The sequence below is a fragment of the Arachis stenosperma genome, chromosome 10 (assembly GCF_014773155.1).
Source record: "Arachis stenosperma cultivar V10309 chromosome 10, arast.V10309.gnm1.PFL2, whole genome shotgun sequence".
Lineage (NCBI taxonomy): Eukaryota > Viridiplantae > Streptophyta > Magnoliopsida > Fabales > Fabaceae > Arachis > Arachis stenosperma.
This window is the reverse complement of record NC_080386.1, coordinates 56789527-56853468: the sequence shown is the minus strand read 5'-3', so window position 1 is coordinate 56853468 and position 63942 is coordinate 56789527. Positions and strand designations below refer to the sequence as shown.

General features: G+C 33.2%; 4 protein-coding genes, 1 long non-coding RNA gene and 1 pseudogene across 6 annotated transcripts; 2 read left to right on the top strand and 4 right to left on the bottom strand.

The window, feature by feature from the left end:
• Window positions 1–4357: 4357 nt before the first annotated feature.
• On the top strand, window positions 4358–7238 carry LOC130956220 (NAC domain-containing protein 7-like). The gene is made up of 3 exons (XM_057883270.1): window positions 4358–4741; window positions 6046–6215; window positions 6286–7238. Exons 2-3 carry the CDS (start codon window positions 6056–6058, stop codon window positions 7131–7133), a joined length of 1008 nt encoding a protein of 335 aa, XP_057739253.1. The 5' UTR covers window positions 4358–4741; window positions 6046–6055; the 3' UTR covers window positions 7134–7238.
• On the bottom strand, window positions 7043–7858 carry LOC130956221 (uncharacterized). The gene is made up of 3 exons (XR_009077039.1): window positions 7639–7858; window positions 7480–7551; window positions 7043–7121 (listed from the first exon to the last, which is right to left on the bottom strand). It is a non-coding gene; the product is annotated as an uncharacterized LOC130956221 (long non-coding RNA).
• Window positions 7859–9728: 1870 nt separating this feature from the next.
• LOC130954948 (thylakoid lumenal protein TL20.3, chloroplastic) lies at window positions 9729–11240 on the bottom strand. The gene is made up of 6 exons (XM_057881722.1): window positions 10877–11240; window positions 10759–10788; window positions 10559–10665; window positions 10421–10455; window positions 10212–10340; window positions 9729–10120 (listed from the first exon to the last, which is right to left on the bottom strand). The coding sequence occupies exons 1-6, from the start codon at window positions 11170–11172 to the stop codon at window positions 9929–9931; spliced, it is 789 nt and encodes a 262-aa protein (XP_057737705.1). The 5' UTR covers window positions 11173–11240; the 3' UTR covers window positions 9729–9928.
• Window positions 11241–16524: 5284 nt separating this feature from the next.
• Window positions 16525–22309, top strand: LOC130957130 (G-type lectin S-receptor-like serine/threonine-protein kinase At1g11330; annotated as a pseudogene).
• Window positions 22310–24960: 2651 nt separating this feature from the next.
• Window positions 24961–29227, bottom strand: LOC130955303 (acid beta-fructofuranosidase-like). Of its 2 annotated transcripts, XM_057882137.1 has the most exons (4): window positions 28658–29227; window positions 27104–27112; window positions 25894–26750; window positions 24961–25802 (listed from the first exon to the last, which is right to left on the bottom strand). In XM_057882137.1, exons 1-4 carry the CDS (start codon window positions 29103–29105, stop codon window positions 25107–25109), a joined length of 2010 nt encoding a protein of 669 aa, XP_057738120.1. In that variant the 5' UTR covers window positions 29106–29227; the 3' UTR covers window positions 24961–25106. The 2 variants fall into 2 exon arrangements, with proteins under 2 accessions (XP_057738120.1, XP_057738121.1); XM_057882138.1 differs by lacking the exon at window positions 27104–27112.
• A 23921-nt stretch (window positions 29228–53148) lies between these two features.
• On the bottom strand, window positions 53149–55340 carry LOC130957129 (uncharacterized). Its single transcript, XM_057884015.1, has 2 exons — window positions 55252–55340; window positions 53149–54445 (listed from the first exon to the last, which is right to left on the bottom strand). The coding sequence occupies exons 1-2, from the start codon at window positions 55338–55340 to the stop codon at window positions 53149–53151; spliced, it is 1386 nt and encodes a 461-aa protein (XP_057739998.1).
• Window positions 55341–63942: the final 8602 nt, after the last annotated feature.

Here is a 63942-nt window from a genome sequence, read left to right as displayed (position 1 = left end):
GAGAGAGAGAGAGAAGAGAGAGAGCGAGAGAGAGAGAGAGAGAGAGAGAGAGAGAGAGAGAGAGAGAGAGAGAGGGGTCAGCAACATCAGAGTTCAGAGACGACAACGTTAGCTACGATCTTAACGCCGTGGAGAGCCTGAACGATAAGCTAATTTTCGGTGGATGCAATAGTGACGATTGGCACCGGAGTGCTATAGCACATCGACGGTGATGATAGCCTCCACAGGCTCGGCGCCATTGGCAATCGAAACTAAGACCTAACAATTTTAAATTTAAATAGCACATGAGTAAGTAATGGGAGTGAGTAAGTATAAGATTTTGTTTGAATTGTTATAACTATTTTGTTACTTTTTCAAGAGGTTGAAGCCATTATTAAGGAAACTAAGAGTGAGGAGCAAACGCAATTTTTGGGACAGATTGAAGAGAGTTTAGGAGTGAAGTTAGTGAGAGAGTGAGGGAATGAGAGTGGTGACAGGTGCTGTGGCAGTGGAAGTGGAAGAAAAGGGGAGGAGATCGGAGGAGATAGTATATGGCAAAGAAACTTGCAACAGAAAGTGGTGGAAGGTGAGAAGGAGAGGGAGAGGTGGTGGAGGGTGAAAAAAGAAGAGGGAGAGAGAGATGAAAAAGAAGATGATGATGAGGTGAAGTGAGTGATGATGTCACGTGACAGTAGTGGTGCCACATCGGCAGTTTGGCTGTTGACTCATGTTAGAAATTAGTTGAGGGACTAATCTGGAGGTTTAAATTAGTGCAATTAAAATTTCAAGAATCAAATTAGTGCATAGACCGAATCTAAAAGATCACTTTAGAGATTTCGGACCAGTTTGGAAAGCTTTAAAAGTAAATTTTTTTAGCTTTTGACTTATAAAAAGTAGTAGTATTAATGTCCGGTGCAATTTTCAAAACCAAATTGTGGCTTTCTAAGAAGCTATTTAGGAACTTATAGAGAAGTTAAAAAAATGACTTCTCTTCTAATTTTACTACTTTTTACCATATTTTAATAAAATAAGTATTTTTAGAATTAAAAATTTAAATACAAAATAATTTAATTATAAATTATTTTTAATATAATTATTTATTATTTAAACTATTTTTTCAAAAAAAACTTAATTAAGTTATTTACATGTCTAGTTATTGCCTTTTTGAATACTATATAACATGGTTCTAAAAACCGGATCGGACCGGTCGGTTCAATCGAAAAAACCGGGAACCGGTTACCTAGCCGGTCCGGATAACCTTAAAAACCGAATGGTAAAGAACCGGTTAAAAAACTGGTCGAATCGACGATTAACCGACGAACCGAAAGAACCGTCCGCTTTTTTGGCGGTTCAGTGGTTTGAAAATTCAAAAGCAAAACGATGTCGTTTTGGCTATTTAAAAAAAAAAAGAAAATGGCGGAACCTAACCCTAATATGCTAATCACTAATCACTCGACACTCAGCAACACAACACCCAAGCTCCCAGCACCCAGCCTCCCCTTTCTTCCCCCTCACCCACCATTCACCAAGGCCAGCAGCACCGCCCACCAAGCTCCAGAGACCAGATTCCAGAGCGCTCTTCAGTCGCCACCCAGCAGCGCTCCTCAGTCGCCACTCGCCACCCAGTAGCGCTCGTCATTAGCCACCGAATCCACTGCACAGCAGCCGCGACCACCACCGCGTTGAGGCCGCCTCCTCGTCGCCGAACCTCGACCAGCTCGCCGAGCCCGCCTCTCATTCGCCGGTAAGACTGATTTTCTTGTCTTCTTGATTTTGAACATGCTTCCTAGTTCCTACTGAATTCTGAGCTCGCCTGTTCTGTTTGAACATGCTTCCTAGTTCCTCTATTTTTGCTGCTTCATGAATCTTCAATCTGTTTTTGCTGCTTCTGTTTAATCTTCAATCTGTTTTTGGCTTTCTATTATGATGCGTTTATTGGTGACTTGGGATTGAATGATGATCATTGCAAGCAAATTGAGACTGGGGCGTTGAAGGCAACTGGGAAATTTCTCATCCTTCTTTTCTCTGTGTGTTTATGTGTGCTTATTTATAGAGTTGTTTTTTGTTATTGTGTGTGTTTGTAATCAATAGCCAATAGTTGTTAGATTGTTATCTATTAGCTTGACAATTTTGTAATAATGTACTGAATGGTATCTCAAAATTTATGTGGCTTTGAGAATATTTGTACTTTGTGCTGCTTCTGTTTGCTGCTTCATGAATCTGTTTAGAAATAGGGTTCTGTTGCTTCTGTTTGCTTCAGTGACGAGTATAGGGATAATTCATGATTCATCCATTGTTTGCTTCTATTTTTTTGCCATTTTGTTCTTATTGCTTCTTGCCTTTGGTGTTTGATTTGGATCTACCGATTCTGATGCTTTTCGATTTGAAATTATGCAGCTCATTCAAATTTTTTCTGAAATATTAAATTTTATTAAGTTATAAATTATTGAATTTTATTAAGTTTAATAATTTTATTTAATATTTAATTAAACTGGTTGAATTTCGGCCAAACCAATAAACTATTGAATCAGTGATTTCACCGATCTATTGACCGGTCCGGTTCTCGCAATCTTGTTATATAACTCAGCTTATCCACTCCAGCGTGTGTCTTCACTTCACGTGCCAAACACTTTCCTCCACGTGTCATCTTTCAATTGGAAGTCAACAAAAAGTGCAGCCACCGCTCTTCAGCTGTGGAGACCCGGGTGTATGTATTTGGAGAGGAGTCACTTTCGTATTGTCTATGGTCGGTCGCTTGGTGGGTCCAACTCGTGGAAGCTTTAACAACAGATTTAATTATACAATTTAATAAAAGGCTTAATTTTTTATATACTATATTGCGGACCAACCAACCAGAGGCCGCGTGCGGTTGCTCCAACTGAAAACCAATTATTATTTTACTAAACCCTTAAATAATAAATACTATATACTATACTCCTCTTTCTTGTCTTGTCTCTCACTAATTTATTTGCGCTTTTTTTCCTCACCCTCATGCCGCAATGCACAAAAATATGTCAATATAATGTAACACACCACACTCAACATATAACAAGCTGCTAGCTAGCTAATGCAACGTCCAACCACTGGAAGGCTGGTAGTATATGCTAATAATTATCAAGCCTAACTAAATTATATTAGAGAACTTTGATCAACAATAATCAAGTAATGCTTATTAGGATATAAATTAACAATATTAGGTTAATACTATATCAGAACAAGGAGCATATATTATATATGGGATATGCTACTCAGCAACGCATACATATAAATAAAGAGTTCCCCAAAAAAAATGCTCAACACAGAATTTGAGACAAATTAACTTTAATGTTGATGATGAGTGTACTAGAAGTTTGTTACCTTTTTGTTTAATTGGTATGATGAATCTTCCCTTTTACAATTACATTTATAATTACTACTAAAAAATTATATACTGCATATTTTTAGCATTTATTTAAGGATAAAGCATTATTGTGATTTGTGATCCATCTAGAAGAACTGTACATCATATATAGTACCTGTGTTGCAATTATTATAACAAATACTAAACAAAAAAGAAGGCATGCTGAACAATAAATAAATATATAAATCAAAATGTGATCTTATACACCAAATGCGATGTAAAAATGTTAAAAAACGCAAGGTTTTTTGAAATTTTGATGCCATGGAGGATGTCCAGCATTTTTTCTATAAACTGCATGCTTATTCTTTATTTAATTGAAGGTATTAAATCCTAGTTGCTGAGAATTTGTTTAATTTAGATGTTCACATAATTTAAACCCAAAACTTTGTTTAAAGTGAGATGAAATAAAATGGGTAGTAATGATGAAGAGAAATAAAACTCCATTGATGATTAGATATTGGGAAAATTTCAGCATATCATCAACTGAATTTTATTCGCTCACATGTCTGAATATATCAACACTTGGTCCCTTTTATTAGAAAAGAAAATGTGCATTCGTGGTTCAGCATTTGATGAGTTGATCTATGCTATGCTACATGGATCATATATATTCATTCTCTTTCACTCTCTCTCATTATTGTTTATTATATCATCTATAATCTCTTCATTCTCTTTCTGGGGTCCCATGCTGGCCCTCTGAAACGTTAACACCACATCATTCTTTTCTCGTCACCATCAGTTGCTGGTGGGTGGAGAGAGATTCCTCTCTCTCTCTCTCTCTCTCTAGCGCCACACTTTTATGAACTGAAAGCTTTTCCAGTAATCTAGCTCCAACTCAATACATCGATAAGGAGAGAGAAAAACTTTTGAGAGGGATCATTCTTTATTCTTTAAATTTATATATTTGTTTCTTGGTGTTTTACTTCCTATTTAACCCTACCTCTTCTTCATTCTCCCATTCCCTGAACGAACCAACCTTTCTTTCTTTTTCCTTTTACTTCTCTTTTTGAAGCTAAGGATCCTCGGGATCTATCTCATCACCTCCATCATTCTTGAGTGCACAAGGCCGTGATCCACTTCAATTCCCGAGGATCACTTTTAGTTGCTCTCATTAATTACCACTTTTTCTGTTCTCTTGTCCCCATCCTGTTCATTCCATTGCTGTTTTTTGGTGCAATTTCTGGAAGTAGCTCTTACAAAGACTTGGGTTATATATATTGATTTAAAAGGATTCTTATCGATAGAGAAATATCCCATCAAGTTGTACCACGTACAAGAAAAGTTTGGTTAATTTCATATACAACAGATCTACGTACAGCGATTCTACTTGGAGTTCTTAGGTGCAAGATATATCAAGCTAAGGTTGTTCTTTAAACTTGTTCTCATTATATATAATGCATATCTACTTTAGCATATTAATATGCGAGTATCTCTATCTATATTATTAAGGCATGACGAGAGAAAATATTACTGGTTTGTTTCTTTTAATAACTCAAGTCAACCAGCATAAGTCCAAAAAACAAAAAGAGACAACAACAAAAGACTGATGAAAACATGACATAATTAAAATCTTTGACATGACTTCGATCTGTGTGTTTCGGTTGGAATTTTTGTGTTCTACACCTACCGTGATTCATGTGCTTTACTTCAGCTTTTTATTTATTTATTATTCCCTTTGTTCTGGTTTTAATTTGCACCCGACAGATATTGATCTCTTTGCTTATTCATCATTCGACCGCAAAACAACCATGCTAGCTTTAGTTTATCTGCCTGTGATAGATGCCATGATCATTAGATTTTCCCAAACCGTTTTTATATATGTTTGAATGATCAGTCATCAGTTCCTAAGTCAGTAACATCGCTTCTTCTCTTAGGCAATTTTAGCAAACTATGCTGTAAGCCATTACGTACCTGCGTGAAATTCTTGAGTGCTCTATCAATTTTGCTGTAGGGTTGGCTTCAAATAGGGTAAATATTTGATGCTATATAATCAAACCCTAAATCTAATGGGGTTGTTTTGGAGAAATTTTATTAGCTGACGAGGCCGTAATTGTTTACGGTTGATTTTTCCATCCTTCTATATTAATTCTATATAGTGTTTGTATATAGCAACAGTATCTAAAGGGGAACATCAATTATCAACAATTATATATGTTATTATCTTCTATTCTTCATTTTCTTGTCCTTTGCTGTTGTTGAACCTTTTTTTTTTAATTTCAATTTTTAACCATGAACTTCCACTCAACACTACTATCATATCTTTTTTCCTCTTTGTTAAACTTCTAACTTGTAAGCACAAATCGACTTCAGGCAGCAGAAGATTCCTTCGAATTAGACCCTATCAAATACAGTCAACACTACTAGCTATTGCTGTCATTCATTTTTATTTTAAAACTGTTGTTAAGAATTTAACATATAACTGTGAAATTTACCATACAATACGTATATACATATGTACATCATGTTATTATTTGTAAACAAAAAACCAATTATCAACCAATTACTCATATAAAATACATGTTAAAATATATAATACAATTTAAAAATATGTAAAATAACACATTAATAAACACAAATTAAATTACGTGGCTAATAACACATTAATACACAGAAATTTTGCTGAAATTTTACAAGTAACAGAAGTGATATGATTTATTGAAATGCAGTAGGTTTGAAATGAACGCATTTTCACATGTTCCTCCTGGGTTTCGGTTCCATCCGACGGATGAAGAACTTGTTGATTACTACCTGAGGAAAAAGATAGCTTCGAAAAGGATTGATCTGGATGTGATAAAAGATGTGGATCTCTATAAGATTGAGCCATGGGATCTTCAAGGTACGTATGAGAACCACTAACATACATTAGTAGATAGAAATGAATTATAACTGGAGTGAGATGCATGCAGAAATATGCAAAATAGGAAGCGAGGATGAAAATGAATGGTACTTCTTTAGCCATAAAGATAAGAAGTACCCAACAGGGACTCGCACCAATAGAGCTACAAAGGCAGGATTCTGGAAAGCCACGGGAAGAGACAAAGCCATATACTCAAGCTCAAGCCATTGTCTCGTTGGTATGAGAAAGACTCTTGTGTTCTACAAAGGACGAGCTCCCAATGGCCTCAAATCAAACTGGATCATGCACGAGTATCGTCTTGACTCCAATCAGGAAGATGGCTGGGTTGTGTGCAGAGTCTTCAAGAAGCGGATGCCCACCCTACGCAACGTGGTAGACTATGATGATCAACTTCCCTTCATGCAAGGATCTCCATCCACTCACTATCCCTGCAAGCACGAGCTTCATCAATTCCAATACAACACCCATGATGCTTTTCTCCAACTTCCACACCTTGAGAGCCCTAATCAAGTTTTGAGTTGCGGCAGCCCCGTTATTGCACCCTATGCATACGCCGAAAACAACAACAATAATGGAACTAGTAGTACTAGTGCTTTGCAGTCCTATTCATCTGAACGCATTCAGCAACAACTTCACTTGCTTTATGGTAGCAATATTGAGCAAGCAGTAGTGATGGACCAAGTCACGGATTGGAGAGTGCTTGACAAATTTGTTGCTTCTCAACTCATGAGTCAAGATCAAGATCAGGCTTCCAAGGAAACCTGCAGCGTGGCTGATGAACAACATGTTGCTACTACTGTGCTTCCAAATGGATCCACGAAGCAGGAAATGGCGCCTCAGGATGACTATGTTTCAACGTCTGCCTCCAGTAACTGCGATATTCACCTGTGGAATTGAAGTCAATATTATTATATTATATATAGTAACTAGAATATGCATACTAATTATATATAGCAATTAAGTACAGTTTTAGCTCTACTGGAAAAAAAAAAAAAAGAAAAACAAGGCATTGCTCCGAGTTTGTGTACATAATACGCCCAAACGTCGTATTAAATATTCTTATTGTTGAACCTTTATTTTGTGCTGTATGAATGACTATCATCATCCACCAGATGCTAAATTTAAGTGTGTCTGTTGATGTTAAACTGGTTTCTTCATTATATATATGTAGTTTAATTGCATTTATTACTCATTAAATTTGTATACACATGTAGTCTCGATCAATTAATAATTGTATATGTACCTGGAGCTCATTATTTGATTCTCCATGAACCGGCAATTGTAAAGTCTTGAAACCTAAGCCAACAATTTGCGCCTTATAGCCAAGTGGATTTATTATACTTTTCTTGGTAAAAGAATGAAGTGATATATAGTGAGTCTCTGTAAATAGGAGATAACGTACCTGCATGTGGATGCATGCAAATTCAGCTGTAAATTAGCTAGCTAGTGTCATAGCTAACTCAGTGAAGGAGGAGGAGGAGGAGGAGTTGGAGGGATGCTCCACTAGTGCTGAGGTAGCGTATGTTCAAACTTTGATAATGCATGGTTTATATATACCCATAGGAGCAGTATGAAGGCAAATTAAAACATTCATTAAGCACCTCATCATGATGATAATGGAGAGGTTTGGCTGAATGTGATTTAAGGGAAACAAGTAGCCCTTTTTATGTGGGGGTATCGGAGTGAAGATAGAGTAGTAGAGCAATGCAATGCAATGGCACGACATAATGATTAGGCGTGCTTCCATCAACTTAATATCGTAATGCTTCCACTACTGTAGCCATCTGCAGCAACTAAAAATTATCAAGAAGTTAAGACAAAGTTACTCCTTTAATTTGACTCAATATATAGTGTTTATCATATAATAGTAGAAGAAGAGAATTAGCTAGCTAGGTCAATTCATTGGTCGCGTTCTCCTTGCATAAAAATTAAAAAGTAAACTAGCAGCACACCATGCGCATTGACATGCGGAATGTGTGAGTAATAATGGGGCCGGGGTTTGTTAAAAGAGCATTTTAATAATCCACACATGCTAAGCTAGCACCATTTTTTTACCATGTGCGGCGGCCATATTTACATTATGCAACATCACGCATGACATTCTTTATAACTACTTCCCCAAAAACCAAAGTAAACCTCCCACAGATACTCTGCTTATTATGTTTCCTTCTAATAAAACGATTAATAAAATAAAAGATGCTTGCTTTTCTTGTCTGAATTTGGTTAAAGACAAACTTATTAGATTCCATCCTCGTCAAATGTTTGACACAAATTGGACACGTTACATGTATATATACCAAGTGAAAACAGAACCAACTTTTTAAGAGATAAAAGCGGCATGGAGATGGAAACCCAAGATAACATTAGATTTCAGGCGTGGATTAGATGAGGCGGTCCAATAATAATCCAAATTGCTTTTTGAAAACCATGAGCAAGGAGCTGTATCGCCAAAGGGGAACATTCCATGGACCGGAGTGCACTGCTGGGGAAGGTGGAGGAGTGGGACAGGCTATTCTCCCTTCATCATTGTTGTTAATTCACTCTATTCTCTTTCTTCGGGCTCCACTAACTTGTTATGAAAACCCTCAGATATCTTATTATTAATTTCTAGTGCCAGATATTAACTTAGGTGACTTGAACATCGAGGATGAAAAAGTTTCATTGAGCACTATATAGTAATGGAAATGTTTTGTTATATACTGTATCAAACACTGTATTGAGATGCACTGTTTATTTGCGTGAAATTAGTATCGTATTTACAAAAATTCTAGAGCTAGCAACATGATTGATGTGGCGATATATCTAATATTTAGATGACTAAGACAAAAGGAAGAGTAAATTGCAAGCAACATGATTGATTCGTTAATTAGAGATTAGTTCAAAGCTTGGGTTACGAGTAGGGATAGATGGAATGTTCACCTCTAGTTTTGTATAATTGTGGGCTCTAATTAGAATTGGATTATACTATGGTGGATATTCCCATAATGACATCTTCACATGAAGATAGTATTGTAAATCATTAGACAATTTGACATATTTGACCAAATATATTTGACTAATTATCTAAGGATTTACAATATTATCTTCATGTAAAGATGTTACAATGTGAGTATTTCCTTGTATTATTACCTTCACCATAAGTTGCTTTCTCGCAAGTTGAACTTGGCTGGCTTCTAAGACCTAAAAATGCTACCTAAGCTAAGACTATCATAACATGGTGGATATACCTTTTTGTCCAAAGGATGAGGTAAACTAAAAAGATCGTGAAGACTGTGAGGATCAATCAGTAAATAGTTGATCAGTTCTGCTTTTTTCTGCATCAATGTCTTGAGAAGTTTCTACATACAATATTAGTGGTGATTAGTGTATGCTGCACTATGCACGAGATCACTCTATGTCCATACCCATTGCAAATTGTAAGACAAAAATATACAACAAATTGATCTTCAAGTTATATATATAAGTATTATGTGATATGCATGAGAAATCGTGTGATCAAAACACAGGAGAACTTTATATTCTCCCCAAATTAGCAAATATATCTGTTATCTTACAGGGAGAAAAACAGGGTTCACAAACAGGTTCTGCCCAAAGATCAATCAGTGTAGGCGTGAGTTGGTTTGAGGAGGATATACTCTGCATAGAGATGCCTCATTCATAGTCTCTTAAAACATATGGCCAAATGCGTGCAACTACTTTGCATCGCAAAGGCCAGTTGCTTCATCACAGAAACCATCTCGATCAAGCAGTTTCTGTGGTGGAGCACTTAACAGGGGAGACGACGGGCTGCCATATGCATTTCGTCGTTTGTTGCCACAACCCAAGCTTAATCTTGTGCTTACTCCTGTTACAGGATTTGTGCCGCTTGCATACTTGCATAAAGCCTACACCACAACATTAAGTTCATCGAACAGTTGTAACATAGTTAAATGTCAAGCAATGTAAGTACCACAGACCAAACAATAATTGGTGTACCTGCTTTTGTGGAAGGTCCAACACAGCATCACTGAAGTCAGCACCTTCAATGATGGCACCTCCAAGGTCACTCCGTGTCAGCACTGTTCTAAGGAGAATAGCATTTGTGAAATTGGCTTCATTAAGAACCTGTACTCCCCGGACAAGCAAAACCACATATAATCAAACCAACTAATGCATAGAAGTAATTAATTTGAGGTGTTAGTTACCATTCGATCCATCAAAGTGTCACTTAAATCGGCACCTGAAAAATGTCCAAGGGAAATGTAACAAAACTATAGTCACTAAATTTTGGAAGTTCTGCAGAGAAACTAATGCTCCATAGATATTCATATCCAAGCTTATACCTGTAAAATTAGCCTTGTATGCAACAGCTTTCTCAAGATATGCACCATTGAAGGTTGAACCGCTAAAATCAGATTCTCTCATATCAGCAGCTGTGAAATTGGCTCTTCTGTATCAGTCAGTAATTTAGAATGATCATGATTAGAGGACACATTGAAAAATTTTACATTGGGAATAAATTGAATAACTACTTTGAAATTACCTGAAATTTTCATTCACATGCACTGCTTTCCTAAAAGTAATGAACAAAAGAATTAGGCGACTATAGTTTTGGTTACAAGAAACCCGAGATTTAAAAAGCAAGGAAAGGATTCAGGAACCTGAGGTCGGCAGAACCATACTGAGCAGCGGATCCAATGCCGAATTCACCCCTCATTTCGGCCTCGAATTTGTTGAGATCAGCAAGGGCAGACATGTCAGAGCTGAAGGCAATAACTGCCGCTGCCAACGTGGCCGAAACCAGTTTCCCCCACTTCCTCCTGGGTTCTGTGTTTCTCTTCATTTCACATACAACTTTAAAAGCTCCCTTTGGATGGAAATAAGATTGGTGTACATTGCAAGTCTTGGATGCGTGAAGACAGCCTGTGGAAAGCGGAGTCAATGAATTCAGTGCCATTGGAGAAGAAGAAGAAGAGATGCAGTAAGTTTGGATTTGCACTTCAGCAACTCATTATGGAAGTTGAGTACTTGACTGGTGGTAATGTAGTAGCACACGTGTTCCACTATTATCTAGGCTCAGGATTCGGTGGTCCAGGAACCTTTGGACCACTTAGTGGTCCAAATAGAAAACATGTTTTTAGAGTTTTTTTATCAATTGCTATGTAGTCTTTGAACTAATTTTAATTACAAATTAACCTCATATATTTTATTTAATTATAAAAATAGTTTTTTATTTTATAAATTATTATTTTATCAATTATCTATTATATTTATTAACAATCAAATACAAAAATAACAACCAATTATATCCTCCATTCATCCTAATAATTCCAATTGATTAAAAAATTAACTTTGATCTCGTTACGTTCGTTTATGGCTTCCAAATCGTGTTTCCTTGAAATTCAATCGATTGGTTTTTCAAAACAATCGATTGAATGATAACTCAACTCAATCGATTGGTTTACACTATATCACAAAACAATCGATTGAAAGTTGTAAGGTAGAACGGTAAAAAGCTTAAACCAATCGATTGTTTATACTTTCCAATCGAATGAATACCTCAAAACAATCGATTGTTGTTGTTACTCAATCGATTGAGTTCACAAAAACAACATGGATTTGCCAAATACAATCGATTGGAAAGTGATGACATTGAAGTTTTAGCCAAATTCAATCGATTGGTAATGTAATCCAATCGATTGGAAGGTAATGAAATTGAATGTTTTGCCAATTTTAATCGATTGGTAATGGTACCCAATCGATTGAAATGTGATCTGCGGCTATTTCAATCTTGTTATCTTTTTAGAAATTATCTTATTATTCATCTATCTTATCTTTAAAATTCTATCTTCAATTTGTTCTGTTTTATTTTTATGTAGATAAACTAATCTTATCTTTTCCTTAATATTAACATTATAAATTGGTGAATAATCCATCACTAATTATTCAATCCCACCATTAAAATCGTGTATCATTTTCTTTGATTATAAAAAATTTAATTGTTTTTCTTTGGAACATCCATCTACTCAATATCCAATTTTTTTAATTTTCATCCGTCTATTTAATATCCACTATTTCTTCATCGTTAATCACCGTTGCAGCAATCAGCAAAGGTCCAATCAAGTTTTTCATTGTAGTGTTCAAAAAATAAACCATCGTTTTGATTACAAAATCGAGGTCAGCGAATAGAATCTCTAATTTTGTAATTATTCTGTTCGATACTTTATTCGTGAAATTGATTGTGTAAGAAAAAAAATTTAAAAATATCTTTTATTAATGCATAGAAATTGAGAAATACTAAAAAATAAATAGATGTTATTATTTTTTATTATTAATTAATTAGCTAGCAACCAGCGACGGACCTAGAGGGGGTAAGTAGTGGCCCGGACACCCCAAAATTTTAAGAAACTATACTTATCTATAACAATTTATATTAGGAATACAGAGAGTTAGGTGTCGATTATTTTTTTCCTATTTTACCCATATTTTACCCCATGACAGAATGATGTAACTGCTCGTTAAGATATTCTTATTGGATATAAATTATTGTTACAAATATTTTTATTAAGATATGTTTTGAAGGAATAAAAATAGAATAGTTCAATAAGGATTAATTTTAAAAAAAAATAAATTTACACTAATAATTTTTCTCTTCAAATTATTAACGTACTTTTCTAATATACTCTAAGTACCTACACAATATATAATATCAATTAGCGTTCAAATTTAGGTTCCAATATTGTTATTAACGAGAGAGGTTTATTAATTTTTAAAAAAAATACATACAATAAGTTTTGTATCAATATATTATGATTCATTTTAAAAATAATATTTATTCATCTAGGTTATAGAGTGTCTTGAAAAATCATATTTAAATAAGTATTCTATTTTTTAACTATTTTATATTTTTAGATTAAAAACTTTGTATTTTTTTTATTCAAGCTTTATTTTTAAATTTTATTTTAATTGTCTTATTCAAAACTATTAATATGAAATTTTATTTTGTAGGATAAATAAAAGAAATGAGATTTTTTAATAAATTAAATTATTGACAGACTTACTTATTATAAAAGAAGTTAAGTATATTTCTTGATTATAAGAATACATATAATTCACTTTTGATTGTAATCACAAGAAATATAAATTTATCCAATTTTTTAAAATTTACATTAATTATTAAACTATACACATTTTTTCTTATTTTTGTGCTTTATTTTAATTTTGTTAAACAAAAAAGTTTAAATATTATTTACTTTTAATTTTTAACTTTTACCACAAATAGAAATATATGACTTTGTGTGTATTAAATAATTTTTTTCATTGGACATTTTTAAGATGTCAGGTATATTTACAGACACTGAGATGAATGAGCAATACCATTACCAATCGATTGAAATTGGCAAAACATTCAACTTCATCACCTTCCAATCGATTGGATTACATTACCAATCGATTGAATTTGGCTAAAACTTCAATGTCATCACTTTCTAATCGATTGTATTTGGCAAATCCATGTTGTTTTCGTGAACTCAATCGATTGAGTAACAACAACAATCGATTGTTTTGAGGCATTCATTCGATTGGAAAGTATAAACAATCGATTGGTTTAAGCTTTTTACCATTCTACCTTACAACTTTCAATCGATTGTTTTGTGATATAGTGTAAATCAATCGATTGAGTTATCATTCAATCGATTGTTTTGAAAAACCAATCGATTGAATTTCAAGAAAACACGATTTGGAAGCCATGGACGAACGTAACGAGATCAAAGTTAATTTTTTAATCAATTGGAATTATTAGGATGAATGGAGGATATAATTGGTTGTTATTTTTGTATTTAATTGTTAATAAATATAATAGATAATTGATAAAATAATAATTTATAAAATAAAAAACTATTTTTATAATTAAATAAAATATATGAGATTAATTTGTAATTAAAATTAGTTTAAGGACTACATAACAATTGATAAAAAAACTCTAAAAACATGTTTTCTACTTGGACCACTAAATAGTCCAAAAAATCCTAGACCACCGAATCCTGAGCCTATTATCTATGCTTCTTCAAACTTGATGCTTTGGGACACACTTTAATTTTATCTTCTCTACAATTACCAATTAGCTTATTTTTTCAAAACAAATTGTTTAGAAGAAAATAAAAATTATTTTAAATCATTTTTAAATTATTTTATTTTATATTTATTAATTATTATTAAAATAAATATATAATATTAAGTATATTATTTTAGATATTATATATAATTATGAATATTAAATTAAATAAAATAATTTTAAATTATTTTCTCCTTATCATTAATGTATCTTAAATATATTTAATTGGACTACATTTACTATTCAACCTGTATTGTTAATTTATTATTGTATGAAGAAGTATTCATCTCAAGATAATAATTGGCTGATAATTTAATATATATTATTAAAATTATTAATTATTTGAATATATTTTTATGAAAATAATTTATTTATTTTGTTATATTTGATTTCTTCTGTGATGAATAATGCTTGTTGTTCTGAGACTTGTCTAAAACATTAATTCGAGTTTGAAAGTGAGGTCCAGATTCTTTGCGAGGCAGCGTCCGATTTGTTCTTAAGCCGAGGTGCCACCGAGTTCCTCGTGAGGAGGTGGGGTAGTACCTGCAAGAGATTTTGATACTTAAGTTATCAAGTGTCACGACCTAAAATGAGTTATGATCGACACTCAGGAAAATAATCCTATAGCCAGCCTAACATACTCAAATATAAGTTAAATAAGCAAGTTATAAATATTTTATAAGTTCTAAAATAAACAGTTATATATTTTTAACAAAAAAATTAAAATAACTAAGAATGGTTGGATCCTGCCTAGCATATACTTCTAGAAATTCAACAAAGAATAAGTACTTATTGCAGACTGTTACTCTTGAATAGAAAGTCTCACATAGTCAAATATTTGTTCCTGAAAAATATTTTTAGAAAACGGGGTGAGTTTTACAACTCAGTGACTAGACAATACATCTATAATCGACATGAGACCATATAAATATTATTATCAAAGTAATATTAATTAGAAAGTAATAGTTGATAATAATAGGTGTATCAATAAGGGAGTTCATACAGAAATCAAATCAAAAGTCTACACATGGGCAGCTCCACCTTTATGGGTAGCCTTTTCCTCTTGTGTGTCCTAACAGAATAACAGATATAACGTGTGGCCTACACGTTAGGCTAGCAACACCCCTGCTAGTTTGAGTCTGAGTCAGATGCATATAAGTTAACGTCATAACCGCCACTAACTACGATTTTCTAATACGAGCCTCCCAAACCAATTCAAAACATATAGTTTCAAATACAATAAATATTTAATCTCTCAAATATATAAGGTATCGAATCAAATCAATTAGATAATATTTTCTTATCAGAAATCTTTTTAAATAATATTTTCTCAATTATAAAAACATATTTCATAATTTCAAATTAAAGTGAGTGCCAACAAATATTTTAATATTTCAAAAGTATATATTCGAATAAAATCAATATTCTAAAATAATATAAAGTTTTATCAAGCATATATATAGTCTCATGTAAAATTTCTAAAGTATGAGTTTCATAAAAATAATTATTGAGCAATAATAAATCAATTATTCTAATCAAATCAAAGTTCTTCAATAATAAGTTTATAAATATAATTAAAAACTCATAATAGCATAAACCAAAAGCTTAACGGTTATAAATATAAAGCCTACTCACAGCATGGTCCTAACAGACCGAAGAGACCAAATTCGAAGTGTCGAATTAAAGGGTATGAAACTGCACATAATTTGGACTGAGGTAGTAGCAATAACTTCAATTCTCACTGCAATAACATCAACAACAGCCCTAGTAGCAAGGGTCAACAGCGAATTCAACAGTCTACGGTGGTTTAAAATTGAACAAAGATAGATAAGGACATCAAGCAGGATAGAACAAAGTGAATAATAGAGCTTTACAGAAAGACAGGGCAGGACAAGATTAGTCTTACCAAAGGAAACAAGAGGATGGAGCATCAGCAGCTCCGGTGAGGATCACCGGCAAGGACAGATCGGCAGAAAAAAGTGGAGCTAGGACAAACTTGCAGAGTTTCCGGCAGTGGCTTCCGGTGATGTCAGCGCGGTTCCCGGCTACCAGAAGCACGGTGGCACAACCTGCAGTAACAGCGGAGGCATACCTGCTCCCGCCTCCTGGCAAGACTTTCCTCTCTCTGGCCATTGCATTTCTATCTCCTCTGCGAGCTCCTCTCTCCTTCTTCGAAGCCCCATACTCGTAGCTGCGATGGCGATGATGGAGCTCCCCATTCAGCGGCGGCGACAAGGGGCGGCTGCAACGAGATGTTATCCTCTTCCTCTGTTCTGTGTGTCACGTCTTTCTCTTCCACATGCGGTGGCTTCTTGTGGCGGCGATGGAGTCCTTGACGACGGTAGTGGAAGCTCCGGCTGCGGCAGGGACGGTCTCCAGGGGCGAGCGAGGATAGCGGGATAGCAGCTCCTCTCTCGCACTTCTTCCTTTCTCCTTCCCCATTCCCTTTTTCGATCTCCTTCTCCCTTTATCTTCTTGATCCGTGACAATGACAACGACGGCGGCTCTTAGTCCCGCCAGCGCTGTCCCTTTCTCCCCTCCTTCTTCTTCCCGATCCTCACTCTCTCTGCTTCTTTTCTCTTATTTGGGGGAGGGGGTGTGTGTTGGTAATTTAGGAAGTTAGGGTTAAAGTTTGGTTTAGAAAAAAGATGAATAAGGGTATTATAGGAATTTTACAACAAGAGTTTTGAGTAGATTTTTAGTAGGTTAGAATGTGAATATACTTGAAGGCAGTGTATTTATAGTAAAGTTGATAACTATATTTTTTGAAGTAATTATATCTTTATTAATGGATAACTATTCCTTTTATCTTGGCCATTCTTGAGAGTTTATTAAGATATATCTTTATATTTAAAATTAAACTTTGTGAAAGAATCTAGAATTTAAATAACATATATCTTATAAATACATGTTAAAATTATTAATTAAAATTTTTTATCTAAAACATATAAAATAACATTAGATTAAATATCTATCAGTTCGTTGTCAAAATCCTCGAATGATGTCGAGAAATTTTAGGGAGACTAAATATAACATTAGACGATTATTAAATCCTGTCTATATAAATTTACTGATATTTTTATCTGTAATAACATTACGAAAATATATATTTTTTAAAATTATGATCCACTTTATTTTGAGAGTATAGATTATGCATAGTACAAAAGATTTATAATATCAAACTACTTTTACAAAAAGAAGTCGTAGGTCGACAAAAATTTCGGATTAAAAATACCAATGTATCTATAGATAAAAAATCAAATAATACAGTTTTTAGTTATTATTTTTATATGAAAAAGTCTAATTTTTTAAAAATAATATTTTTTCTCTCTTTGTATATAAAAATATAATTAGATATTAGCATAAAAAATTATACTGATGATTATAAAATTAACTCAAAATTAATTTTTTTTAAACAATTGAATCTTGATTCTAACTTTTAATTATAACATTAGTATTCTCTCCAAATTATATTTAATAAGTATTTGAAAGAAGAGAAATAAAAATATATAGTAAAAAGATAAAAGATAAAAATTTAAAACTAAATAAAAAATTAAAAAAATATGTACAAAATAATAATATTTTTTATTTGAATTATATTATTTTATTAATTTTATTTTCTGTAGAACAGAAAGGTAGAAAAAATAGATAATGAGAGAAAAGAGAGAGAAAGATAAAGATGAAGAATGAGAGTGAGAATGAGAGTTTGTTAATTTTGGAAGAAAAAATTTTATTTTAATTGTAATAAAAAAATATCAGATGACAGAATTTGATTTGTCAAATTACTAATATAAAATATAAATTATATATAGAGTAAAAATAGTAGAGAGAAGTAGAAAAATAGGGAGAAGTAGATGAGAGAATTTAGGAAGGAATTTTATAAATTTTGAAAAAAAATATTTTCGCTCAATTTTAATAAAAAAGTTTCATGTGACACATTTGATTATTAATTTATATAGTAATATATGATACATAATATAGGTATATTTTAATTTCAATTTTAATATTTTAATTTTAATTTTAATGCAACGAAAGAATGTCATGTTGCACATTTTTTATTGTCAAATTAGTAATTTATAATTGATATTAATATTAATAATGATATATAAAATAGATAGAGTGGTTGAAGGAATATGAAAGATAGAAAAAAGAAGAGGGAGGAGGGGAGAACTCTTTAATTTTAGAGGAAAAGATTTAATTTCAATTGCAATGAGGGAGTAATATGTAGCACATTTTGGTTGTAAAAGTAGTATAGAAGATGGAAGAATTCTTTAATTTTGGTGGGAAGGATTTAATTTCAATTACAATGAGAGAGTGACATGTGGCACAGTTTAGTTGTAAAATTAGTAAGGAGGAGAAGAATTCTTTAATTTTGGAGAAAAAAATTTGATTCCAATTACAATGAAAAAATAACATGTGACACATTTTAATTGTAAAATTAGAAATATATAATAGAATAAAGATTCAACTACAATATTATACAGACACAAATTAATAAATAAAAAGAAAAATCTAGGGGCTAGCATTTTTATTGAAATTTGACCAGTATTTAATCATTAAAAAAATTGAATAATCTTACACTATTAAATATCATCTTATACCATTAAAAATATTAATAATAACTAATTGATTACTATACATTACAAATTCTGCCCCATAGCACTCTTCTAAATAAAATGTAGAGTAAACACACATGAACAATAATGATTATGTACGTACCATTCTCAAGAAAAATTAAAGATAAAATAGAAAAAGTAAAACAGCTGGTGTCAGAAGTAGGTTATATTATATCTACAATATTCAATAAACCAACCATTTATTTAATTTATCTAAGGTGGAGAAACTTATTATCTTTGTGATTGAAAAACCTGTTCACAGTCATCTTCCAAACTTTCCTATCCAACCAAGAACTTTAACTGTTTCATGTAATTATGATGTTACTTCACTTCATCAAAGGTGACATGCCCATACCAGTTTTGCTGCTACTAACACTTAGCTTTTATCATGTTGATTCCTTATTAGACACCATAACCTCCTCTAATTACATCCTTAAGGACCCCGAAACCTTAAGCTCCAACAACACTTTGTTCCACCTAGGATTCTTCATCCCTTCTAACTCATCAACCTTGTCCTATCTCAGAATTTGGTACATGTCCAAATTCTCTGTGGTCTGTGTTGCCAACAAAAACCAACCTATAAAGGATTCTTCTTCAGGGCATCTCAAAATATTTGAGGATGGAAACCTTGTTGTCATGAATCAACAGAAGCAGATTCTTTGGTCAACAAACATTACAAATATTACATCCAACACAACGGCACAGCTTCAGAACACCGAAAACCTTGTGTTGCAAGAAATCACCACAGGAAGGATCCTTTGGCAGAGTTTCCAGCACCCTATAGATACTTTCTTGCCGAAAATAGAGCTTAGCACCAATGAGATTACCGGCGAGAGAGTGAAACTCACCTCATGGAGAACTCCTAATGATCCATCCATAGGAGACTTCACTATGAGTCTTAAACCCCTTCACATCGCTCAAGTGTTCATATGGAGAGGAACTCAACCTTATTAGCAAAGTGGTCCATGGAACGGTCAAGTTTTCATTGAAATACCTACTATGAACGTGAACTATCTTGACGGGTTCTCCTTAGATGGTGAAGGTGAAACCAACGGCACCTACTACCTCTCATACAACTATGCGAATGTGTCAATGATATATGTGTTGAGTTCTGATGGAAACCTTCATAAAACCTATTGGGATTATGCAAAGAGATATTGGATTGTGGACTGGTCTGCTATAAGCTCTGTGTGTGATGTTTATGGAGAGTGTGGTCCCTTTAGAATCTGTGATCCTAAAAATTCACCTATCTGCAGCTGTTTGAGAGGGTTTGAGCCAAAGAATGCTCAAGAGTGGAATAAATAAAACTGGAGCAGCGGTTGTGTGAGGAAGAAGCCTCTGCAGTGTGATGAGAGAGTTAGAAATAATGGGAATAGTGATAGGTTTGTGAAGCTGCAAAATGTCAAGGTTCCAGATTTTTCACAGTGATTGTCTTCCATTGCTTATGATTGCAGAACTGAGTGCTTGGCAAATTGCTCTTGCATTGCATACACTTGTGATTCTGGCATTGGCTGCATGTTATGGTGTGGAAACTTGATTGACATACAGCAGTTCTCAATGGGAGGAATTGATCTTTACATTCGAGATTCCTCTTCGGAACTTGGTAACTTTATTATGAATTTCATTGCTCAATGCCTTGTTTGTACATGATGACATGTAAAACACCAAAACTAACTTTATCTTAATTTCTTTGAACATTGAAGAGAAGAAAAATCACACACTGATCATAGTTCTTTCGGTTATAATAGCAATGGCTCTTATTGTGGCTTGTGCATATATCTTGAGGAAAAGGGCAATCAGATGAGGTAACTACAATTCATACAATATATTTTCCTATGCAGAATAAATAGTTTGAAACATTTTATATTTCTGTGCATTGAAAGCGCTTCAAAGAATTCATAGAAATAGTTATTTTAATGATACGAGTCAAGTTGAACTTCCGGAGAATTCACTATTTGAGCTTGAAAAGCCTGCTACTGCAACAAATAATTTCCACTCAAATAATAAGCTAGGACAAGGTGGTTTTGGATCTGTATATAAGGTACTAGTATTACAAAATGTATCTTTTTTCTTAACACAGTAAGTGTTATATCCCACAAATTGTGAGTTTTATTCATATCTTTCAGGGTAGATTGGAAGATGGACAGGAAATAGCAGTTAAAAGACTTTCAAAAACATCGGGACAAGGTGTAGAAGAATTTATGAATGAAGTTATGGTAATATCAAAACTTCAACATCGAAATCTTGTCAGACTTCTTGGATGTTGCATCGAAAGAGATGAAAAGATTTTGATCTATGAATACCTACCAAACAGAAGTTTGGATGCACATATATTTGGTTAGTTCCCATCATTTCATCTTATTTGATAAAAATGAATCTCTTTTCAGTGGATGAATTTGTTATCATTCAATTAATTTAGGTCCTTCTTTGATATATAGCTAAAATACTCATTATAACATTTTGTTGTTATTGCAGATCCGCCTAAACAAAAGGTATTAAATTGGGAAAAACGTTTTAACATATTTGAAGGAATCGCTCGAGGTCTACTTTATCTTCACAGAGATTCTAGATTAAAGATTATACACAGAGACTTAAAATTAAGTAATATATTGTTAGATGACGAGTTAAATCCGAAAATATCAGATTTTGGTATGGCAAAAATTTTTGAGAATACTGAAAATGAGGCCAATACTAGAAGAATTGTTGGAACATTGTAAGTATTCTTCTATCTTTTGTTGGAATTTAATTTTGAAATGATAGTTAAAGAAATTAACCTTAAAATTTATGTAGTGGTTATATATCACCAGAATATGCTCTACAAGGACTATTTTCAGAAAAATCAGACGTATTTAGTTTCGGTGTTTTACTTTTGGAGATTATTAGTGGCAGAAAATATAGTAGCTTTTATGAGAATGTTGAATCTTTGAGCCTTTTGGGGTTTGTAAGTTTTTTTAAATCACTCACCTCAATTTAATCTTTTCCAAAAGGAATTTCTTTCTAGTTCCTAGTAATGTGAATGTTAACAACTAGTACATGCTTATTGTTAATGTTTGTAGGCATGAAAATTGTGGAAAAATGACAACATAGCATCACTAATAGATCCAGAAATATCAAATTCAAGCAATAAAGAAGACATAACGAGGTGCATACATATTGGCCTTTTGTGTGTACAAGAACTTGCAAGCTATAGGCATACTATGACTGCAGTAATTTCGATGCTTAATAGTGAGACTGTTAATCTTCCTCCTCCCAAACAGTCAGCATTCATTCAAATGCAGACTATGATAGATGTAGAGTCTTCTCTTAGAAATGATCGAGCATGTTCCATCAATTACATAAGTCTGACAAACATCCAAGAAAGATAAAGGATTGATCATGTGTTCTTGTAAAATAATTAATTATTATGATGCTTCATCAATTATTTTCTTTCTTTATGCCATTACAGTTAAAATTAGAAGAGATGCTTCATTCAAGCAATTTGTAACAACAGACTGTATTCAACTTATGGAAATAAAATACAAAGAATAAGATATGAGGTTTGGTGATGTTGGGACGTTGTTTGGGAGAAATGGATCCTCTCCATTTTTTTTGTTACTGGAGAGAATAAAGTGTGATCTCTCACCTTTAATTCTACAAGTGAGACCAGAAATTAATGAGAGAAAGAGCAATGAAGGGTGAGATTTTTCATTGGATACCATCCAATTTTTTTTCCACTGGAGAGGATCCACTCCCTTGTTTGGGTCACCAATCTTAGCGAGATTAATAACCCTACTATGATAAAAATAGCCGAACCCACCTTAGTTGGCTAAGTCAAGGATGTACTTCTTACTTTTAAAGAGCTTAGAGAAAAATAAGTACAGAACTTATTAATATATAACTCAATCAACTCAATTTCGTAAGCAAAAAGGGTACATTTGCATATTTATACTAATAAGGGAGGACTCATAATACAATATAATAATACAAATGTAAAGATATATGCTCCTGCATTGTTCTTCTTAGGTTGGAAAGAACTCCTACATTATCCTCCCTACATAGCTTAGCTTGATTCTTTTGACCATCTACATATATTGTAACGGAGTTAATATGATCTTCTTACCATCTTTGATAAATGAGTATGTATTTTTGAAATCATCATGAATGGTTCAACGATCATATTGCCAAGGACGTCTAACAGTAAGTGACACGCATCCATCGGGATGACATTGCACCACACTTTATCCTTATATTTTCTCCCCATAGAAAATTTGACACAACGTCACTTTGTTACTTTAACTTCATTCTCCCACTAAACTGACGCATGCTTCTTCAACTTGATTGCTACAAGCTTCACGCGCTTGTCGTCTGAAATGTCTTTTAATTCGAACAACTTTTTTACTGTGCAAAGCCAGTCAATAAAATCATCAGGTTGGAGTCTCCTTTTAAACTCAAGAATATCAATTTTGATTCTGTAACATCCTAATTTTTTTTTTGAAACATTTTACATTTACCCTCTAATTTTATAAAAATACCTAAACTATCCCTTGCTCCTTTTTTAAAACCCTAACCCTAATTTTCCTAACACTTACCTCACCATTCACTCTCCCACGCACACTGAATAATGAAACAAAAAGAAAACACAGAAGAGAGAATGAATGAGAGAGAGAAAGCAGAAAAGGGAGGAAAGGAGAGGACGACGTCGACTATGAGAGCGGGGGAGAGAAGGAATGAAGACGCAATGAACAGAGGAGAGGAAAGGAGGCGACGATGAAAGCCTTTGTCACAGTCGAAGGAGATATCGCCGTTCCGTCGCTGCTGCCGTGATTAAGGTGCCGAAGGAGAGAGAAGAAGCTTGTGGAGAGAGAAACACGACAGGAGAGAAGCCGTTCTTCTGCTACTGCTGTTTCCATTGCTGTTGAGGCCACCGCCGTCTCTATTAGGGTTGTTGTCATTGTTGAATGAAGAGGGAGAGATTGAGCTGGACAGAGAAGGGAGGAAAAGAGAGTCGCGGTGGAGGAGCCATTCACCATCATCGCGGTTGCTGTTGCTACCAATGGAGCTTGCCGTTGGAGACATCACCGTTGTCGCTGCTGATGAACTGTCTCAGTTGCTGTTTTGGGCTTGCTTAACCCCACGCTCCTTTCATTCTCGTCTCTAAGGGATTCGGTCTCTTAGGTCCTTTGGGACCAAGTTGTGAGTAGGCTTTATATTTATAACCGTTAATTATTTTTGTTTATGCTATTCTGAGTTTTTAATTATATTTATAACACTATTGTTGAGTTTAAAAAACTAAAATAATGATCAAATATTATTAAAATATAAATAAAGAATTTATTAAAATATTATTAAGTATTCAAAATTGTTTCTAATAATAGAGATAGAAATAGTAGGAGTTTGGAGATAGTTACTTATTTGGATAAAGAAAATTGATCTCTTACATTATGTCTGACCCTCTTAAAAAAATCAGGTATATAATAAGATTACCCTTTTTTAGTGAAATTTTTATTTTTATTAGAGCTGAGTTTATATTTTTGAATGAGGATATGAACACTTGCCATTGCCACTAACAAAATTCGTCACTTTTAAATTTAAATACTTATGCTATGAAAGCGTATAGACCTACTTTGATTACTTTCCAATTATTAGTTTTCCCATTAATTTTCTTATTTAATTTTTTATTTTTTATTTTATTATTTTGTCTATTAAATTTTAATTTCCTGCTATAACCAGCCAAAAAATTGAAATAGAGTGGAGTAACTAAAAAAGGAGCCTGTTATAACTTGGTTGTCGGAAAGGCCCAACATAGAATGGTAGCTTTTCGCCAAAAACGCAGCAAAAATTGTAAGCCCATTAGTCTCTGACCAATTTTGACGAAAGGGGAGATGATGATTCTTTGTTTTATTGTTTTCCTCTGTAGCTGATTATCTAGTCTTTGGGATTGTACTTGGTTTCGTCAAAGATAGTTGTAAATTGGGATCTTCATTTTGTAGAAAAGCCATTTGATAAGATTAAAACAACGATGCTTGAGGCTTTATACTAAAGAAACAAAAGCAAAAGAAAGATGATATTGCAAATATAATCATTTACAGAAAGTAAGTAACGGAGCGAAGTACAAAAAATAAGGCTTCCCATGAAACAGAATTGATGTCTTGTTTTGCATGCCAAAGCTAGTATCCCTGAATATTAGTTGGTCTGGTCAGGGTTGTAAGGTCTTATGAATGCAGAATTCATCTGCCAAACTTTGAGTGAAGCAGTAACAGAAGCAGCAGTTGCATTATTGAAGAAGAACAACCTAGCAGCTCCATAGATTGCCCTTGTTGGGTACACCCTTGATGTCACCGTGGTCCTTCCACCTTGCGCAAAGCTTTCCACTATTGAATGGTCCACCAATATCCTCACAGAAAACTTCTCACCTTCAAGTACTGGAACCAAGCTTCCAAATGTTTTCTTTACTACATCGCTTGCCACAGACGACCTTGACTGATCGGAGCAGAATGAAGTCTTGAGATTTCCATCACTTCCTTTAACCACATAGAAGTACACAGGAGTGTACTCGGAAAGCCCATCATCTGCAAGAACCAAAAGACCAAAAGGTCCCAAGGCACCACGATGTGCTGCTCCACCGCTGCTCTCGCAACTGTAGTAGTCCACATTAGACTCGCTTGTTGCCTTCTCCAACTCTTCCTTTTCAATCTCAAATTCAGCTACAATATCAAGCTGTGTAGCTGTCCCAACATCTATTGGGACCACGGATCCTGGCTTTGCCTTCAAATCCTTAAACTCATTGCTTCTCAGTCTCAAGCTCTCCACCTCTGCAACAGGCCATTGAATTAAGTTGCTACCTGTTTTCGTATCAAGTGTCACTGTTCTCGGAATACCCTGTAACATTAAAAACAGTGTAATTAGTATAGTGTTATTGCTAGGTAGCCACCCATATATGGTGTATAGTAGTAGTAGTAGTAGTATATACCTGAAGTGAAGCCCAGCCTTTGGCAACATCAGCATATTCAGCATCAGACTCTCCAATCCAACCCCACAACACTCTCCTTCTCTTGCTATCATCAAAGAAAGTTTTGGACGCATAGAACACACCATAATCATACCTCAATCCAACACCAACATCGTTGTCAACATCATCTGGTATGAACTTGACATTCTTCTCATCATAGCTGCCAATTGAATAGTAATCATGCCTGTCATCATCCAAACTAACCTTCATTACATGCTTCACACCCGCCCCATTAACAGAAGTGTTCAAGCCATTCTCAACCTCCTTGGAAACAGGGAAAAAGTCAACACACTCCCACATGCCGGTTGTAGGAACAGCACGAAGGAAGCCCTCTATCTGCTCGTAGGTCTTGAAGTCCAGGGTGTCATAAACCAAAGCAATGCCAGTTTTGTTAAGCTTGGATCCAATGGTGATACGCCACTTGCCTTCGGAGGTAAGCCAAGCGGTGGTTGGGTCACGAAAGTCAGTTGCACCAATGCCAGGTGGAGGGAACAAGACAGGGTTGGAAGGGTACTTGACCCAATCGATAAGGAGGGGATCAAATGGATCAGCAGGGTATGCAAGGTTTTGAACCTGCACTGACTCGTTGGTGGAACCAGTGTACAACATGATGATTTTGCCGTTGGGTAAGATGGTGGCGGAGCCGGTCCAAACGCCGTTCTTGTCGTACCATTGGTCAGCAACCATAGCAAGTGGAAGGTGTTGCCAGTGAATCAAGTCCCTTGAGATGGCGTGTCCCCAAACTATGTCTCCCCATACAGCTGCGTTTGGATTGTACTGGTAGAAGAAGTGATACCATCCCTTGTAGTATAGTGGACCTGAAAATTCATTTCATTGCTTAATCCTTTTTCTTTTTCTGCTTTCAATTAATTTAATTGCCATGTGTGTATGCACTTTTTTTAGGCCCTGTTCAGTCCATTATTATATTACTAATACTATTTGGTCACATAAATGTCAAATCCTTGACTGACCAACAAACGAGGTAAACATCCTCGTAACTTCTCATATATTTATAGACCAATTCTTGCCAAAACATATAGACTTGGGTTAAGTCAATGGTAGACATTCAAAAAAATGCAGCAAATTATTATCATTGTTATTGTTGTTAAACAACCGATTATATATTGTGAAAAGTAAAAACCTATGGGAAAAGGAGAGGGTGGTCTCTTACCATTAGGATCTGAAGCAGAGGATAGCAGCAGAACCCCGTCAGCGCAAGCCAGAGTCGCCAGACAAGAACAAGAGAAAAATTAGTCGCAAACATCAAACATTCGGTACATTTTATTTTTTATTATTATGTATATGCTGTTCAAAGGAATGGTTCCGACAAGACCTATTTGACTATCGGCGAGAATCAGGTTACTCTGATCCGGTCAATAAACATATCTTGCTTTTTACGTATCACAAAGATACCTACATTAACAAGTATTCGTCTTGGTTTCCAGGATTTATTGCCGCCAGATCATGACTATCTAGTTGTTACGACCTCTGTAAGAATGACTAATTTTTAGAATAGAGACCACTTTAATAAAGACATTAAAAATGTCTTTTTTTTTTTTTAAGATATTCACATATATCATGTTATTATTGGATATTTTTATTAAATCGATTAATAATTTATTTTTTAATAAATCAGGACCAAATCGGTTTATTATAGCAACAATAATAAACTCAATTGTCTGTGTTATAATTATTAGACCCGATTTGATCCGATCAAATTATACCATCTAAATTGAATATCTTTAAATTTTTTAATAAAAAGACAATTATATCTCTGACATTTTGTTTTTCGGATATTTAAATCTCTAAAAATTTAAAAATACAATTAAATTCCTAAAAAAATTTGAGTTTATTGTTATTGTTATAAAAAAAATCAGTTTTATTCTAATTTGTTAAGAAATTCAAAAATAACCAGTTCATTAATACATCTAATAATAATGTGACACGTAAATGTCTTTACAAAAAACGTTTCATCCGTCTTTATGGGAGATCTTGGAATATGTAAAATGTATAAACCATTTTAATTTAAAAATTATTAAATATTTATTAGTGAATAATTAAATAAAAAATTAATAAAAATATTAAAATATTCTTAAACCGACAAAATAACTTATGTTGCAGCACAAAAGTTTGGATAAAAATAATATATTTATTGGATGGAGAGTATCAAATAGTAAATCAATATAATATAAGTTAACAGTTCATTTATGAGAAATTTAATGTGGTTAATAATTTTTTTCTCAACATGTATTGTGAAATGTGTTGTTTGCCATTGAAAAACCAATATGAAGAAAGAAAAAGGGATGAAGAAATAAGGAGTGAAGGTCTTAAAAAATAGAGAAGTTGAGCTAGGCTCTTTGTTAGGAATTAATCTTTATTCCGAATTATTACAAACTGTCAATACTTTTTCAATCACTTTTTTTACTAACAAATATGTACTCATGTACTCTACTAACATGTAATTAATAATCTTCTTCTTTCACAGTAATAAGAAAAAGTTTATCTAATTTATTTATTTAGTTATTTTGTTTTCTTATATTAGTTATAAATTGATTATAAAACTATTAGTCATGTAAATTTTGTTTATATATAATATATATAATTATATATACTTCCACGTTAACCGCTTTGTACTTTATGTGATAACGACTTTTTACAACTTTCTGATTCATTTTTTTGTTTTTTTTTTTTTAAAGAATGAGTCAGTCAAAGCATAAGAAAATACCGTTCATCCAATTCTTCTCAGGCTGAAAATGAAAAGCTGTTCTCTGCCACGATAACATGCTATTGTTCCATGGATACATTTCACCATTGTTGCTGCTGAAAAGCCAGTTGGACTTTTCCGACACACCAGCAGACACACCGCGAGACACTGCCTCCTGCCATGTTAAAGAAGAAGGCACTATTTCTGATGATGTAGATTTTTCGTCAACAATGCTGGTTAATGCTGCTGCCAATGACGCTCGTTCATGCGCATTATTGGATCCCTTATAAGACCAATTGAAGGCCACCAATGAAAAAAGTACTAAAAGCCCACAAAGGATCACAAGCAACCCCTTCACCTGTCTCCGCGGCTCTGCCATAGCGCCAGCCGCATCGAGGTTATCCGGCACGAGAACGTAAGAACATGGAATATCATTAGAAGAGTCGTTATTATTAGTAGAAGTTCCCATTGGATATAATCAAATAAAGAAGCTAATGAGTCAATATGAATTGTGTGGTGGTAACTAAGGAAAGAAAAATGATGATAATGAATTGGACAATGAAAACAGAATTGAACAAGTATGAGAGCGTATTTGCCACATGGGAATATTTATAGAGTCTGCCTGTCAGGATAGACCTCACATGTGCCATTCGATGTAATTATTTCCAAACCACTTGGAACTGAGAGGGAAAACCGAACCGCTTTTCTGGTTAATAATACATAATAATTGAGCTTGCTGGCCCTACAATTTTCCAATAACAATCATTTCTGTCTCTTATTATTGATAATTTTGTAACTTTTGTTTGATCGATTTCCTAAAATTGCTTCAATAATTTTAAGTCTAATTTTCTACTGTTCCTTCCAAATAATGTAATATTTAATATTATGGTACAGAAGAAGCTTGTAACAATTGACTGTCTATGTAATATAATATTAGTAATAATAGCGTTACAATGTATATAATATATAGAAGAGTTATGACATTATTGCAACTTGATATTTGAAATACTTTTTTTGATTCTAATAGGTTCATTTTAGTTTGTACTGCAAAATAATATATATAATTATTTTAGATATATTAAAATCTAGCTCAATTATAGGTAAAGACTATCCGACGGTATTTTTAACACCTAATTATAGCATATTACATATATGCACAAATATATATAGTTGTTAGATGAAGATAGTTAGATCAAAAGAAGAAGTAAAATTAAAAAAAAAAATTGAGCTGATCATTGTAGAGTTTTATTAATATAAGCACAACCTATTTAAATAAATTAAGTGTATGTTTATTAATTAATCATATAAATTTTATTTTTGTACGATGATCTGTTAAAGTATATTTCTATTTTGCAAAGGATGAGCTTATAATTCTTTTGTTGATCAAATTAAGGGAGTCACTCAAATAAAGATGTTTAAAATGTTATTTTTAAATATTTTTTACTAATTAAAATTTAATATATATATTAAATTAAATCGTATTTTTTTGTCAAATTAGATCAGATAAATTAATTTGATCGAAAAATCGGTAAACCAATCATTGTACTGGTCTAAATTAATATTCTTTTTTTAGTAGAAAATTATTACAATAATCTGATTATAGAAAATGACTAAAATACTCATATTATATATATATATATATATATATTTTAATTTTGAGAATCTTAAATCCTAACCCTATGACAGCACAGAAAGAAGAGAAGGGTTACGATTCAGGGTTCGCAAAATAATAATAATAATAATAATAATAATAATAATAATTGTATTTTAGTCATTTTTTTATAATTGGGATATTATAGTTATTTTTTATAAAAATTATTAATTCAAACTGGTTCAAGATGTAATTTATCGATTTTTTAGCTAAATTAATTTGTCTAATTTAATTTTGACAAAAATAACATAATTTAATCATTGTATGTATTGAATTTTAATTTTTAAAACACATCTAAAAAAACGTTTTAAGCGTTTTTATTTGAGTGATTTCTTAAAATTAAAGGAGTTTAGAACATACTTATTTTCATCTTTGGATGAAGACTAAACTATTTATTCGTTATTGAGTTATAAGTTATAACCTTGTTTTTTATAAGATTATAGCATTATTATTGTTATCATTTTATCCGAAGTTATTTATGCTCCAATCGAACTATAATTATCTGCTTGCTTTATTGGTATTATTATGAAGCACACCAATCTAATCATGTAAAAATTGGATCATAGAGTAATTTCGACATCAAAATAGTAAAATTGGACAACAATGCACGTGTGTCCACCTGAGATTTACTAATTCAAATATTAATTAGAAGTCTAGAAAAGTCGAAATGAAGAGAATAAAAACTGTAATCGTGAAATAGAAAAAAATTCAATAAAAAAAGATTTCTACTCTATAAATAAAAAAATAACAAATTAAAAAGAAATTTCTATTCAATAACATAAAATCACACTAAAAATTCTACAAAATTTTAATCACACTGATGTACCAAAATATCATAAAATATAAGTACATCTGAGTACTAAGAATACTTGTATATGAGTATTAAGAGTTAATTTATTTTGTTTATTTTTGTTAAGCATTTCTTTTTCAATTTAGTTCTTTGATTCAAGTTTTAGTTTTTTCTTATTATTTTTACTTGTTTAAGCAAAGTTTATTTCATTTTTTCAATTTTAATTTCATTTTAAGTCTGTTTGATTTTACTTGAAATTTTATTGGTGTTAAACATCTTATTATACACTTCATAATCACTGCTACAAGAATTTTAGTAATTTTTTATTATTTATAAAGTTTATCCTAATATTAAAGTTGATAAATCCTGAGTCGAGCTCATTTCTTTAAAAAGAGTTGTATTTACTTTTTAAATTGAGATTATTAATATAAATTTGATCAAAGTTAAACAAAAATTAAGCCAAACATCTTCTACCCCTCTTATATAAAGTCAAGAATATTCATATACAGAAAATAATAATAATTTAAAAGGTTCAGAAGGTTCAATGAAATGAAGACAATAAAGAAGGTAATAACGTGTGAGAGCTCAATTAAGGTAACAACGTGTGCCAATAATATAAAACTCAAAAAACCTAGGAACAATAATAGTATGCAAAAGAGGGCCAATGAAATAGTCCTCAATAATGTTCCAAACTTAAAATTCTCAGCAAATAGGCACTCATACTAACGGTTCAACCAACAAGCGTAAGAATTAAAAAATCACGTTTTAATTTTGGCAGTAGCTCATTGGAAAGAAGAAGACGCCACAACCACGCCAAGCGAAAGCTCTAGAAGCCAAATCACTGCCACATCAGAGTTTGGTTTGAGGTTGGTTTTAGACTTTTATTAGTAGTAGTAAATACACTAGTTGTCATTAGTTTTTGCTAAACAATCATAATAAATTAATAATCATGCTCAATAATTATATACTTAATTAATCATAATCATTGAATACAAGTCCAAAATCCAACTCCAACATCCATCCCCTACTTCAACATGTAATATTTTTCACACGATTTTTTTTATCTGACCAACAATTTAAATAAAAAAATGCTACGCACTACAAAGTACTCAATTTTTTAAACGGAAATTGTGGTAATTATTAAATAAAATAAATTGATGTCAGTTACAAATGAACTTATTACTAAAGATCAGTAAATACATCTGTTATTTGAACAGTTGCTTTTTTTGTTTAAAGGATTTTTTTTAATTTAGACATGTGAAAGGGGATGATATGTTTGTTGTCACAGTATCAAGTAGGGTTGATTGAAATCAATAATGCAATATATACCGCCATGTCAGATTACATGGGTTTTGTATGTTACTAGATATTATTATTTCTCTGGTCTTGTTTTTACACCACATGTTAAAGGATAAGCATGGCGCGATCTGATTGGATGACACAAAAGACGGTGGCCCAGACGCAACACTTCGTAGTTTGTTTGAATAACTCAGTTGCCACATTGATTTATTCATTTATTTGTGAGGCTGGTGTTTTTTGGGTCCCACCAGACCCACCACCAAATGATGTTTGCCGTCATTGACAATGAAACAAAACCAATAAAACAGAAACTGGATCCGTAATTAATCGCCGATTTAGTTCTTGTGTAGCATGATTTTGGACCCGACTATTAGGCTAATTAGCTTGATTATCATTATTTGTCCACCTCAACTTAGCTAAATTATTTTTATTTTCCACATGCACCGCCGTGTAATGTTGCAGATTCCACATGCCTTTGCTTCCCTGCCTTTCTTAACCTTTGATGATCATGGAACATGGATGACGAGTATAGTATGATTATTGACAGTAAATTAAGACATATTATATACTATAATATTATTCGCTGGTTAATAATGCATGTTTCATAATTGATAATTTGATACAATGAATCCTTGGTTGGTACTCGTACTTCGCCCTCATTCACCGAGCAAGCTAATAATACATACATACACATTATTTGTGCGCATATGAAATTTCACTGGAAAATCTAATACATACAAAAATAAACTTCTTGATAAATGTATTTAAAAAAAAACTTATGAGTCGATTGATTTGGTTATTCTTATTTTCATTTTCAATGAAAATAAAAATAAAATATAAAAATAGATTTAATTAAATTTTTTAATATTATTTTTAACAAAAATATAAAAAAATATAAAATTAAAAATAATATTTTTCATTTTTAATTTTTTCAATTAAAAATAATAAAAATATTTCCAATCTAAAACATAGTATTTTCAATTAAGAACTCCGTGATTTATTCTTTCACCTCTTCTTTTTATTTCACGTACCAGAACTAAATCTTCACTCGTACTTTGAAAAATGTAAGGCGAGTCCCTCCCACTTTTTGTCACTCTCTTCCAGTGGCTCTTCCAACTCCCAATTCCCTAGCTCTCTTCATCGGCCTTTTCATCTTTTCTTTTTTCGTCAAAGACAAAAGATTATTTCTTTCAAAATTTTTTATTATTTTGCTGTTTTGTTGAGTTTTAATTTTTTTTGTTATATTCAATTTTTTTTATCTTTATATCTTCAATATCTTTAAGTTTTTTTTAATTGTTTTAAAAGTGTATTTTTCAATTTGATAGAAATATAATAATTTTTGTCTTTCAACTATTTTTTTCTGTTGGTGTATTTTGTTGTGTTCCTTCTCTAATTCAAAACCGGAAAATAAAAGAATGTCTAAAAAAGAAGTGTATTCGACAATAATTAACGAAGAGTGGTAAAAATTGAATTGTATTTGTATTCAATATAAAGACTCAATGTGTGTTCTTATTCAATATAATCTCTTCTTTTTTAACCGTACTCTCATTTTCAAACACAGATTCAACCGTATTCCTATTTTATATATTTTGTACTTATACTCTATATATATCTTTTAATATTAATACAATTTACTTTTGTATTTAAAAATATTAATTTTAAATATTTTTTATTTTAAAATATTCTTTTTATATTATTTTTCAAACACCATGACCATCTTTTTGTTAACACAATAAATAAAAAATAATATGTTATGAAAATAATTTGGTTAATCAATAATCAAATAATAAAATATCAATAAATAAAAACTAAAATACACTTACCAAATATAGTTTTATTATTTTTAATGTTTGAAAATAAATTTTATTCTTACAAACCAATTATAATTTCTAAAATGTGAAAAGTTAAAAGTAAACATTATTTTCAAATAATAAAAATAAAAAATAAAAACAAAAAATATTTTCATAAATTAATCGATCCTCTAATTGCTAGCTATAAGTGTTAAACAAAATACAAATTCCATGCCTTTTTGGCGTTTAGGGCGCACTAGGCCCAATTATGTTCTGTCTAAACACTAAATATGCTAAATTTTACTAAAACTAAATTATTTCTCCAAATTCATATTTTAATATTTTTGGAAAATAATATGTTTTCTTAGGTCGAATCAATCCAATTTGCTTTGGTCTTCGCATTGTTTTCTAGTTCGTCTTTAATGAAGGCGTAATTTTAATTTTAGCAAAAGTTTGTGACGGCAAAAAATAATTTTAGAATAAAATTTAATATGTGAGACTATTTTGAATATAAAAAAAATTAAAGATGATTTAATTTTGTTTAAAATTACAGAAATTAAAATTATACTTGATCTTTAAATTTGTATACTCTTCACAATATAACAGATGTTATACTACAATTAATTCAAATTCATATATTTTGATAATCATACAAAAGAAGAAGTCTAAAGATATTACTTTTAATAATATAAAAAATATAATATTTAATATTTGTGTATAACCAATAACAAACTGGTCTAGGTATGGGTCAATTTAGATAAGAGTGTTAATGAATTTAGTCATGTCCATAGTATTCATTCGCATTTGGTTTGTAATTTATAAATATGATTTAATTCACATGATGATAGATCCAATCCAATTCGTATTTTAATCAGATGGGATCATGAATATTATATCTATATTTACGAATTTATAGATCTATATCAAATAATAAATAAATATATAATATATATGTTGTATTTATATTTTATTTTAATTAATAATTATTATTTATGTATATTATATTATTTTACATTTATTATTTAAAAAAATTAATATAATACTATTTTAAAAATAAATATGTTTAAAAAATAAAAGAAAGATTTTATTAGGAAAAAGGTTTTATTGGTTTTTTATAAAAATAAAATTTTTTATATATTTTTTATTTTATGAATATATCTAATATCCAATTCAGAATTGGATCTAACTGAATAAATTTTGTAAAGATTGAATTAAAATTTTAGTTATATATAATTTGATCCGTAAACACTTTTAAATTTGGTATATGTCTTTGTGCGTAAATAAAAAAAAATATGTATAAACTAACATATTTTAAACAAACAGATAAAGAAATTTTATATTCAAGATATTTTAAAGTATACAAAAAATAAATATTATTAATTAATTTAAATTAATTGAATGATTAATTTATTAATTTATTTAAATAAATATTGTAAATTCAAATTTCGGTATATGATAATTTACTGGCTAACACAAAATCTTACATATTAGCTGGCATGTAGAATTGGAAATACGGTAAAATATATATATATATTAGTCTGCAGCTATCCATGTGAGGGGGTGGAACTAACAACTGTATGTGTTTTGCAACTCCCGACCTGCATACGTCAACCCACGGAATTTTGGTGGATTTAGCACTTCCATGTATCCTAAATCTTAGAACTAGATATTTTTATTTTTTTTTAAATATAGATAGATAATAAAAATATTAAATAATGTGAATAATAAATATGTAAAATATTTAATTCAATAAGTATGTAAATAATTATATTTATTATTTTTAATTAGATAGTTATTTTTTTATTCGATTTATTTATGTACAGTTAATAATAACTGAATGTTCAATTTATTAGAGGTACAGATAGTTATCCTAATGTTAAGATTTATGAAATAATTTAGAGATTTAGTATTTTTTTATTTTATTAAGTTAATTTTAAAATTTATTATTCACATTATTTACAAAAATTATTGTCTACTTAACAAAATTATATTTTTTAAGCTATGAATCTCCAGCATTATAATTGAATGTTGCTTATGTTTTCGGAAAAAAACATTGCAAAACTACGCTGTATGCCGGGCAATATTGTTGAAGGCACATAATAATCACAGTATTAGTGTATTAAATCACTTACCGGAAGTTCCATGATTTTGATGGTGACCTTTTTTCTTAGTATAACGAATTTATTGTTAACCACAATAACCATATATATAGTTATGACTTTTTACTTTTTAGAATATGTGGCATTGACAATTTAAGTAACCATATATAAAGTAGCTACAGTTGAAACTTGCTACAATATATTCATATCTACGGTAGTAACATCAAATATTAATATATTACTAGTATAACTTCATCTTTCAGAACAGCAAGTCAAGACATTACTACGTACGTAATTACGTATGTTGAAAACTTATATGTCAATGATATCATAAGAGTTAAAGTATGATTTTGGTTCTAACATAGAGGCAGAAAATCGATTTTGTCTCTGACTTTTATTTTAAAATCGTTTTTCGGACGAAAATATTCCTCCTTCCTCTCTTCTTCTTCAACACCTATCTTCTTTTTTAACATTAACCAAAAATTGAAACAGATGCACAAACACAAAAACAAAAGCAGACAACAATGAATAACAACAAACTCAACCAGAAGCAAAAGAACAGCAAAAACAAAAAATAATGAAACAACAACAATCAGATGCAGAAGAACAACAACCATGGATCTTGTATACAATTAACCATTAACAGAAAGTTAATAACTTAAGCTAATTCTATCAAATCTAAGCTGATTCAACAACAACAACAATAACAACTCAGTAGCAATTTTCAGTAATTTAATAACCTAAAATCAACTAACAGAAAATTAAAATTCAGTTAAACTAACCCAGAATCAAATCAAGGAACTAATACTAACCAAAAACAGAAATTAAAAGCAAAATGATAACCTGGATTATGAAAATAGAAAATATAAAAGAAGGGATAGGGGAGACAGTGGTGGAACGTCGACGGTCTGGGCATCACGGGAAGGGGCTGGAGGGAGAGTAACAGGCAGTGGTGGCTCTGATTCCTTCTACGACAGGGACTGAGGGAGGAGAAGCAGGGAGGCTCGCTAGCGGTGATAAAGCAGAGGAGGCTCCACGTTGATGCGTGGTGGTGAAGCAAGGGAGGCTCCACGTTGCTGCGCCATGGTGAAGCAGGAGAGGCTCGCCGGTGGAAGAAGGAGGGGAAAGGGTCGCAGTTGCTCTGGGGTAGGGGTGTGCATGGGTCGGGTGAAACCGGGTTTGATGTGACCCAGACCCGGCCTGAAATATATACCGGGTCTATTTGTTAGACCCGAACCTGGTCCTAGACCCGATGAAACCTATACACTTTCGAGTCACGATTATAACGGGTAAAAATCGGGTAAAAACCGGGTTATTAACATTTCATTACCTTGATACCTTCTAATAAGCTAGCATGTGAAAATATCCAAATTTCTAAGACTCCAACCATTATTTGACATGATAAAATTCACTTAGAAAAATATAACAAGAACCAACTCTTCTCTAAAATTAAAGCATAACCATAATCAATACTAATATTATCTAATAACACTAAATATTTAAATCAATACAAATAACATAATATTATGTATTAGTCTAAAATCTTATGCATTTTAAACATAAAACATTAACTTATAGTTTTAGAATAACTAATAATACAAAATATTAATGTTTACAATACTTAAACTCCCCATAAGAATAACCATCATTCATCACTAATAATACAAAATATTAATTGTGTATGACGACCAGGCCACCGGACCGATTCGGGTGACCCGAGCCATGGCCCGAACCCGACCCGAAATAATGACAGGGTCTATTTTTGAGACCCTTACCTAGCCCTAGACCCGATGAAATCACACCAAATTAGCCTCTAAAGTGTTCGGGGTCGGACCGGGTCTTCGGGCCGGTCCGGGCCATGCACACCCCTACTCTGGGGTTAGTGCGAAGGGGAGAGGAGCAACGGTGGTGGCGGCGGTACGACGGTTTCCCTTTCTCCTTCTTCCCTTCCCTCCCCCCTCCCCCCGTTTCTCGCGCTCCCTTCTTTCTCTCCCTTATTCTCTGTATCCATTTCTTTCTTTTATTTATTTATTTTATATTATTTTATTTTATAATTTTTTAATGAAAAGTAATTTGATAATAAAAAAATAAAATTGATAAAAAAGACGATTTTAAAACAAACTGAAACCTTGAGAATTATTTTGTAGCAAAAAAAAAAGATTGGAGATAAAATTAATTTTCGATCTCTACTTTATAGACTAAAATTATACTTAACCCATACCATAATTTCTGCATTTTATACGAGAATTAATCACCCCGCTCATAACTCAATTACATACATGGAGATAGTTATATTAAACCAAAAAAAATTATTGACTAACAACTATTTTAGATATATATTAAAATTAATTATTAAAATTAGTTATAATATAAAATATATATTAAAAATAAATTATTATATATATTTATATAAAAATATATAATAATTAATTTAAATAATTAATTTGAGTGTATAAATAATATTTTTAATTCATTAAATATTTCAAAAAATAATAATAGTTTCCAACTTACTCCAAGATCTAGCTTGCTCATATAATCCATCTCACTCTTGAATTCATGAGTTGTAAATTCAATATAATAAAGATGATATATATATATATATATATATATATATATATAATTAAGATGTATCAAAAAAATAATATTATTCTTATGCAATAACTTTATTCGATCTGCATATATATATGTCGGTTCTTAAAAAATTTGAGGTTTGTGCTTCTTATCAGAAGATGAGGTATACTTTATTTTTCCAAAATATATATATATATATATATATATATATATAAAAAGACGCTAACATTCAAATTAGTTTAACAAATATTTTTTAAAAAAATTTTAAACATATCTTATGCACTCTCGAGAACATTTCTTATAGTCGATGAATTTACTATTTAAAATCTTCAGATGTGAGAATTAATAACCGGATTAACCGCGATAAAGAATATGAGTTGCATTATCTGTTACCGAATTGTAGCATTAAAGTTACCATTTCATTTGAGGTATATATAAGATTTAACTATTTAATTATTATTTATTCTGTTAAATATTGATTTAACAAATTAAATGTTGAAATGACTAGACTAAGATTTTAAGTGAATATTGCTTCTTTAAGGTAACGTTTTTTTTAAGATATTGAGATAGAGAACAAAAAATTGAGATTTAGTGTTATTTATTAGTCCAAAAATTGGTACTAAAATTTTTAATTTATTCCCAAAATTTCAGTATTTTAATACCTCTAAAAAGTGGAGACGTAGAAAATTTTTGGAGACGAAAACTAAAATTTTAATAATATTTTATACTTAAAATACTCCTATTTCAATAATTAATTCTAATTTTATTTTTTGTGCAAATTAAATTAGAGTTTTATTTTTATTTCAATATCTATTTTTCACTTTACATCAAACATAAGACATTTTTTTTTGAAGTAAAAAAACTCAACACAACAAGGTGGAGTAAAAGAAAAGAGATAAAAGTTCATAACACTCAAAATAACAACTCCTAGTCATTTTCGGTATTGCCATCAACAATCACAGAGTTCACTACCAATCCACTCATCGTAACTTGTAAAGGATCTGTTAATAATGTTCACCACACTTGAACCTTGATTTTTGAAGATTCTATCATTTTTTCAGTCAAATTATCCATATGACCGCAAAAAAGCCAACCAGCCACCGCTTCCGTTCTATCTTTCTCGCTGATATATCTGTCCAACTTTTATAGTGTTGTTTGAGCATACTTGGAATAGTCCATATCCTTCGAAAATCAAACAACCAAGCACACCTCACCTACCAAGTGAACTCACAACCAATGAACAAGTGAAAAGCAGTTTCAACAGACTTATGACATAAAATACACATGTTATCATTCTGACCAATAACATCTAATCTACACAGTCTTTTCCTTGTATTCATCTTACCAACCAGTGCAAACCAAGTAAACAAATCAATCTTTGGTGGACAAATCCTCTCCAAATAATATTAGTGAAGCTATAGCTTGTGATATCTGTTGGAAGTACCTCTGCCTGTAACACCTGCACACAAAAATTAGTAGAATAAACACGTTTTTATTAAATTTTCAAACCACTCTATCCTCTCTTTGAGTTATCAATTTCACTGATTGCAGAATCGTATAAAGCTGGTTTACTAATTCTACCTCCCATTGAAATAACTCTCGTCGCCACTGAAAATTTTAAATCTACTCTAACTCATTCAAGAATTTACAATAATAAAACTTATTTTAGTTTTTATCTTTCAATAACAATTTTTCAATCTCAATATCTCTTTCAAACACTACTTAATATATTACATATGTACCCAAAGCCCAGCAGCATCATCACCACAAAGCTCGGTTATACGTGGGGACTTGCCCTTCCACAAGCCAAACTAACCGCTCAGCAACAACTTCAGCATCAGCATCATCGTAAGATCCAAACTACCACCATTACTCATTACAAAACACATTATTGTCGACAGAATATTCAATATTCACATATAATGTCAAGATGGGGCATACTTTGATATATATATACTAATTAATTTTCTTCATACACAGATAAATAAATTTAATTTTGATTGGTGCGGAAATTTAATGGTGTCTCAAAAGCTCCCTTGTCTTGTATCATCATTCAATTGATAGTAGAGCTAAAGTGCGTGACTATAGAGCCCTATTGGGTCCCAGTGTGAAGATGACGATGTTACGCTCTATAAATGGTAGGACTCGCACGTGATATTAAAAATAATCAAACCTACTATTTTTATATTAAATTTATTTACTAAAATTAATTATTAATATATTTATATATAAATATATATATAATTTAATTTATTTTTAATGTATATTATATTTTAATATGTATTTTATATTTATGATTGATCTTTATAGTCAATTTTGATGCATATGCATTATAATTATGCATTATGATTGAAGAATAATAATTCAATTCTGAATACCCACGCCAACTTCAATTCAAGTGAAGACATAATACCATAATTGAATGATTCCCTTTGCATGTGATTTCAACTCATGTTTTCCTATCACACATAACGGACCACTCACTCTTCAATAAATCTTTAGATAGGGGCAACTGCTTGTATCTTAATAGAGGATCAAGCAAGCTATGATATACATACCCCCAACTTAAAAGAAATTTTTGGGATAGATAGATGGACTGCATTTTGCACCATCGATGAAGCTCTTTACTTGAACCAATCACATAAATTAATATATTCCATCATTTTCAAATGAGTTGGATAGCAAATCAAATAAGTATCAAGTTTTGGGAGATAAATATTATAATATGTTCTGGAAAGAATATTTTTTTCGAGTTGTACGTCGGTCTTGTGCTAATTCGAGGCGTCTAACAACTTGATCCAGACTTGGAGTATCTTCGTGAACTCGGACCTAAGCGTGGTACTTGCAAAAAAGATCTCGACGCTTAAGTCAGTGAAGAATCATTTAAGAATATGTGTGTATAATCAGTGAGATGGTGTTGAATGCGTTTCGCTCTTATCATCAGCCTTCACCCTGATTTATAGTTTCGTTGAGATTGAACGAGTCATTGGCTTGAGTCGAGATCTTCGTGGCCGACTTTAGGGCGAGATTTTGAAAAAGATGTTTGTTAGGATAGGGTTGTTAATTTTGAATGTGGGTGAACGTGTCGAGGTATAACCCGATTTCTCCAATGTATAAGGGGTACAATACATAACCCCCAAGCTTGATTTGAAAAACATAGTTTATCAAGTTTAGCTTACCTTGTGTGGTTATATTTCGATTTTTTGGGACAAATATCTTAGCCCCAAGCTCAAAGCGCGTTATTGCCATTTCAAGCTTGGAATTTTTTAATGGTTAAAAATGAAGTTTAATAATGGTTTTACCTTGCTAATTGGGCCACAATAAATTTTTGTTTGCCCAATTGTAAAGTGGACCGTTCATGTTTAGGTATGCGAATAGTTTTAATTTGACCTTCCCACTAAATAAATTAGTCGGTTGTAATTATACTTTATTGCCGTTTCCTCCTTGGAAAAAAACACAAAACACAACTCAAGTCAGTTTAGCTTAAGTTGGAAAAATGACATGACTTTAAAAGGTTAGTCTCCTCATCTTCTTGTCCCTGTCTTTGTGTTGCTTTTCTTCGAAAAAATGGTGGTTTGAGAGAAAGAAAAGGAGAAGGACAAAGTGAAAGTAGTTGAAGTAAACAAGAAAAATATGTACCATTAGGTGCATGTGGATGTAAAGACTCACGCATCGTCTTACTGTGATGCCGAGTCGCTTCGTGAGTTGGAAGCTCTGAAGCTTGTGAAGGAGGGGTCGGGGGTTTGTGTTGAACTTCTCACTTGTACGAGTAAGGAGAGAGTTTGTGAAAAGAGAGGGGATTGGGAGTATTTTTACATATATACTCCTTGTTTTTACTGAGTTGAACATGAAATCTCTTTTTTGGATTTTGAGTGTAAGGTCTTGACTCAACTTAACTGTGCTCCCTCGCAGTTACACTCTAATTCCTGGGTATTTCTGGGGCATTTGAATGTCTGATGGACTTTTCAGATTTTCCTACTTCTCTAAATGTTTTCTTCTCTTTATTTCAATCGAAGGGGGTGTGGAAGGGTCTTTGGATTTTTCTTAGTAGTTTTTCTAGACGTTCCATTTTTCTCTTGTATAAATTCTCAATTAAAAACTTTAAATCCATGTTTGTAAAGGTTCGATCCTAAGAGACCGAGTATCCATTTTATTTAGATAGTGAGCTGATAGAAAATTACCATTTGTATTGGTGTTCGGAGCCAATGCAGATTCTTGAGGCTGCGAAAAGGAGTGAGGAGGAAGATATGTTTTTGGATTTTCTAATAGAAAATTTTTCTACTGGTGAATGTTTGTCTATTCCTGATCTGATACATTTCGAGAAGGAGAGTGATAAAGAATGGTTAAAAGCATATATAGGTAATATAAACCTGTGTTTTTAATTTTGATGGTTTCTGATTCTTGATGTATTATTTCCGTTTGTAGGTGGACGAGTGTCTCATCTGAATACTTCTCGACTTCAATCTTTTTGCATAAAAAAAAAAAAAAGAAAAAGGCGGTAATAGTTCTAGGGTGCTGAAGGAGGCTGGTGGGGATGCCACTTATTCTGCTGCTCAACCTTATGTGTCTTTGAAGAGGAAGAGAAATGGATCGAATAAATTTCTGGAGGTCATATCCGAGGAAGATAAAGGTGCTATAGTTGGTGATAGATTGGTGTTCGAGAGACAGAAGAAACTTCATGGTTTTATTGAAAGGGTGAACCCACAGTTTCTCTGGAGCGACCAATTTCTCATTGGGGAGCTTGCTGACAAAGTTTCCCTTTATCCTAGGGATATGCGGCTGACTCGCCAAAATGGTGTAGAGTGCATGGGGAAGTGCATCCAGGTTAGCAAGTTTTTTGCTTTATGAATTCATTTTCGATATGTATTCGTCATTGTTTAGCTCTGTTTGTAGATGGTGGCTTCATGTTTGTTATATGTTGGATGTGCTATCGAGTTGCTAGGAGCGGACCAATAGGTTGTTGTAGATAAGGTCACTGGCTTAGAGCGATCTGTGAAGGAGAGGGATGATGTTATCATCGACGTGACCGCGAAGATGAAATGTGGGGAGGAGAAGATTGTGAAGCTTCAAGATCGAATTTGTCTTCTTCAAGCTGAGATTAAGGAAAATGATAAGACAAAAGGCGAGATGACATCTCGTATTCATGAATTGAAAGAAGAAGGACTTGAAATTATTGCTGTGGAGTTTGACCGTTGATGACATGTCATCATGTCATGTTTTTCTATGCTTTTTCATACAAGAAATTGATTATTTGTGCTTAAATATTGATTGCTTTTGTGCTTAATTGGTACATTTCCTTGATCTTTTAATTTTATAAACTTTGTAGGAAATAAGAAGAAGAAGAAGCAAAAAAGGCACAAAATAAGCTAAGAAAAGGGCAACAAGAAGGCCATGAAAGGAGACAAAGAGAAGCAACATTGGAGCCAAAGTTGGTGCTCCAACATTGCTGGAAACGTTGCTCCCCACAGCCTGAAGGAGTATACTTCTAACAAGAATAACTTGAGTTATAGAGCTCCAAATGAGGTGATTCTAAAAACATTGGAAAGTAGGAATCAAGAGCTTTCCAAGCATATATGGCACTACATGGTGGACATAAAAATTGAGGGAGAAAACTGTCCCGAAAAGTGCATAAATAGACATGACACCTACCTGTAGTAAGGCCAGCTGACCTCTGCACCTTCGATGGAGTATAACTCGAGCTGTGGAGCTCCAAATGATGCGCTTTCAACGGCATTAGAAAGTAGACATTCAGGGATTTCTAACAATATATAATAGTATGGGGTGGACAGCACGTTCGAGCTTCCAAAACTGGCAATGTTCCCAACGTTTGCGCCAACGTTTGCCTCAAACGTGAGGTCAAACGTTGGCCACATTTTAGCATGGAAGAGCACCCCTGATTGATGATTTAAATGAGCCACGTTTGCGCCAACGTTTGTCTCAAACGTTAGGCCAAATGTTTGCTAGAAGAGCTACTTGGGAAGGGCCACGTTTGAGCTCACGTTTGACCTCAAACGTTGGCTCAAACGTGGATGACAGCAAGGGGCCGATCTGCATAATGGGTTTCACGAAGACGTTTGAGTTAAAGTTTGCCTCAAACATTGACTCAAACATGAATTGCTCAACAATCCAATTTGCACGCAGATTTCTCCTCAAGACCAAGGCCATTCGGATCCATCTTCAACCTAATTCCACTCCAAAGCAAGCAAAGCCCAATTGACATCACTTATAGGCACAAAGATCAGTTAGATTAGGATTTTTCATTTTTGAAATTTAATTTGTTTTCAATTTCATTTTCATTTTCATTTTGTAAAAAGCCTATATAAGGCATCATTTTCATTTTAGAAAGTAGGCTGGCTCTGTTAGAGCATTAGGAGTAGGGTAGAATAGAGAATTCTCTTTGAAACACTTTTACTTTTTTTTGCAATTGTCAATTTGGTTTATGAAGTTTGAGTTTTTTAATCTTCTCTTCTGCAATTTCCTTTTGCTGCAAGTTTACAATTCAATTTACATTGAACTTGATTTTGATCTTAGGTTCCCATTGCTTTCTGTTCTCATTGTTTCCATTTTACATTTCTTGCAATTTAACTCTTCTACAATTGTTTTGCATTTTACATTTTTGTTCATGATCTGATTTACTCTTCCAGCAAGTTTAAATTTCCTACAATTGTTCTAAGCTTTGATCTACTGCCTTTTTTACTTTCTAGCATCCAGCCCCCTTTACATTCACTGCAATTTATATTTCTTGTCATTTAAGATTTTGCCAATTTACTTTCCTTGTTCTTTACATTTTTGTCATTTACTTTCTACAATTTACATTCTGTTGGTCACGTTTCACACAATTCACTCAATGTTAGCTTGACTAAACTAATCACCCACTAAAGTTGCTTGATCCATCAATCCCTGTGGGATCGACCTCACTCTAAGTGAGTTATTACTACTTGATGCGACCCGGTATACTTGCCGGTTAGATCTATGTGTTTGGAAATTTGTTTTTCCACAAAAACACCATCAAGTTTTGGCACCGTTGCCGGGGATTGATTAGATCAACAATGATTAAGTGGGTGAGAAGTCTAGATCAAGCATTTTCTTTGTTTTTGTTCTCTGTTTTAAGTTGATAGCAAGGTGTTTGAGTTATTGCCTCACTAAGAAATTCTTTCTCTGTGACATGAATTTCAATTTTCATTGATGTTGCATTTTACAAAATATAAATGGAGTTCAACTCATCTTATGGTCAAACAAAATTTTATGGGATATCACCCACCATCACCAATCTCTAATGGTGGTTGGGAATATCACCAAGAAAATACAAATTATAAGCACTCCAATCCATGGAGAAATGCTTCAGAACCACAAGATGAGCAAGAAAATCAGATGGGATATCTCTCACCACCACAAAATGATTCAAGTAATTATTCTCATGGTGGCTGGGAGTATAACCAAGAAACTGCAAATTATGAGCAGTCAAGTCCAATGAGAAATTGCCCAACCTCACCTTCCAGTTATACATTTGAAAATTCTTCATCAATTAACTATGCGTCAACACAAAATCCATCCTAAGACTCACAACCAACACAAACTTCAACAAGCCAAGGACTCTCAATGATTGAGTCCATGCTCAAAAGATATTGGGAGGAGGAAAAGAAATTCTGAAAAAAAAAAAGAGAAATCCTTCACAAACTTGGAAGTGATGTTAGATCAATTGTTGAGTGCAACGAAGAAAGTGGAAGGGCAAAATGAGGAAGCCTCTGTGTCAAGCAAAATTTCAATGAAGAACGAGGTGGTTGAAAATGAAACTGCACTTGAGGTGACAAGGGAAGGAGTGGAGGAGCAAGAAAGTGAGGAAAACACTCAAGAGAAGTCACACTCAATTGAAACAGAGAAGTGCAAAGAGGAAGGGCTCACAGAACCATCATTGCAAGGGACTCTCGATGAAGACAAAACTCCAGTAATAACACAGCAACCATGTCTTGATATCCAAGAAGTGAAGGCAATTAACAAAAGCACCAAGAAGAGGATTGTGACCAAGATACCAAGGACAACATTCAAGAGAAGGTCAACTGCAAACAATTCTTCTCCTGATCCAGCAAGCAAGATCAATCAAGCCAATTTCACAAGGAAGCTTGCTAAAAGGAGACCAAGACAGGGGACAATAGCTGAAACTTCTCCCATTTTGGAGTCATTCCTCTTAACAAACTGGAAGAAGAGAAAGAAAGTGAAGAATAGGTAAACAGTAGGTAACATTCCTTCTCCTTGCTTTGTTTAATTTTCAATAAATTGACATATGGTTGCATTCTAAGTTTGGTGTTGCTATGCAACAAAACTTGGTTCCAATGTTTATTAGATACTTGTATCAATTCCAAGTGAAAGTGTCACACTAAGTTTGGTGTGCCACTTATATTTTTTATGCAATGTATCATGCACACCATCTTATGTTTGCAATCATAATGTTGCTGTTTCTCTGTGCCTTGATGGTTATCTGTAATTTTGCTTGCTTGAAACACATATACTACTAACATTTCATTGTGTAAGACATTCATGATCCATCTTAGCCCCATAGCCATTGATCTAATTTTTGCTTGAGGATGAGCAAGCATTCTGAGTTGGTATGGGAAGGAGAAGAATGGGAGGACAAGGACAACAATAGAGAAGATGAATTACAAGGTTGTAAAGTTTCTTTTCCTCTCATTTGTTTACTGCACTTTGAATTGCACGATTGTCTTATTACCTTCTCTGTATACATCTGTGGTATGAATAAGCATAGTTTGAATTTTGATTTGTAATATGTTGCTGTGACATTATGACTACTAACTTGAGTTTTGTGAATTCAAAAGCAATAAAGTATCATAATCTTAAACAAACAAGGAATTAAAGAAGAATTTAGCATGTGCATACAAGTATTGGAAAGCTAGTATGATTGATTGTTGCTCAATTGCATCAGATTTTATTTAATTGAAGTTTTCATCTAGTGCATTTTTGTGAAATCTTTTGGAATCATGAAAACCTTGAAGAAGCAAATGCAAAATAAGGCAAGAAAAGAAAAAGGGAAAAAATGAGAAAGCTGAAGGCTCTGAGTACCAATGACAATATGTTAAGTACTTGTGGTGTTTATGTATCAAGCCAAATGTTTGAAAACAAAACACTTAGAAGTCAAGGCTAGGCTCAAAGTGCAAAAGCACTCCCTCAAAGCTCAAGGTTCTGAGCATCAATGATTAGAGAGTCAAGAAAAGAAAAAAAATGAGCTTAATGAAGTCCTCTAATTCAAATGCTTGTGGCGCTTATGTATCAAGTGGTAATACTTGAAAACAAAGCATTTAGAATCGTAGCTTTGTTATTAACTCAAGGGGCAAAGCACCCAAAAGGAGAAGCTAATAAGAAAATCAAAAGCTTGTCTCAAGGATGAATTATAAGAAAAAGATTTCATAAAATGAGCTAGATAGAAGCATCAATCATTTACATTTCTTTTGTGATTGTAGCATGCATAGAAAACTAGCTTGCCATGAACATTAACTTGCTATTCTTCTAACCTTGGATTGTCAATCTTTATTGCATGATTCTTTTCTTGCTTGGGGACAAGCAAGGTTTAAGTTTGGTGTTGTGATGACATGTCATCATGTCATGTTTTTCTATGCTTTTTCATACAAAAAATTGATTATTTGTGCTTAAATATTGATTGCTTTTGTGCTTAATTGGTACATTTCCTTGATCTTTTAATTTTATAAACTTTGTAGGAAATAAGAAGAAGAAGAAGCAAAAAAGGCACAAAATAAGCTAAGAAAAGGGCAACAAGAAGGCCATGAAAGGAGGCAAAGAGAAGCAACTTTGGAGCCAAAGTTGGTGCTCCAACGTTGCTGGAAACGTTGCTCCCCACAGGCTGAAGAGGTATACTTCCAACAAGAATAACTTGAACTACAGAGCTCCAAATGAGGTGATTCCAAAAACATTGGAAAGTAGGAATCAAGAGCTTTCCAAGCATATATGGAACTACATGGTGGACATAAAAATTGAGGGAGAAAACTGCCCCGAAAAGTGCATAAACAGACATGACACCAACCTGTAGTAAGGCCAGCTGACCTCTGCACCTTCGAGGGAGTATAACTCGAGCTGTAGCGCTTCAAATGATACGCTTCTAAAGGCATTGGAAAGTAGACATTCAGGGCTTTCCAGCAATATATAATAGTATCGGGTGGACAGCACGTTTGAGCTTCCAAAACGGGTAATGTTCTCAACGTTTGTGCCAACGTTTGCCTCAAACGTGAGGTCAAACGTTGGCCACATTTTAGCATGGAAGAGCACCCCTGATTGATGATTTAAATGAGCCACATTTGTGCCAACGTTTGCCTCAAACGTTAGGCCAAACGTTGGCTAGAAGAGCTACTTGGGAAGGGCCACGTTTGAGCTCACGTTTGACCTCAAACGTTGGCTCAAACGTGGATGACAGCAAGGGGCCGATCTGCATAATGGGTTTCACGAAGATGTTTGAGTCAACGTTTGCCTCAAACGTTGACTCAAACGTGAATTTCTCAACAATCCAATTTGCACGCAGATTTCTCCTCAAGACCAAGGCCATCCGGATCCATCTTCAACCCAATTCCACTCCAAAGCAAGCAAAGTCCAATTGACATCACTTATAGGCACAAAGATCAGTTAGATTAGGATTTTTCATTTTTGAAATTTAATTTGTTTTCAATTTTATTTTCATTTTCATTTTGTAAAAAGCCTATATAAGGAATCATTTTCATTTTAGAAAGTAGGCTAGCTGGTGCACGAAATTGTGATCTCTACTTTTCACAACTCAAACAGTCCCTAGTAATGACTCCAAAAACTTGGTGCTCAATACCATGGTCTAAACATAATTTCACAGCTTCGCACAACTAACCAGCAAGTGCACTGGGTCGTCCAAGTAATAAACCTTACGCGAGTAAGGGTTGATCCCACGGAGATTGTTGGTATGAAGCAAGCTATGGTCACCTTGTAAATCTTAGTCAGGCAAATTCAAATGGTTATGGATGATATATGAATAACGCATAAAATAAAGATAGAGATACTTATGTAATTCATTGGTGAGAATTTTAGATAAGCGTATGGAGATGCTTTGTCCCTTCCGTCTCTCTGCTTTCCTACTGTCTTCATCCAATCCTTCTTACTCCTTTCCATGGCAAGCTTTATGTTGGGCATCACCGTTGTCAGTGGCTACAGTCCCGTCCTCTCAGTAAAAATGTTCAACGCACCCTGTCACGGCACGGCTAATCATCTGTCGGTTCTCAATCAGGTTGGAATAGAATCCATTGATTCTTTTGCGTCTGTCACTAACGCCCAGCCTTCAGGAGTTTGAAACTCGTCACAGTTATTCAATCATTGAATCCTACTCAGAATACCACAGACAAGGTTTAGACCTTCCAGATTCTCTTGAATGCCGCCATCAATTCTAGCTTATACCACGAAGATTCCGATTAAGGAATCCAAGAGATAAACATTCAAGCCTTGTTTGCTTGTAGAACGGGAGTGGTTGTCAGGCACGTGTTCATAAGTGAGAATGATGATGAGCGTCACATAATCATCACATTCATCAAGTTCTTGAGTGCGAATGAATATCTTGGAATAAGAACAATCTGAATTGAATAGAAGAACAATAGTAATTGCATTAATACTCGAGGTACAGCAGAGCTCCACACCTTAATCTATGGTGTGTAGAAACTCCACCGTTGAAAATACATAAGAACAAGGTCTAGGCATGGCCGTGAGGCCAGCCCCCAAAACATGATCAAAAGACTCCAGATGATCAAGGATCCAAAGATTCAAAGATCTAAAGATGAAAATACAATAGTAAAAGGTCCTATTTGTAGGGAACTAGCAGCCTAGGGTTTACAAAGATGAGTAAATGACATAAAAATCTACTTCCGGGCCCACTTGGTGTGTGCTTGGGCTGAGCATTGAAGCTTCTATGTGTAGAGACTTTTCTTGGAGTTAAACGCCAGCTTTTATGCCAGTTTGGGCGTTTAACTCCCATTCTTGTGCCAGTTCCGGCCTTTAACGCCGGACAGTTTTGAGCTGATTTGGAACGCCGGTTTGGGCCATCAAATCTTGGGCAAAGTATGGACTATTATACATTGCTGGAAAGCTCAGGATGTCTACTTTCCAAAGCCGTTGAGAGCGCGCCAATTGGGCTTCTATAGCTCCAGAAAATCCACTTCGAGTGCAGGGAGGTCAAAATCCAACAGCATCTGCAGTCCTTTTCAGTCTCTGAATCAGATTTTTGCTCAGGTCCCTCAATTTCAGCCAGAAAATACCTGAAATCACAAAAAAATACACAAACTCATAGTAAAGTCCAGAAAAGTGAATTTTAACTAAAAACTAATAAAAATATACTAAAAACTAACTAAAACATACTAAAAACAATGCCAAAAAGCGTATAAATTATCCGCTCATCACTAGCTCTGTTAGAGCATTAGGAGTAGGGTAGAATAGAGAATTCTCTTTGAAACACTTTTAATTTTTTTTGCAATTGTCAATTTGGTTTATGAAGTTTGAGTTTTTGAATCTTCTCTTCTGTAATTTCCTTTTGCTGCAAGTTTACAATTCAATTTACATTGAGCTTGATTTTGATCTTTGGTTCCCATTGCTTTCTGTTCTCATTGCTTCCATTTTACATTTCTTGCAATTTAACTCTTCTACAATTGTTCTGCATTTTACATTTTTGTTCATGATCTGATTTACTCTTTCTGCAAGTTTAAATTTCCTGCAATTGCTCTAAGCTTTGATTTACTGCCTTCTTTACTTTCTAGCACCCAACCCCCTTTACATTCACTGCAATTTACATTTCTTATCATTTAAGATTTTGCCAATTTACTTTCCTTGCTCTTTACATTTTTGTCATTTACTTTCTACAATTTACATTCTGTTGGTCACGTTTCACACAATTCACTCAATGTTAGCTTGACTAAACTAATCACCCACTAAAGTTGCTTGATCCATCAATTCCTGTGGGATTGACCTCACTCTAAGTGAGTTATTACTACTTGATGTGACCTGGTATACTTGCCGGTTAGATCTATGTGTTTGGAAATTCGTTTTTCCACAAAACACCATCAACCGTGCTGTTACACAAGTCTCCCTATTTTCGCCCGAATTTGATGCTGGTTAACTTGATGTGACCAAAATTGTGATTAATGGAAAGCTGGTTGAGGATGAGGCTGGTGAGGAGCACGATGAGAATGTCCCTCTCCCCCTCCCCTCTTGAAGAATCTGAAACATTTGTAATTTTTTGAATTTGTAGTTTGGAATTGTGAACTTCGTAACCGATTTTAGATCGGCTTTGTTTTGCGAACTGCTAGTCCGACTTATAACGTCGATTTGACTTAAAATTTGACTTATGAATACATGTTTGTGAATATTGCTAAAACTTGCCTTTTTTGTTGGTTTGAATGATATACGCCAATGTAACAGATAATGAAAAGAAGAAGTAGTGGAATTTTATTCATATGGAGATGATCTGTCAGTTTTGAAATGTGTGGAGAGGTTAACCTCGTTAAAATCTGTCCGAGTAAAACCCTCCTTAGGAAAAAAAAATTCCGTGATCAGGAAAAGGAGTACCTGGTCCCTCCATTTACAAATAGGATTTAACTGTAATAAAGCTTTAAAGACAAAATATTCCAGGTGTTAGGTATGGGTGTGCCATCTAACGTTTCAAGGCAATAAGCTCCTCTGCCGATGACCTTGGAGACTCGAAAAGGTCCTTCCCAAGATGCCGCCAGCTTTCTGTGTCCTACAAGTTTTTGAACTTCTTCTATTTGTCTCAACACCAAGTCTCTTTGACTTAGTATCATCGGTCATACTTTTTTGTTGTATTGCTTTTGCATGGCTAGCTGCATTGATTTCTGTCGAAGTTCGGTGAGGCACGTTCATTGTTAATTGTATCAAGTTTGGCCGATCTTGCATCTATAATTTCATCAAAATATTCATCCGAGTCGAGCCATGACCGACCTCAATGGGGATCAAGCAATCTGTGCCGTATACTAGCCAGAACGGGGTTTTGTTTGTTGTGGATTGTGGTGTTGTGTTATATCTCCACAATATTTTTGGTATGAGTTTGGCTCAGCGTCCCTTTACATCTGTTAACTTTTTTCTTAGAACCTACAAAATTATCTTGTTAGCATATGAAGATCAATTAAAAACGAAGCAATTTTCTTATCAGTTAATTGCCGACCATTATCAAAAATGATTTTTCTAGGCAGACCATATCTACATATAATATATTTTCAAATGAACATTTGTACCTTGTCCGAGGTTATTTTCGCAAGTGGCTGTACTTCTACCTATTTTGTGAAGTAATCAATTGCTACTAATAGGAATTTTACCTGTCCTGGTGCTACCGGGAATGGGCCGAGTATATCCATCCCCCATTTATGAAAAGGCCAACTAATATCCAAGGTGTGCAACAACTCGATTGGGCTATGGATGAGTGGTACACATTTTTGACATGCATCGCACTTTTGTACTTTGTTTCTACAGTCTTCTCGTAACGTCGGCCAGTAGTATCCTGCTCGTACAATTTTTGTGGCCAAACTTCTGCCTCTAGCATGGTGTCCACAGATTCCATCATGGATTTCGGCGATAGCGTTTTCTGCATCTACTCGGCCGAGGCATTTTAGCAATGGTCTAGAGATACCCCGTTTGTATAGGTCAGCTCCCATCATGGTGTAATGGATTGCTTTATGTCTAAATGACATCGGGTTTTCGTTTTCAGGTATTTCTACAGTTCTCAAATAGCAAATGAATGGGTTTCGCCAATCTTCTTCCTGTGACACACTTAGAACAGATTTGATATCTAAACTTGGTTTTGTTAGTGTAAGATGTGATAATTTGTCTGATGAATTAGTTACCCTATATATAGCTAATTTGGATAAAATATTCGCCCTACAATTTTGTTCTCTAGGTATATGTGATATTTCAAAATTTTGAAAATGCTGTATCATGTTTTTTGCCGAATTTAAATACTTTTCTAGTAGTGGGTCTCGTACATGAAAATGACCAGTTACCTGTTGTACTACAAGAAGGGAGTCGCAATATACCTTTAGGTTTTTGACTTTTACTTCTCTTGCTAACCTTAGGCCTACAAGGAATGCTTCATATTCGGCTTGGTTGTTGGTGGCTTGAAAGAGAAATTTTATTGACTGTTTGACGTGCACTCCTGTGTTGCCTTTTAGTAGGATCCCAGCTCCACATTCGCTCTCATTTGATGCACCATTTACATATAGTTCCCATTTCGTGACCATTTCTTCTGTGTTGGTGAATTCCGAAATAAAGTCGGTTAGTGCTTGGACTTTAGGAGATCCTCGTGATTGATAGGAGATGTCAAATTCTGAGAGCTCTATTGCCCATTTTGTGAGTTGTCCTGCTAGATCTAGTTTTGATAATATTTGACGTAGAGGTTGACCGAAGCGAACTATTATCTGATGCGTCTGAAAATAATGCCGTAAGCGCCAAGCTGTGATGACCAAGCCGAATGCTAATTTTTCTATCGTTGGGTATATTGTTTTGGCATTTTGTAGTAATTTTCTCACAAAATACACTGGGTGTTGTTCTTTTCCTGTTTCTGTTACAAGCACGGAGCTAACCGTGTTAGTTGAAATTGAAAGGAATAAGTAAATGAGTGTACCTTGTTAGGGCTTCTGAAGTATGGGTGGTGAACCTAGGAGGTTTTTGAAATCGATAAAGGCTTTTTCACATTCTTCTATCTAGACAAATTTCTCGGCCTTTCCCAGGGTGTTGAAGAAGTGAGCAGCTGCTACAGGTAAGAATCGGGACAGGGCTGCTAGGCAACCTGTGACTTGCTGCACTTCCTTGATGGACCGAGGTGATTGCATGTTTATCACGGCTTGACACTTGTCAGGGTTGGTTTCTATCCCCCTTGTTTATTAGTAGGAATCCGAGGAATTTACCTCCATGTACTCCAAATGGGCACTTCTCTGGGTTTAGTCTCAAATTGTACTTTCGAAGTTGTTGAAAAACTTCATTAAGATCGGCCTCATGTTGTTGTTTTGAGCTTGATTTAACCACCATGTCATCGACATATATTTGAATGTTTCGGCCAATTTGATCTTTGAAGACTTTGTCCATTAGTCTCTGACAAGTTGCTCATGTATTTTTCAGTCTGAAAGGCATGACTTTATAACAAAAGTTTCCTTGATCAGTAACGAACGTTGTTTTGTCTTCGTCATCTAGATGCATTAGTATTTGGTTGTAGCCAGAGTAGCCATCTATAAAACTAAGCACTAGGAAACCCGATGTGTCGTCTACCAATCTATCAATGTTTGGGAGTGGTAAGACTCCTATGAGCAGGCTTTGTTTAGGTCTGTGAAGTCCACACACATACGCCATTTTTCCAAGCTCTTATTTACCATTACCACTTGGCTAACCATGAGGAGAATCGAAGTTTTCGGATGAAACCTGCATCGAGTAACTTCTGTGTCTCTGCTGTTACTGCATTTCTTCTCTTTGTGCCCATGTTTCGTTTCTTTTGCCTTATAGGTCAGGCACTAGGGCTGACTGCTAACTTGTGACATATGAAATTCAGATCGATTCCTGGCATGTCAGTAGGTGTCCATACGAATAGGTCGGAATTGGACTTTAATGTTTCAATTAGATTTTGTTTCATTCCTGTAGAGAAAATAGGACCGATGTTAGTAAACTGATCCGCACTCCCTAGTTGTACCTTTTCTAGGTCATCCTTTATAGCGAGGCGACTGTTGTTACTCCTTGGATCCAACTCGGCCAAAGTTGGAATGCTCTCCGAGTTGTAAACAGAGTAGACTCTTGTGATGATCTCCTTTAGGGTGGCTTTCAATCCTGCATTGTAGCATTGTTTAGCCTCTTTGTGTTCGGCATGCACTGTTGCCGCCATGTTATCCTGCATAGGGAACTTAACACAAAGGTGAACCGTGGAGATAATGGCTCCAAAAGAGTTAAGGGACAGACTGATAAACGAAATTTAGCATGTCGATTTAGAATTCAATGATGAATACGATCGTGAGTATAGTCCAATCGACACTTAAATTTCGCACCAAACAATCCTACAATCTATAACCGAGAGTACTAGTCTCCCGAGTCGTCCTCCCTTGGAATTTCTAGAGTATGCATCTTATTGATTAGGAAGCCTTGTTATGATTCTTTGAGGGTTTTAGCAAAATAGGAAACAAACAATCAATCCTTAAAAGACTTGGCTTAGGGTTGGCATTAGAAATTCTATCCTTGTAGTTCCTTCAATGATGACAACAATTAGGCCTTGCTTCATTTAGTTAACCCCTAGGCATAGAGGAAAGTCAAATGAGAGTAATTAACTTGAGTCACAAGTTCTAGCTTCACCTTATGAAAATCTAGCTTTAGTGCACTCCAAGTCAATTAGCAATCCCTAATTCCAAATCAATAATTGACACAATTATTCAACTTCTTCTAATGGCCCAAACCCTATGCCAAGTAAGAAACTTTTACTCCATAACTAGTATTGGCATTTTATCAAACATTTGATGAACAAGAGTGAAAGTCATAGTAAAATTGAGAAGAAAGTAGAATTAAAAGTATTTCAACACAAGGAACTAACAACAATTAACAAAGAGCAACAATGGAAATGAGATTCTAAAGGAATTGATTAAATCCAAAACTACAAAATTGAATCTAAGATCTATGAGAATTTAGCAATTACAAGCACTAATTGAGATTGGAGAAGAATATCTATCACATGAACAAAATGAATTGAGAATTGCAATGGATCTCACCAAAGAGTGATTGAAAATTCAGAAATTGGATGAAGATGAACCCTAGTGAGAGCTTGGAATCTCTCTCTCCTTCTCCAAGAGTGAACTAACTATCCCCCCAAAATATCTAGAATCTAGAAAATGAGCTAAAAGTCCCTTAACCCTTGTTCCTTTGGTCTTCTTAAGCTTTTCCCGCCAAAGCACTTCCCCAAAATGGGATTCCCAACTGCCTCCACGCCCAAGTCACGTGGCTCTTTAAAAAATCACATTCGAACATCGGCGTGCACGCGCAATGTACGCGTGCGCGCCACTGGGGCATCTTGTAATGTGCGCGGAGGCGTAATGTACGCGTGCGCGCCCATGAAGATCATGGCCTAGCCGTTACGCAAGCCGGCTCGTGGCTTGGCTCTTGGCTTCGACTTCTAGCTGCTCAATCCACGCGGACGCGTCAAGTGCGCGCACGCGCCCATGCTAAGATTTCCAAAGCTCAATTCTCATGCTCCCTTCCTTTGCACCCGTCCTCCTTCTCTCTTCCGGTCCATCCCTGCCCTATATTCTGAAACCACTTAACACACAGGTCACGGCATCGAATGGCACCAAGAGAAGATTAGAAATGTATCTAATTTAGTGCAAAATAAGCATGTTTTCATCCATGAGGCAAAATTAGGAAAGGAACACAAAGTCTTGTATTTTCATATAGAAAGCGTGTGGAATCATTGATAAAACCCCTGAAATCAATACAAGATAAACCCTCAAAATGGGGTTTATCAATTCTTTCGAGATGATGGTCTTTCATTTCTCTGAGCTTTACGTAATTCTTCAATTTCAATTTGTACGGTTGCTTTATCCCTAAATTCTTCCAATGTCTTCGGCTTTGCAACTGCTATTGCTTCCTAGAATTTCCTAGGTTGGATGCCACTCTTTATTGCATGTAGTTGTACCTCTGGATTGAGGTCCGGGATTTCCATGGCTGCTGTTGTGAAGCACGTCATGTAGTCTTTCAGACTCTGTAGGTAAGTTAGAAAACCATAATAAAACAGCTCCATCTAAAAAATTTGGAAAAGATTGGCACAAGATGGGATTGGAGTCACTATTGAAAAATATCATAGATTCGAATTTTGTGACATGAATTTTAGTATCTCTGATCCCCTTGTACGGTGTCAAAGTCATTGGGAGTGTAAAATTTTTAGGCATTTTGAAATTCATTATTTCTTTGAAAAAAGGGCCAGTCCGTCGTCTTTCTGCCTTGGGAGGTGCTTCTCCTATTGGTGCGGTGATTTAACAACCACAAACTAACCGGCAAGTGCACCGGGTCGTACCAAGTAATACCTTAGGTGAGTGAGGGTCGATCCCACGAGAATTGATGGATCAAACAACATTAATTGAGTGATAAACTTAGTCAGGCAAACAGAAAGTAATGTTTGGGTAATATAAAAGACATTAAACAATATAAAGAATATTGAAAGAAGACAAGTAAATAAATTGGGAAGAAAATATGGAGAAGACAGTTAAGGCTTCAGAGTTATCTATTTTCCTGAATGACTTTTCTTATTAACTATTTTAATATGCAAGATTTAATTCATGGCAAACTATTTGTGACTAGACCCTAATTCCTTAGACCTTTCTAGTCTCCTCTAAAATTCATCAACTGCCAATTTCTTGGTCAATTAATTCCAATTAGAGGGTGATGATCAAATTCCAGTTTATATGCCACAAGAATCCTAATTATCAAAAAATAAGGGGATTATATGTCACGTATCTCGTTAAATACAAACAATTAGAAATTCAGGATAATATGTTTTTAAGCTGTTGTTCAAGTAAAGAGCTTTTCCAAGTTATACAAGAACTCAATTAGAACATGGGTCATACTTTCGTTCTACCCAAATTCATAAAATAAAGAACGAAAACAATTATTGAAATATAAATCAAAACATGAATTAAAATAGAAAAATAATAGTATCAATCCATACAATAGACAGAGCTCCTAACCTTAACAGTGGAGGTTTAGTTGCTCATGGGATACGGAATGTAAATTTGTATAGAATTCCCTAATGGAATCCCCCTCATAGAACCTCTTCAATAGAAGAGAAGTCTCTCCTTTTTATAACTAATCCTAATTAATTTAAAATCTAATATCTAAAATTAAGATAATATCTTTTTTCTATTTTAAAATCAAATTTGAATTTAAATCAGAATTAACTAACTACTCCGCGTCTTGTAACGTGGGAACAACTTGACTTCACTGGATTCGCGCCTAACTTGGGTGCTAAAATGGAGCCCAGAAATCACCCCCAGCGTTTTCTGCACGTGGCGCATGTCACGCGTACGCGTCAGTCATGCGTACGCGTCGATGGTCTTTTTCCCGAGTCACGCGGACGCGTCGGTCTCGCACATGCGTCGCTGTGCAATTCTTCAAATCACGCGTACACGTCAGTCACGCGCTCGTGTCAGTCACGCGTATGCGTCGCTCCTCGCTGCCATCTCCTTTGATTCTTGTGCTGCAGAAACTCCACCAAATGCAGTCGAATGCTACCTAAAATAAACAAAATTACAAAAGACTCAAAGTAGCATCCATATTGGCTAAAAGATAATTAATTCTTTATTAAACTTAACAAATTAGATGCAAATTCACTAAGAAAAGATAGGAAAGATGCTCACGCATCACCTATCTTCATGTTCGACTCTGACTGTTGTTCCTCATGGAGGTTGTTATTGACCTTCTTATTATCGCTATTTTCTTTGCCGTTATTTTTCATTGCTGCTAACAGTTCGGCCATTCATTGGTTTTCCACCTATAAATCAGCATTGGCAGCCAAGAGTTCCACATTGGTTGGGTTGGTTTGGGGAGTAACTGAATGGTCTGTCATAGTTTGGCTTCTGCAATGAAAAGAAGATGCAAGTCAAATCTAGTAGTGTTAGATCAAAACTAAAAAGCAAGGCGGGGCCCCACTGTGGGTGCCAAATATTCTGGGAAGGATACTCTTTCCGAGCTATACGTCGGTCTTGTGCTAATCCGAGGCGTCTAACAACTCGATCCAGACTTGGAGTATCCTCGTGAACTCGAACCCAAGCGTAGTACCTGCAAAAAGAACTCTGACGCTCAAGTCAATGAAAAATCATTTAAGAAAATGAGTGTATAATCAGTGAGGTGGTGTTGAATGCTTCTAGCCCTTAACGTTGGCCTTCACCCTGATTTATAGTTTAGTTGAGATTGAATGAGTCATTGGCTTGAGCCAAGATCTTCGTGGCCGACTTTAGGGCAAGATTTTGGGGAAGAGGTTGGTTAAGATAGGGTTGTTAATTTTGAATGTGGGTGAACGTGCCGAGGTATAACCCGGTTTCTCCTATGCATAGTTATTAAAATCAGACCAGACCGACCGATTAGACCAGAAAATCGGTGAACCAGATCCAATACCAGTCTAGTCCGATATTTGGACCGCACAAGGTATAGAACCGAAATGAACCGGTCAAATCCGGAGTGAACTGGTGAAATTCGGTAAGACCAGTCCGATCGAACCGCTTGAAATTTAAAATTTCTCAAAATGTGTGAGATGGGGTTCGAACCCTTGTCTTTTGTGAGAAAAATGTCCTTTCTTGCCACCATAATTATCAGAATCGAACCGGTGATCGAATCGGTCAAGCTACTGGTTCACTTGTTTATTAGTTCAACCGATAAATCACTGGTTAAACTGGTAAAATTGGTGTCACATAAATAAAAAATATAAAATAGTTAAAAGCTTAAAATTAAAATTTGAAATACATATCTTCACTAATATTTATGAAGAATCAAGTCTCAAATTATAAAAATAATTAATATAACAAAAAATAAAATTTATCAGTAATACTACAATAGTATCTTAATTTGATACAATAAAATAACAATCAATTCACAAAGTCTATCATCTAACTATAATATTGGTAGATTTTTACACTAACATCAAAACACATAACCTTAATCACAATACTAGTATTGAAATAGATCAAGCGGATTAATAAATTTTTAGTGAAATTTATATTTATATTAATAATGGTATATAATTAAAATATAATTAATTTGAAAAATAAAGAATACAAAATTAAGTTAAATTAGATATCTATAAAATTATGTAATTGAATGTATACTATATAATTAACATTTGTCATATATAATGTTAAGAAGCATCATGGCTGAGTAGCAAATGTGAGTTGCCTTAATTTAAAGGGTCTTGGTTTAAAACTTGGTGGAGACATTTTGAAAATTTTTCAAACAGACCGATTCAAATAGACCGGTTTGCACCAGTTCTCATCGATTTTGACCGATTTGTTTCGGTTCTTACCGGTTCATATCGGTTCTCTTTCATAAACAGTTAAAGGAGCAAATCAAATTAGTTTAGGGTCCAGTTCACCAGTTTTTCAGTCGAACTAGCCGGTCCAGTTCGATTTTTATAACTATACTTGCCACCGAGCTATCATATTTCTTGTTAATATATATGCAAATTATAATACATATAGATATCTTTTATCAAATAGTTTACTTCTATTTAATTTATTTTAATTTTAGTTATAAATTCACTCATTCTTAAATTAATTATATTTTTATTTAACAATAATTATAAATTTACTTATTTTTTCTTTTCATAATTATATAATATCTATTAATATTATTTTTTAATAAATACTTGTAGTATATAATAGTATAACAGATATAAACTAATTAATAAATTATTAAAATTTAAAAATAATAGTTATTTTAATATAAAACAAAAAAATATTTATGATAGGATAAAATTAACAAAATACTTATTGTTCCTATTCCATATTGTTTTAGAATAGTTAGATATTCTTAAAATATTAGTAAAAATATGTATTTTAAATTTTAATTTTAAATTTTTTATTATTTTTTATTTTTTATTTATATAGGACCGGATCAATCGGTTCAATCAGTGACCTCCGATTAAACACTTAAACTAATAACCTAATGATCTAATAGTTTGATCGGTTCGATCACCGATTCGATTTTGACAACCATGCTCCGATGTATAAGGGTTACAATACATAATACATTTCCTTTTGATCTCCCACATGTCTTAACTTTTTTTTTTTTTGAACAGACCACATGTCTTTTTTTTTTTGGCCTTTTACAATACAACACACTTACACATACTATACTACACTACATGTCTTATTTGAATATCAGATATCTTCTTTCTTTTATTTTTGTAGAAGAAAACTTTATATGAGATATCTTGTGTTTCCCTTTTTTTTTCCGTCACGAGCATGAGATATCTGGTGTTTCAACTCCTACAATACAGTGTTACGCAAGAGGCCCAGTGACTAATAGGAACTTCATTTTCTTTTTCCCTTTTATCAGAAGGAACCCAACATTTCTATTACTGGACTAAGAATTTGCTAATTCAATTGGGCTTCTTTTCATTATGTCTATCACATCAAACTTATGTCAAATCCCTAATCAATTTTGAAAAAAATTAAATCCAAAGAAAGGGTAACATAACATTTAAACTTGCAGGTGAAACCTAGTGAGAGAGCACATTAGTATGCCTCTTATTATGCTGTATTTGAATTTAAACTTTGACAATAATAAGTAGTAGATAAGAACCCTTAAAAATATTGGATATGTGAGTAGATAGTGTATGTAAATTTGTGATATAATGCTTTTAAATCTATCTCACATAATAATAATAATAATAATAGATTTATTTCCTTGTATCTAAGCATAAAACATAAGTTAAATTAGCCATTTTATTAATTAGATGATGTATTATTTGTTAATATCATAACGTATTATCTGATATGTTATAAATTTATTTAGAGTCAATTTACTCTTTAAAAATACACATGTAAATAATTTTTATTTCTAAAATTTTAAAAAATAATTAAATTAGTCCTTATATAAATTTCTCATATTTAATCTTTATTCTTTATAATATTAAATTTATAATATTTATTAATTCTACTCATTTTAATCTCATTTTTTATATCTTAATAAACAAAACTTTTTTAGGTAAAATAATAAATATAATCAAATTGTCACAAAATTTTTTTTATTTGTATTTCTAGGTTTTATATTTTCAAATTCTAGTTATTTTTAGTGAAACTTTATCAAATTATTATTAATTATATACTAAAAATTTTAATCTTTTAGATCTCAAAATTTAGTTCAACCTATCACTAGTGGCCCATTTTCATCTTTTTATATTTTCTTTAGTTCAAATTTTTTTTACCCAATTACCTTTAAAAAAAAGAAAAAAAATCTGACAGTAAAAAAGACATAAAAAATGACAATAATTAAGTAGTAATAATATTTTTTTAAAAAATTATATTAAGATATTAAGATTTAATGATTGATCTCATAAATTAATTTTTTAATTATTGGACTTTACCACATAAGTTAAATAATAACAAAAATTATAAAATTTAAAAAGTCTAAAAATTTTAAATTTTTAAAATAACTAATATATTTATTTAATGAGATTCAAAAAATTGATTTTAAATATATAATTAATAATAGTTTAATAAAATCATTTAAATAAAAAAATTACTATAAAAAAACTAAAATTTAAAAATATAAAACTTTAGAACACAAATGATAAAATAATAAAATAATTTTGTAATAATTTAATTATTTTATGTAACAAAAATTTTGTTTATTAAAGTCTAAAATATGATATTAAAATTAGTAATGTTAGAAAATACTAAAAATTTAATATTATGAAGAAAAAATAAGAAAGATTTATATAAGGAATAATTTAATTAATTTTTAAAATTTTAGGGACAAAAATGATTTACGTGTATATTTTTAATGACTAATTTTTTTAAATAAATTTATGACATGTCAGATAATACGCTTAATATGTCAACTAATATTCTTATGACATGTGATATTAATTTATCATATTGTTATGTCATGTGTCACTTAATATGATATATCATTATCTAACTGATGGAAAGATCAATTTAACTTATATTTTATTTTTTTAAAATTAATATTACTAATTTAATTTTTAAGATCAATTTAAAGAGTGAATAATGTTTAACGGATTATTGACCCTTTTAAGTTTCTGCCATTGACGAATAACAACAATACGCTAAATACCTTTTTGTAAAATATAAGAAACTTTGGGCCTTAATCTATGGGCTGAATACAATTGTTATTCAAATTTTAAACGGCTAATGCTATGAAGTTTTTCTTGCTACTCTTGGTGACCCGTGCCATTCACCACTGACTACTATGTTGCAAATGGAATATTGAGTATTCACTTAACTGTGTTCTCATCTTTCTAACTCTGATCTGCCTTCTCAATTGGATTATCCAGTAACTTTTTTTAATTACTTTCCCAAAGTAGCACAATTTATTTT

Excerpts from the sequence above, each read along its gene's own strand:
- LOC130956220 (XM_057883270.1), top strand. The coding sequence starts at position 6,056 with ATGAACGCATTTTCACATGTTCCTCCTGGGTTTCGGTTCCATCCGACG. Across the intron at positions 6,216-6,285 it reads TGAGCCATGGGATCTTCAAG|AAATATGCAAAATAGGAAGC; the intron begins GTACGTATGAGA and ends AGATGCATGCAG.
- LOC130955303 (XM_057882137.1), bottom strand. The coding sequence starts at position 29,105 with ATGGGAACTTCTACTAATAATAACGACTCTTCTAATGATATTCCATGT. Across the intron at positions 25,803-25,893 it reads AAGGCTGGGCTTCACTTCAG|GGTATTCCGAGAACAGTGAC; the intron begins GTATATACTACT and ends TTAATGTTACAG.
- LOC130957129 (XM_057884015.1), bottom strand. The coding sequence starts at position 55,340 with ATGGGCACAAAGAGAAGAAATGCAGTAACAGCAGAGACACAGAAGTTA. Across the intron at positions 54,446-55,251 it reads AAACTTCGATTCTCCTCATG|CTCCGTGCTTGTAACAGAAA; the intron begins GTTAGCCAAGTG and ends TAACACGGTTAG.
- LOC130954948 (XM_057881722.1), bottom strand. The coding sequence starts at position 11,172 with ATGGCACTGAATTCATTGACTCCGCTTTCCACAGGCTGTCTTCACGCA. Across the intron at positions 10,666-10,758 it reads CATGTGAATGAAAATTTCAG|AAGAGCCAATTTCACAGCTG; the intron begins GTAATTTCAAAG and ends TGACTGATACAG. Across the intron at positions 10,341-10,420 it reads ACACTTTGATGGATCGAATG|GTTCTTAATGAAGCCAATTT; the intron begins GTAACTAACACC and ends CGGGGAGTACAG.